The 72,089-nt window shown below is 36.6% G+C and overlaps 3 protein-coding genes across 3 annotated transcripts; 2 read left to right on the top strand and 1 right to left on the bottom strand.

Moving 5' to 3' along the window:
* Positions 1–7,710: 7,710 nt before the first annotated feature.
* Positions 7,711–9,501, top strand: LOC107761426 (phospholipase A1-IIgamma-like). The gene is made up of 2 exons (XM_016579649.2): positions 7,711–8,394; positions 8,786–9,501. Exons 1-2 carry the CDS (start codon positions 7,807–7,809, stop codon positions 9,389–9,391), a joined length of 1,194 nt encoding a protein of 397 aa, XP_016435135.1. The 5' UTR covers positions 7,711–7,806; the 3' UTR covers positions 9,392–9,501.
* A 26,219-nt stretch (positions 9,502–35,720) lies between these two features.
* On the top strand, positions 35,721–39,590 carry LOC107761422 (uncharacterized protein At4g28440). The gene is made up of 3 exons (XM_016579645.2): positions 35,721–35,883; positions 36,099–36,316; positions 39,092–39,590. The coding sequence occupies exons 2-3, from the start codon at positions 36,112–36,114 to the stop codon at positions 39,280–39,282; spliced, it is 396 nt and encodes a 131-aa protein (XP_016435131.1). The 5' UTR covers positions 35,721–35,883; positions 36,099–36,111; the 3' UTR covers positions 39,283–39,590.
* A 2,591-nt stretch (positions 39,591–42,181) lies between these two features.
* LOC142178535 (protein phosphatase inhibitor 2-like) lies at positions 42,182–43,135 on the bottom strand. The gene has a single exon (XM_075248261.1). It carries the CDS (start codon positions 42,925–42,927, stop codon positions 42,502–42,504), a length of 426 nt encoding a protein of 141 aa, XP_075104362.1. The 5' UTR covers positions 42,928–43,135; the 3' UTR covers positions 42,182–42,501.
* Between the last annotated feature and the right edge of the window lie 28,954 nt (positions 43,136–72,089).

Genomic DNA, 72,089 nt, shown 5'->3' with positions numbered 1-72,089 from the left:
ACAGCATGCCACAAGACATGCTAAAGCGACTCCTGCCTAGACGCACTATAGACCATGAGATTGAGTTGGTGACGGGTGCGAAGCCACCTACCTGGGCACCTTACAGAATGTCACAACCCGAACTCGCTGAGCTTCGAAGACAGTTAACAAAAATGCTAGTCCTGAGGATTATTGTGCCCTCCAAGTCCCCTTATAGGTCCCATGTGTTATTCCAAAATAAATAGGATGGCAACCTGTGACTTTGTGTGGATTACCGAGCCCTAAACAAAATCACTATGAAGAACAAGTACCCTATCCCGCTAATAGTATACTTGCTCGATAGACTGGGTGGTGTTGCAATGTTCACCAAAATAGACCTGAAGACAGGTTACTAGCAAGTCTGGATTGCTGAGGGAGATGAACAAAAGACAATTTGTCTGACAAGATATGGGTTGTACGACTTCCTAGTCATGCCATTCAGCTTGACTAATGCTCCAACCACATTTTGCACCCCGATGAACCAAGTCTTCCGAGAGTACATTGACGAATTTATGGTGGTCTACTTGGATGACATTGTGATATATAGTGGTATATAGAAAAAACACTGGAGGAACACCTGGAGAACCTGAGGAAGGTCCTATCCCGACTGCGGGAGCACAAATTATATGTGAAGCAATCTAAGTGCTACTTCGCCCAAAAATAGATTGACTTCCTTGGACATGTCATTGAGGAAGGGGGGATCAAGATGGACCAACAGAAGATTCAGGCTATCACAGATTGGCTGCCGCCTAAGGATATCTATGCCTTGATGGCGTTCCTTGGCCTATGCAAATTTTATCGGTGGTTTGTGAAACATTACTTTATCATTGTAGTGCCATTGATAGAACTCCTAAAGAAGGTCACGCCTTAGGGATTCGGGTCCCAGGTGAGCGGAAGCCTTTGAGCGGAGGCCTTCACAAGAGGGGCACCCAGTGGCGTACGAGATTTGGCCAAGCCATTCGAAGTACAAACGGATGCCTCTGACTATGCTCTAGGCGGAGTCTTGCTACAAAAGGGGCACCCAGTGGCGTACGAGAGTCAAAAGTTGAAAGATGCATAACGGCTCTATGTTGCCCACGAAAAAGAATTATTGGTTTTCGTCCATTGCTTATGCCTTTGGAGGCACTATCTGCTGGGAACCCCGTCGTGGTCAGGACATACAACACAGTTGTTAGCCATTTCATGACCCAGCCAAAGCTGAATGGTTGACAGGCTAGGTGGCAGGAACCCCTAGCGGAATTTCACTTCAACCTGGAGTATCGAAGTGGGAAGACCAACCAAGTTGCGGATGCGCTTAGTTGGAGAGCTGATCTAGCATCGGTGTGCCTACTCGCCACCATAAGGGAGAGAGAAGTGGCCACCACTATAAAAGATCAGATACAATATCTACTCACTAAGGATCCTGTTGCACAGTATTTGGTCGATTTGGTAGGACAGTGCAAGACTTGTCAATTCTACATGGAAGATGGGTTCTTGAAGGTGAAAGGGAACCGATTTATGTTCCTAAAGGAGGAGATATGCAAATGACTCTTTTGATGGAATGTCATGATACTTTCTGGGCCGACCATCCAGGTGAAGAATGCACCATAACATTGTTAAGTCATACTTATTATTGGCCTCAAATGGCTGATGACGTTGGTCAGTATGTGAAGACTTGCCTAGTATGCCATAAAGACAAGTCAGACCGCTTGACACAAGCGGGACTCTTGGATCCACTGCATGTTTCTAAGAGACCTTGGGAAAGCGTGTCACTGGATTTCATTACCGGATTGCCCAAAGTCAGAGATCTTATAACTATCTTGGTTGTGGTGGATCGGTTTTCCAAATATGCTACATTTACTACAACCCGCGAAATATATATCAATAGAAGATAGAACTCAACTCTTCTTCTCTCATGTTGTCAAATATTAGGGCATGCCAAAAGATATCGTTAGTGATTGCCACTCTTGCTTCACTAGAAACTTTTCGACTCAGCTCTTCAAGTGCCTCGGGTCCAAGTTGAGCCATAGTTCAAGTTTCCATCCGCGATCTGATGGCCAGATGGAGCGGTTCAATGGCATGCTGGAGGAATATCTCCGTCATTTTGTTACCGAATCGCAGAAGAATTGGGTGAAGTTTTTTGATGCTGCTCAACTATGTTTCAATTCATGAAAGAGCTCTAGCACAAACATAAGTTCTTTTTAAATTGTTACCGGATAACAACCGCTACTCCCACACATTGTGAATGTCCCAAATATGTCGAAATCTCCTCGAGCTGCTAGCTTCTCGAAGTAATGGAAGCAAAATTTGGAGATAGTGCGGAGCTATGTTGTCAAAGCCCAAAAGCGGATGAAAAAGCATGCTGATCAAAATCATCGCTTTGTTGAATATCAAGTAGGAGACAAAGTGATGGTGAAAATCCCAAAGCGATACTTGTCTATAGTGGTCCATGACCCTCACCTATTTCAAAAGTACATTGAACCCTTGTCCATTGAGAAGCGCATTGGGAAAGTTGCATATTCATCTAGTCTTCCATGTCAGCCTTCTGAAACCTTTTCGGGAAGACATGGAGGATCTTTCACGGAGCCAACTCATAATATCCAGTATTTGAGGACCTAATTTAACCGGGAAAAGGCGGCTAGAAGCTATTCTTGATGATCGAGTGAATCATACTTCAAGGAAAGATCACCTAGAGTTCCTGGTGAAATGGTAGGCTGTGATGCAAAGGAGAATACTTGGGAGAGGAGAACAAACCTCAAAGCCTACAAGAGCCTTATCGAAGATTATCTTGCAAGTAAGGCACCAAGGACGTCGCACACTCAGTTGGGGGAAATTGTCATGGGTGGCTTTTCAGCCATGCCCCATGACCCATTGGACATGCCCCATGGCGTCCTGACAAGCCTCTCAATGCCTAGTGCCATAGATGGCCTGAGGTCTTGGCCGCTCCAAGTGACAAGCGCGCCTATGCCTATGTCGCCCCACCGATAACCCTTCATGTGTTTCCATTATGTCTTTCTAACTTAGTTATGTCAAGTCCTGTAACTTTGGTTTATTTTTTCTAAGCATTATTAGGGGGATCAAACAATAAAACTCTCAAGCAAGGAAATAATTCTCTGTACTGGTGTATCTCCTCCTCGATACCGTATTACTTTTCTGTAATAGCTTTCAATAATAAAATCAAGCTTTCTTTCATTCTCAATTCTCTTTTCTGTTCTCTCAATTGCTCTTGACATTTGTTTTCCCGTACGATACTAACAATCTCGTCTCGCGTACGGAGGGGACCCTAGTTAGCGGATTGTAACTGCACGGACATTGGTTGCTTAGCCTTATGTCGCCCTTCCAGGGAATCTCAGGAAGGCGCTGCGTAACATACAGGCTGTTACGACTACTTCAAATTAACTCTAACTTGAATAATACAACTCAAGTACCTAGTACAAATGATTATAAGAAAAGATGAAAGGTAAAACTCAAAAGCTCCTACTACAATTGAACTAAAATTAAAGACAGACACATGGAACTGATTCTTCAATCTGGTTCATGTAGCTTCAGGTTAGCACTCTTGAAACTCACAGGAGTTGCTCACAAAACGTCTCGCTATTTTGATCTCAATTCTTGCTTAACTTCAGTATGTGAGCGTCACGTGTAAAAGAGAACAAACTGACATTAATAGAGTTAGTAAAATAAAGATTAACTAGAGTACTTATGATGCTTTACTCTTCCTTGGTGGAAGAGGTTTACCTACCAGAGAGTAGAATAGTAATTCTAAGATAAGTTATCCTATGATAAAACAGTAAAATTGATAATCTCAAAATTAATACAACATACCAAACAGTCAATAAAAAATAATATATGAGGATAACTAATCTCTTCTCTTCGAACCAAACTAATCCTAAATATTTTTATAACGTCAAACTGTATTATTCATAAACGTGGGACCAGTTGGCACACACAACTAAATAGTTAGCACTTGCTACTTCTCTTATTAGGCTTTAAATATTTTGAGGTGCTGCAAATACTATGTTCATTTTAGTTATCTTATTAAATTATTGACAAATTCTATTAAATGGGCAAAACTTACGTGTACTATTCGCAATCCTCAGAAACCGAGCATTGATGAATTATTTATACAGAGAACAATGCTGGCATGCCAGTCGTCGAGCATTGACTCCTTTGTTCTGCTGCACCTACTTAAACCGGGACAAGTCATGTAGCAAAATCAATATGTGATCCCTATACATTTTTCGAAGGTACTATTTTATTTTCCTTTTATCTCTGGCCTGCCATAAAAGGGATGGGCTTAGTGGGTAGGTTGGTACTAGATATGGGTTTCAATTTAATACACTAATAATTCAAATAAATTTTTTACAATATCAAAGCTACTTAACAATCTTCTATGTACATGATTGGGATTGTGTATTCCGGAAAAGTCAAACTATATATGTATTAAGTTCTAGTTTTTATAATACATCCAATTTAACACCAACCAAAAAACAAAATCTGCTGTAGTTTTTTATAGTACGTGTAGTCATGTAAAATTTATTGGATTTAAATTCAATAAATAATTTAGACTATATTTTAAATATATTAGTCTAAATAAATATTATGAGCTAATATAATTGGATTAATTACTTAAGTCCAATAAATATTGACTAGGCTAGCATATTTAGTTGGGCCACAAATGATGAGTCCACTTCATTAGGCTCAATATGTCATCTTCCTAGAGGCCTAGTTTGGCGCCACGTGTCAAATGATGTGGCGCGCCAAGTCAAACGGAAGAGAAAATAGGATCGTGCCACGTGTCAAAATGACAAAGCATGCCAAGTCAGATTAAAAGGCCGGTGAAATCGCGCCACATGTACAAGTGACATATCATGGCCAATCAGATGTGGCATTGTCATACTTCAATTTGATTGGTCGGAAAGAGTTTGTTCTTAAGAAAACTACCAGCTATGTTCAATTATAAGTAGCTCATTACATAAATTGGCCAATTTATAAAAAAATATTACTAATATTAGCCAATTAGTTATTTGTAGCAAAAAAGGTCAATTTTTTGCTTTCTTTTGAGTGAGTGTTATTAGAATAGATTGAGTACATCTTAAGGAGCATGGATCTCAATTTTTTCTCAATTTTGAGATGATTTGGCGGAGTTTTGAGGTGGTTTGAATTGAAAATTCGAAATAGAAGCTGAACTTGAAAAAAAGGATAGGTGTATCACACTATGTATCACATATGTATCATTTGTGTATCACATAAGTATCATATTTGTATCAATTGTGTATTACATGTATATCCATGTATACCTGTGTGTGAGATACATGCGTGATACATGTGTCGCAGAAGGATTTTTTTGAACTCGATTTAATTGCGAATTTTGATACCAAACCAGTCCAAATCACCTCCAATCTTCCTCAAATTTTGTATATTGACTTATCTATATGTTTTCAATGAATTTCAACTATATCCATTGAAAAAATTCCTTTTTTGCTTAGATTTATATATATATATATATATATATATATATATATATATATATATATATATATATATATATATATATATATATATTATCACTTTATTTGTTACCTCATCCATGAAATTTCATTCCCGTCTTGCATCTAATGTTGCTAATCATGCTTAAAAATATTTTTGCATGAGAATCTTTGAGAGAAAGAATCTTATTTATTGGAGAAATTCAAAAATAGCTAGATTTACAAGTGGTAATTGAAAAATAGCCACAGTTTTAAAAGTAATCGAAATTTAGTCACTTTTCATGTAAAGATAAATCTGAACGAAAACACTGTTCAGAATCCGAAAAATATTCCAGCATAATATACTGGAGTTCCAGTATAATATACCGGTCTAGCATAATTTGCTGGAAGTTCATACACAAGTACTCCAATCTCCAGTATATTATGCTGGAACTTTCTGCGTATTGGAGTTCCAGCATAATATGCTGAAAGTTCATACACATGTGCATCGATCTCCAGTATATTATGCTGGACCGGTCCGTGTTGCAGCAAAATAGTGGCTATTTTTCAATGACTTTGCAAACACTGACTATTTTCGAATTACCAGTCCGAAAACTGGCTAGCTCGTGCTATTTTTACTTATTTATTTGGTTATGTGTTTGGCTAGTTTTGATAAGTCAATGACTAATGGTTAACCGTTGATAAGTTGAGACTTATTTGGGACATTTCTGTAAGTTTTTCTTGTTCTTATCATAACTCTTCCCTCCCACAACTATAAATAGGGGTCTTCATAACCCAGAAAAAAAGACTAGAAGTTATAACAAGCTAGAAGCAAGAAAGAGCTCGTGGATCAAACACTGCAAATTCCTCCACAAGTTTCAAGTTTCAAGCAATCAAGTTCAAGTTCAAGAATTCAAGTGCAAGCTCAAGAACGAAGAACAAATCAACACTCAAGGAGTACGAGTTCAAATCAAAGTTCGTGCTAGCTGAATTCAAGATCATCGTTCGTGGCAACAAATATAGATTCAAGATCAAGCTCAAAGGCCTTTGAATTTATTTACTGTTGGAAAGGAGAATCGGAGGAATATCATAGAGATTGTAACACTCAAATTACTCGAAATCAAATACTACGATTGTTACAATATTTTCGGTCTCGATTATTTTCTTGACGTAAATTTATTGTCTACGGTATGCATTCCCGCATTTGTAACTCAGAAAAATTTACTAACAACCGGATAAATTAACAATGACAAACTTTTTAACGTAAATACTTTTTAAACTGTAATTGAATAAGAATTTAAACCCTTTAGAAATACGGGAACAACTCTAATATGCAGGGTTGTTATACACTTGTTGAATTGTCTAACGGCGCTGAGGTACGGTGACCTTATTAACACTTTAAAAAAAATCAAAGGCGTCTTTCATGAAAAGCACTAAAAAATAAAGTTGCTTCACTATGAATCGGCATTTGGAGATGGGCAAAATTAGTGAGTAAGAAAAAACAAAGAGATTATTTTTTAGTGGCTAGCATAGCTGAGAAATGGGAGCAACATACTGGGAAAAATAATTGGGAAACGATATTAAACCCCGTGGCTCCTGATTTTCGTAAATTTATATCATTCAATATGGAGAATTGGCTCGAGAAACTTGGGTCACATACCAAAATCGGGACAAGTCAGGTTGATACTAATTTTTACTTCGACTCAAGCAAACAATATACTATTATACATCACTTATTAGTAAGGATACTTAAACCTCTTTATTAGTTTGTTTGGTCAAGTTTTCAAAATTTGCTTATTTTTTCTTGTACAAAAACAGATTCCACGAAGGGAAGGGACGAGGATAATCAAAATACAATAAGGTAATTCTTAAGAATACTATATCGTGACGAGTCTATCAGCTACTAATTTTGTCATCTTCTCTATATGCATCATATTAGGGCTGTTGGCTAGTGCTAAAAATAGGTACCTGCAGTCATCAAGAAATTAAAATATGGGTAAGCATCAAATATGAATAAATATGTGAAAGTTGTATGTTTTAACTCGGTTACGTTTGCATTAATGGGGACAGAAGGGTACGGTTTGGTAGTTAGAATTAATGGAGATGGTTATTATTATTAGCACTATTGCTTGGTCATTTCAATTATTATTGCATGGGCATGCACTGAGAGATAAGTGACCTTGTTGACAAGAAAAAATTAAAATTGAAACATGTACGTTTCATGCATGAGAAACAGTAGAGAGAAACGAAGTTGCTTCACTATAAATTCATGGGCTTATAATGTTGTTCACATACCAAGGGAAAACAAAGAGTAAAACAAACATAAAAGAAGAAAAAAAGAATGGCTTGCATGGCTGAGAAATGGGAGCAACTCAGTGGAAAAAATAATTGGGAAGGACTATTAAACCCCTTGGATCTTGATCTTCGTAGATATATCATTCAATATGGAGAATTGGCTCAAGCAACTTACGACACTTTCATTACAGAGAAAGCATCCAAATATGCAGGAGCTAGCAGATACTCGATGGAGAATCTCTTTACTGGGGTTGGACTTGATCCACTCAAGTATCGTGTAACCAAATTTTTCTATGCTACCTCATCCATTCCACTTCCCGATGCTTTCGTTGTTAAATCATTGTCAAGAGAAGCATGGAGTAAAGAATCAAATTTTATGGGGTATGTTGCTGTGGCTACTGATGAAGGTAAAGTTTCACTAGGAAGGAGGGATATTGTGATTAATTGGAGAGGAACAATGCAGAACTTAGAATGGGTGAATGACTTTCAATTTCTACTTGTCCCAGCACCCAAAGTTTTTGGTGATGGGGGTTTGCTTCCTTTGTTTCAACCTTTGGTGCATCACGGCTTCTATAATATTTATACATCAGAAAGTTCACGATCACAGTTTAATAAGACTTGTGTCAGGGATCAGGTACATGTTAACTTGCTTAGAATACTTCCATGCTTTACGTTACAAGAATATAATTCCTTACTTCTCAGTTAGTATTCCGTTTTCAATATAAGATTAACTTCTAATACTAATATTTGAGTTTCATAAACAAGACCGGATCTTTCTAGCCCTCACTATTGAAACCTGTGATTATCTCATCTCAAAGTTTAATATGTTAAAAAGAGCATATTTTTAATTACTTAATTATATTATGTCTGTGTAAATTAAAAGAGCTTTTTAGATTTTAGAAAGCATAATTAAAATTTTCTTTGTTCTTATTCTTTATAAAAAGACACTTTAGAAAGAGAAAGAACTACTTGCATGATTTCATGAAGCTAAATAGTGACTGTTTCGTCGGTTTTTTTCCTTTTAGGTAATTGAAGAAGTGAAAAGATTGGTTGAGGAATATAAGAATGAAGATGTCAGCATAACAGTGACTGGCCATAGCTTAGGTGCATCACTTGCAACCTTAAATGCAGTTGACATAACTTTCAACGGAATCAACAAAACAACCGAAGGCAAAGAATTTCCAGTGACAGCTTTTGTATTCGCAAGTCCTAAAGTTGGGGATTTCAATTTTCACAAGGCATTTTCCAAGCTGAATAATCTTCATATCTTGAGAATTCATAATGTATTGGATATTGTTCCGAAATACCCACCCATTGGCTATATAGACGTAGGGAAAGAGCTAATGATTGACACCACAAAATCTCCATATGTGAAGCCCCCTGGAGATATTGTTAGTTGGCATTTGTTGGAGCCATACTTGCATGGAGTTGCTGGTACTCAAGGAATTAGTATATTAGCAGGTTTTAAACTAGAAGTGAATCGCAATATCTCGCTTGTCAACAAGATGGGGAATATACTAAAAGATGAACATTGTATTCCTGGGCTTTGGTGGGTTGAGAAGCACAAAGGGATGGTTCAACAACAAGATGGAACTTGGCTTTTCTTGGATCGCGAGGAGTATGAGTTTTGAGCGAGCTGAGATGAGATTTTAAGTGTGTGGCTTTATTTCCTTTCATTTATGTTTGAATAAAGGGTTTTCCTTTCATGTAATGTTTGAATAAAGGCTTTATTTTATGTGTGATCAAGTGCTTTATATCATTTAAATTAGACATGAAAAATTATTGTTCTTATTCTATTGATGCACAATATGGTCCAAAAAACATAGTATGTGTGATCTCCAAATGATTAGTCGTGCATTTGGTGTATATGAAACAGAATATATAGATCATGCATCTGAATATCACACACGTCATTTTATTGCTTTCAATTATTCAATTTCTGCATGCACTTGTTGTTTCTCCTTAAACACACATTTATGTAGGTTAATTTGGTCTAATTTTTAGCGTTAATCCAAAGACATGGACGTTGAAGAGATCACGTTCACTACTAGAAATTCAGTCTTTTCCCAGGGAAGAATCGGTGAAAAATCTGTGTGAAATTTGAATATTTCCACGATATTCCCAGGGGAGGCGCTCCGTGGAAAAATGGCTGGTGGGAAAATAATTTCCCAGAACATTCGTGGGTAATTCCCAGAAAGTTTTCCACAAAAGGTTTCACCAGAATTTTGTAGGGTCACACAGTGTATTTTCCCACGACCGACGTAGGAAAAGGAAGAAAATATAATAATTTAATTTTCCTAAGTTTCCCACCGAATCTGTGGGAAGTAATAAAAATAATTTTTATTTTACCCACGGAAGCAGTGGGAAATATGCATAACCTGAAAATAAATCTATAAACATTCCCACGAATATTAGTGGGAAATATTGAAATTCTTGAAAAAATATGGGCAAAATTCCCACGGAGTTGGTGGAAAATCCGTGGGAAATCTGGTAAATATTTTCATGACAAAATCTGTTTTTAGAACTACACCACTTGCCAAACAGAAAGTACAACCACCAATACAAGACTAAATATAATTAAGCATTTAAATACCAAATTCAACATTTAATCCAATCCATTTCATAAACAATATCTAATTCAATCCATTTCATAAACAATATCCAACAAAACATAGAGTCGAACAAAAACTCAAAAAAATCTAGCATTCAAATTTAATATCTAGTACCATCCAAGACAAATTAATAAAAGAAATTACTCCTTAGTTATGATAAGATGCTACTGGAGAACGAGGCACAGGAAATGCACTAGATGCTAAGAGGGAGTTTATCTAAGACTTGAGACTTTTAATATCACTAGTGACAAGTCTTAATGCACTATCCTTTCGCCTCATTTCTTCCTCCCTTCTCCTTTCCTCTTCCTCTCTTCGCCTATCTTCTTCCTCCCTTCGCTTTGCTTCTTCTTACCTTGCAGCCCTTTCTTGAAGATACAACTCCGTAATCTTTGCTACCTTCCTATTCAATTGCTCAAACTCATCCAGAACAAACGAGCAATGTGACGAAGAATAAGAACCAGACAATCCAGAAGTACGACAGCCGAGACTAAACTCTTATCCAAGGCCGTAGACTCTCCCCTTATGCACGCCACCAGCTGCCTTAATCCATATGTCCATGATCTTCTCTTGGTTTGGTTGGATTGGCCTACCTTAATCATCAATCGACTGACTTTGAATGAACTCCTCCAAGATTCGTTTGAAATTATCCTATAAAAAAAATTACAATTATTATAAAAGTAAATTTTATTAAAGAAAATTTATGCAAGTATGTATCTTTATTTCTCTAACTTTAAAGTAAAACACACGGAAAGATAAACAGCGTAGCAGCTTAGCTGGACTTAATCATTGTCGTTTGTTCACCAACCTTTTCACATGGCATTTCAGCCAATAATTCCTTTATTTCTTGTGCTTTCCGGACCAATAATTGGACATGCAGAAACTAAGAAATATGCAGACTTTTTCATAAATAGTTCTAGCCTGGAATCACAAGTTTATAATAGAGAGAAATTGTCAGTGTGTGCTCTCGTCATAACAATTAGAATCATAACAAACAACATAGAGTGTCGATGCTTATGTCACACCATCCAGCTACTATAACCATCTCTCAAGAATCAAAGGCTTTTACAGCCAATTTGTTTCTAAGACTGTATCTTTAATTGCTGGATGTCATTGTAAACAGTTCTTGAAATCAGACCTCTTTGCACCACATTACTCCAAAACATATCTAAAAGGCTATTCTCATCAGAGTAAGAAGCATTAAAACTTTTGTAGATTTTGAGAGTTATCACTAGCCTTCTTCTGTACATCTCGTCTAACAAATATGAAGCAGCGTCAAGCTTCCCCACTTTAGAGTAAACATATACAAGAGTAGCATATACTAGACTATCCCCAAGCACTCCATTTGTTTGCATAATGTGAAAAACTTTTTCAGCACTATCAATTCTACCTCTCTTGCACAATCTCCTTACTACTGCCCTATAAAAGGATATGTCAACAAGATAACCTCTTCTTATAAACTCATCTCTCAATGAGACAACTATCATTATTCTGGTGGCAGTAAACATCCACAAGCCATGAATATGAGTAATAACTGGGAGAAAGTCCAACACTAACCATGTTGAATAAGATTTATTTGGCCCCATCTATATGCCTAAGAAATAATATCCAAAGCATACATTATACAATATAAGCTCACTGCACTAATAAGTGCAAACTCATCTTAAAAACCAAGCATATGATAAAGCATTTTATAGCATTTCGGAATGCCATGAGCAGAAATCTATTTTTGATATTCATATATGTGAAGAATGTTGTTAATCTTACATGGGTTATCTCAGCGCGCGGCTCAATTCAAGTTATTTTTGTTCCATCCTTTAACCTCTTCATGTGGGTTTCCTCAAACACCTCATCATGAGTAACTGGTCTTCCTTTAACCTTTTCCTGCAAAAATAAATAATATGTTAAAAATGGTAACTAAAATAGTTATAAATCAAGAAAAATATAAAAAACGCATTACCAATCTTCTTCGATGAGTCGCCAGTGTGCACCGAGCCACCCTTGTTGGACAAACGAGCTTCCCTTCCCTGTTTGCTCTTCTTCTCAAATTTCGGAGAGTTCTAATACTCAAGAAGTTTAACCCATAAATCATCAAAAATCCAACTTGGCCTATTTTTACTTTCTCGAGCAGTCCGAAGCATATCAGATAACCTATCAGAACATTTCTTAAAGAAAACGACTCATATCTCAGCTTCAAAATCGCGTGATCATGCACACTTCATCTGCAAATAAAACATGTTAGAATGAATATAGCGAGTTGAAAACTAAAACAAAATATTAATTTTACCCTAAATTCATCAAACATTATGTCCCTAATGTGACTTGGAACATCTGACCAAAACCTCTATGGTGCGTGATAAAATGAACACATCGATTCAACCATGGCTTTCATAACCTGAGGAGGATAAAAGCTGCATTGAATTTAAAACAAGTTAGAAATTACACTTAGAATTAGTTATAAATTAATAAGATGAATATTTACCCTGCTCCATCTGGCACAATAATCAACCTCCGAAGATCATCATATTTTCCAACATTTAGAGGATCCTGCCTTCGTGTAGAAGTCTGTGTAGGAGGCTGTGTAACTGTATCACTATCGATGTATAGGGATGTCGAATTACCATCGACTCCAATATCTAGCCTAGAAATATTGGGAGATGAAGATAGAGTGAAATCAGACGAAGGCATGGAAGAGTGGCTAGCAGGCTGACTAAATGACCATATATTTTGCACATAACCTTGATTAAATATTAATATAAAAATACTCAACATCTTGAAATTCCATACTATCTGCTGTCTACTAATGGTGAATATGTGTGGCCTTTTATTTCGATATGCTATTACCACACAAAAGGTAAATGGCTTAGTTTCACTACTAGAAATCAGGTGATTTCCGTCCAAGACTTTTCGACCGAAATCGGTCGGAAATAAGAGTATTTGGTCGCAAAAGTCAACAAAAATTTTCTGACAAAAAAAAAATAACAATTCCGACCGATTTCGGTCGGAAATTGGTCAAATATTTGGTCATACTTGTATATAATGTACAAAAATAATTATTTATTAAAACTTTTCCAAATTTCCGACCGAATTCGGTCGGAAATGGGTCAAATATTTAGTCATAATTGTATAAAACGTACAAAAATAATTATTTATTAAAAGTTTTCCAAATTTCCGACGATTTCGGTCGAAAATTGGTCAAATATTTGGTATTTATTAAAAATTTTCCAACTTTCCGACCGATTTCGGTCGGAAATTGGTCAAATATTTGGTCATGCGTGTATATAATGTACAAACATAATTATTTATTAAAAGTTTTGCAAATTTTCGACCGATTTCGGTCGAAAATAGGTCAAATATTTGGTCATACTTGTATATAATGTACAAAAATAATTATTTATTAAAAGTTTTCCAACTTTCCGACCGATTTCGGTCGGAAATTGGTCAAATATTTGGTCATACGTGTATATAATGTACAAAAATAATTATTTATTAAAATATTTCCAAATTTCCGACCGAAATCGGTCGGAAAGTTTGAAATAATTATATATATATATATATATATATATATATATATATATATATATATATATATATATATATATATATAGAGAGAGAGAGAGAGAGACATCTTAATATAGCTAATGTTATATCGAATATAGTTTATATACTATACACTTAGTATATATGTCACGACCCCAAATTTCCTCCGTAGGATGTCGTGATGGCACCTAATCTCTAAGACTAGGTAAGTCTATCAATGCGGAATAAAAATTTAAATCTGAAATAAATAAACTACAATTCAAACAATTTCAACTCCCAAAATCTGGTAGAAATAAGTCATAAGCTTCTAAGAATTTATCCTCAATGTCTCTATATATATCAAGGTTTAAAGAAAATAAGGAAGTAAAAAGATGTGCAGAAGCGTAGTATGAGTACACAATAGCGGTACCCAATAAGTGCCAAGCCTAACCTCGGTAGAGTAGTGACGAGGTCACGTCAGGCCCTACTAGAAAATAATAATTAACTTGCCAAAATACTTCAACAACAATATTTTTCCACAATAAAGAGCTCACGACTCCATCACAATGAGTACAAAAATCTTACAAAAATATTCAGGAATAAATAATTCAGCAAAATAATATTTCAAAATTTTTAATACGTTGCTTCAATACCAAATTTAAAAATGTCAAATACTTCATATTGATAATATTTAATTTAAAGAAAATCAACTTCAAATAATGCACAGAATAAAAGAAATCAAGTTTCAACTAAACATGTAAAACAATTAGCAGGAAAAAGTCAAGCAACTTTAAAACATTAAATCAATGATGAAGAATATATCAAAATAAAATAGTTTTATTAATGCCCAACAGTGATCAACACAATTTCAAAACATAATCTTTCACATTTAGCCCGTGTACACACTCGTCACCTTGTGTACACGAATTTCACCACATTACAATTTATCACTTCAATACCAATCCTAGGAAAACTTTTCCCCACACAAGGTTAGACAAGTCACTTACCTCGATTTGCTCCAATTTAACCAAGTAGTATGCCTTTTCCTCGATTTTTCGACTCCGATCGACTCGTATCTAGTCATAATTAATTCGATACAGTCAAACAAAATTATAGGAATCAATTTCATAAGAAAATATTACATCTTTCAATAAAATCCGAAATTAGTTCAAAAATCACTCGTGATGTCTCGGAATCTAGTGAAACTTATAAAATCCGAAATATAGCTAATGTTATATCGAATATAGCTTATATACTATACACTTAGTATATATATATATATATATAGTATATATATATATAGACATCTTAATATAGCTAATGTTATATCGAATATAGCTTATATACTATACACTTAGTATATATATATATATATATATATATATATATATATATATATATATATATATATAGACATCTTAATATAGCTAATGTTATATCGAATATAGCTTATATACTACACACTTAGTATATATATTATACTATACTATATATACATCTCTCTCTCTCTCTCTCTATATATATATATATATATAGACATCTTAATATAACTAATGTTATATCGAATATAACTTATATACTATATACTTATGTATGTGTATATATATATATATATATATATATATATATACACTATATTATACTATACTATTAATTGATAATTACTTTAAGTATAAAAGTGTAATAGTTATAATTAGCTTATAGATATTGATAATTATACTAAGTAGAAGTGTACGCACTAAGGACATATCCTTAAGTAATGTTAGTGATTTACTAGCCTATACATTATTAATTATACACTAAGTAGAAGTTTATTAATGGTATACATGAAAACTATTAGTGATTATTTAATTATCTTAAATTGATAACTAAAGTAAGTAGAAATATATTAGTTGCATAGTTAATTAATATTAATAATTAATTAGCTAGTATCATTAATTTTGGTTTATATTATTACATGGTAGATTCTAAATAAATATGTCTTTCTCATCAAAATTATGGGTCATTATCTAGATTATTTTGTTTCTATCAATAAACATGCCTCAGCAAAAACCTAACTTTTTTTTACTCTTTCTCTGCCTCACTCACGCCTTTCTCTTTCTCTTTGACCTTTCTCTTTATCTTTCTCTTTCTCAGCAAATCCCATCTTCACCAGCGTATCTAGTCATAATTAATTCGATACAGTCAAACAAAATTATAGGAATCAATTTCATAAGAAAATATTACATCTTTCAATAAAATCCGAAATTAGTTCAAAAATTACTCGTGGGGCCCATGTCTCGGAATCCAGTGAAACTTATAAAATCCGAAATATAGCTAATGTTATATCGAATATAGCTTATATACTATACACTTAGTATATATATTATACTATACTATATATACAACAACAACAACAACAACAGTATAGTATATATATATATAGACATCTTAATATAGCTAATGTTATATCGAATATAGCTTATATACTATACACTTAGTATATATATTATACTATACTATATATACAACAACAACAACAACAACATATATATATATATATATATATATATATATATAGACATCTTAATATAGCTAATGTTATATCGAATATAGCTTATATACTACACACTTAGTATATATATTATACTATACTATATATACATCTCTCTCTCTCTCTCTCTCTCTCTCTCTCTCTTATATATATATATATATATATATAGACATCTTAATATAACTAATGTTATATCGAATATAACTTATATACTATATACTTAGTATATATATTATACTATACTATATATACATCTATATATATATATATATATATATATATATATATATATATACACACACTATACTATATATATATAGTACAATTAATTGATAATTACTTTAAGTATAAAAGTGTAATAGTTACAATTAGCTTATAGATATTGATAATTATACTAAGTAGAAGTGTACGCACTAAGGACATATCCTTAAGTAATGTTAGTGATTTACTAGCCTATACATTATTAATTATAGACTAAGTAGAAGTTTATTAATGGTATACATGAAAACTATTAGTGATTATTTAATTATCTTAAATTGATAACTAAAGTAAGTAGAAATATATTAGTTGCATAGTTAATTAATATTAATAATTAATTAGCTAGTATTCATTAATTTTGGTTTATATTATTACATGGTAGATTCTAAATAAATACGTCTTTCTCACCAAAATTATGGGTCATTATCTAGATTATTTTGTTTCTATCAATAAACATGCCTCAGCAAAAGCCTAACTTTTTTTTACTCTTTCTCTGCCTCACTCACGCCTTTCTCTTTATCTTTCTCTTTCTCAGCAAATCCCATCTTCACCAGCGTCGTCGGCACTCAACCCAAGGGGCCATTGTCGTCGGCAATCCAAGCGGCCATCGTCGGCACTCTGACTCCTCTCCATCTCCGGTAAGTTTTCTTTTTGGGGATGGTTTGAGGTCATTTTTGGGTGAGTGTTGTGAATGTTGTTTCTTTTAGTTTTGTTGCCACTACTATTCTCATCTCTATGTGTCTTATTATGGCTATTTTTGAAAGGTTTCTCAGACCACCCTCGCCAGATTTGACTCCCTCCGCCCACCGCCGCCACGCTGATATTGAGTTACAGTTAGGATTCAACCCAAAACTTGGCTATTCTACTCCTAAAGTAAGTAGAATAGATTGTTTGCTATCCCAGCTAATATAATATCAATTAATTGTCAAGGTGTTTGAGCATAGAGAACATGATATAGATGTTTGAACATGATAGTGTATTTTTGAAATATTTGATGGGTATTTATTTTTTTGTAATTTTGTTTGGGTTGATTTGTGTGAAAAATAGATTGTTTGGCAGCTCATATATTCAGAAAGTTCTGTTTTTGATGAGGAAAACTGATAATCTCTCAGTGTATTTGATAATAAAATAATGACTAGTATATGTTTTAGTAATTTCTATTAAAATTTGATGAGTATTAATTTTTTGTATGATAACTAACAGTTGACAACATATATAGGAAGTTAGAAATCCTACTTGTTATCCACTAAGCTATTTTCACTCTCTTCCCATGCCTTGATAAATACAGATTTCTTATCATTATTAAGCTGAGCAAGAGCACTATCTAAGTAAAATAAACAAGAAACATGACACTTGTTAGCTTCTGAGATGTGAATAAAATTATCCAGTTGGAAAATTTAGTAACTAAACACTTGTTGGAAGTCTGGAACTACTTTAAGCTTGTTTTTATTTACTGCCTAAACAAAACAAACTGTGCAAAATTGCTTCTCCTTGTCCAAGGAAACATGCTTTCATATATTTGATTAAGTTTGATTAAACATGCTTTCATATATTTCAAAATATGTAGTGAATGCTTACATGTATTATATGGAATACAAAAGAGTAGAATGGTTAGTTAAATGTGGTTATTGAGAAAGGAAAATTATTTACATATATATCATGTCGAAACATATGGCTTAATATTGCACAAAGTCCTGATTAATTGAGTGTGCTAACAAATTATAATTTATTATGCAACTTAATAAAAAACTTATTTAGGGATATATATGGACTTTCAAATTAATAAGCACTGAAATTATTTAAATTAATTATATTATAACTAAAGTTTATTATGTAACTTAATTCTATAAATTAATTTGAACTATGATTAATATAATTTATTCGTTCTTTATGTAGATGGAATCTCGTAGTTGGATGTACAATAGGAATTATCCTAATCGTCGGTTTTTTAGGGAGGAATTTATAGAAGGGGTTAAGGAATTTATTACGCATGCAATGTCACTTGATCCGTTTCGGATTGGAAGGTTGATTAGGTGTCCTTGTGTGAAGTGCAAGTGTTTGCATTTTTTAGGATCGGAGGATGTTAAGTCTCATCTTTGTAAAAAAGGGTTTATGGATAATTATTTTATGTGGACTAGTCATGATGAGATTGATGGTAGTGATGGTATATTTCATAACGTAGTTATTGATGAAAGTAGTAGGTCGGTGGGAATAACATTCAACATCCTAGATACCATGAAATGGTTGCGGATGCTTTTGGGATGCACTTCGATTTTGAAACCCATGAAAGTGTTGAACAACCTCCTAACGAAGAGGCAAAATATTATTATGAATAGTTAGAGGCCGCTAGTCGTCCACTAAGGGAAGGGAGTATGCACTCTCAGTTGTCTGTTGCGGTTAGATTATTAAGTATCAAATCAAATACCAATATTTCTCAAGCGGGAATGGATTCTTTCATTGGCCTTATGAGTGAACTAGTTGACCCAACTTTCAACATACCCGAAGATTTCTATAAGGCTAAAAGATTGGTTTCTAAGTTAGGACTCTCATCTATGAGAATAGATTATTGTAAAGATGGTTGCATGTTGTATTATAAGGGTGATGCAGATTTAGAAAGTTGTAAATTTTGTGAAAAAACTCGTTTTAAGCGGCTTTCCAACGGGAAGAAGGTTGTTGTGAAGTCGATGCATTACTTACCTCTTATTCCTAGATTAAAGAGGTTGTACGCATCGATGAGTTCCGCTCCTCATATGAGATGGCACTATGAAAATAGAAGTCCACCCGGTGTTATGTGTCATCCTTCAGATGGGGATGCTTGGAAGCATTTTGATATGACGTATCCGGATTATTCTAGTGAACCGAGGAATGTTCGGTTGGGTTTGTGTGCTGATGGTTTCACGCCATTTTTTGTTTCTGCAACACCATATTCATGATGGCCGGTCTTTATTACGCCGTATAATCTTCCGCCTGAAATATGTATGACTAGTCCATGTGGTTTCTTTGATGTGATGGAACACCTTACAATTAACCTTGTACATGAGGCGCGACTTGGAGGCCCAGTTCAATGTAGGTGGATGTATTCATTCAAGAGGTAATGATCAAACCTTGATTTATTCTTGTAATTTTCTTTAACGTTATCGTCTAATATAACAATGTACAGGACTATCGGCAAGTGTAAACGATTTGTTAAACAGAGGAATAGGATTGAAGGATCCATATGCGAAGCCTATCTTGTAAAGGAAACTGCCCATTTTTGTTCTTACTACTTTGACAGTCATGTGCCATGTGCTAGAAATAGGCCCAATCGGCACAATGTGGTGATTGATATTGATCCACTATATCCACCAATGTCTGTATTCAATCAACCAGGCCGGGGTTCTAAAGATCGAACAAAAAGGGGCCTAAGTAGTATGGAGTACAAATCAGCTTCAAATCATGTGTTGCTAAATTGTCCAGAAGTTCAACCCTTTCTTAAGTAAGTGTTGACGTAAGATTAATTTACATGGGCTACTATTTAATTTGGTTGATACAACTAACAAATAATTTTCAATGCGTCGCTTAGTGACTTCGTGAGTCAATTTGGTCATGGTGTTGTATATTCTACATTTGAGGCATGGTTTAAAGAATGTGTAAGTTCATCTTACATACTTTCTCACATGTGAATATACATACTTGTAAATATACTTGCTTACTTGTGATTTATTTACCCCTACATATAGGTCAATAATTCAAACAACGATGTTAATCAATTTTTGAAAGACATATCCTGGGGACCTGCACCTACGGTTACGACTATGTCTAAGTATTATGTGAATGGTTACAAATTTCACACTGAGGAATGCTCCAAGTATAAAAAAAAGCAATAACAGTGGGGTGTGTGTCAAAGGTGATGAAGAAAACCAGGATGGGAAAAATGATTATTATGGTATGATCAAAGAGATTCTAGAATTGTCATATTCAGGCTGGCCAAATAAGAAGATCATACTTTTTCAATGCAAGTGGTTTGACCCAACACCTAGAAGAGGTACAAATGTACACCCGCAGTACAACATAATTGAGGTTAATAAAAAGAGGGAGTATGATCACTATGATCCTTTTATAATTGCAGAAAGAGTTAGGCAAGTGTACTATGCTCCATATCCATTATGGAGGGATAAGGCTGATTGGTTGGTTGTAATAAAAACAAAGCCTGTTGGTAGGGTGGAAGTTGAGAATGTGCTAGATGTTGCTTACCAAAACGATACCTCAAGTGTTAACCAAATGGTGGATGATCAGTTAGAAAATTACTTGGAGCACCCTCAACGCATATTAGAAGAAGTTGATATGGAGGAAATAACAATCATAGAAAATGAGGATGAAATAAGTGAAGAGGAAGGATTTTTAGAAGAGGAAGGATACGTCGACGAAGACGACTAGCATGTTAGTTTTTTCAAGCGCTCTCAACTTATATAGATTTATATTCTCAATTCTAACATGTTCTTTAATTTATGCAGATGGCCGGTAGGGGTCGAGGTAGGTCTAGGAAGGATAAAAGGCCTATTGATCATGATAATGGCGCTACACCCACGCTTCCTTCCACTCCACACTTGCATCCCTCTGCTGCTGATGGCCAGAAGCAATCTTCTAGCCACAAATCTATTCCACCACATCCATCTACTCATCATACTACCCACCATTCGCCCGCCCAGCAGTATTATCACCTTTCTCTGCCACAGGGCTATACCCCGCTTCCTCCTCATGATCCTACCAGTACTAACATGGTTGCATCGAGTCACCAGTCACAGAGCCATATGGTACGCCCGTCATCTGCTCCATTTGCTTCATCTCCAGCCGGATCGCATCCATGTAGATTTCAGCCGGCCGGATCGCAACAGTGGTCTAGATCGCAACAAGGGTCTAGATCGATGCAGGGGTGTGGATCGCAACCATCTTCATCAAGGACCCTGTCTCCCTCTCCACGGAGTTCGTCTCCTAGCATTTGTAGACTTCGTCTTCGGGATAGTAGCACTGAGCCAGATGCCCCCCTTCTGCGCACACTTCAGATTCATCAGAGAATGATGATCCAGATGATGTGCGTTATGATCGTTATCATAGGATCATCATCAGGCCTGCGGGTAATGGGTAAGATTTATTTTTTACTTCTTTATTTATTACTTTTTTATTTTTGCTGAATTATAATAGCTAATCTTGTTTATTTAATGTAATTTCTATGTTGCAGGTTCATTCCTAATCATCAGGTTACAAAGATAATCACTGATATTCTTGGCGGGTTGTATAATGCACCCTATCCAACTTGGAGTGACTTTCCAGAGGATCTTGTGCAACAAATGTTCAACCAATTTAAGGTTTTAATACAATTCTTATCTATTTAAGCATTATATTAACAATATTTTCATCTAACATTACATACTTTATTTGCAGACTAAGTGTGCCTGGGAGGACCGGTATAACCGTAAAATTTGTAAAAATTGGGAGTACAAATACCGTAAGAGACTCTCTGATTCCTTTAGCTCCGCTCGAAAGGTTAAAAAGAAGTCTTCATGGGTTCTACCGGATGTATGGGTGGATCTGCAAAGGTATTGGGCCACCGAGAAATTCGAGAAGCAGAGTGAACTGGGAAAGAAGGCCCGAGCATTTGAGAAGGGTGGCTCCTTGCATTGTCTGGATTCAAGGAGCATGGGGGATACGAGGAGACAAATGGTAATTCTTTAAAATATTTCGGTCTATTTTTATCGAACTATATTTATATATGTTAATTTTGTTAACACGTTTTATTATATTTGTAGGAAAAAAAATATGGGAGAAAGATGAGTCATGATGAGTTCTTCATGGAGACTCACATCCGGAAGAAGAAGGCACCGACAGATCCAACTAGATGGGTCGAGGACCGGGCAGAGACTACACATGTAAGTTTCATAACTACTATAAATGTTTATAATATTATATAGTTAGTAATTTTCTATCTTCTAAATAAAGGGTCGCTACAAGATTAATTTGGAGGAGTACACTCAGAGCTTACCACCGAATGAGCAAGGCGACCGCCCGCCCATTTTAGACGAAGAAGCGCAGAGGATATGGTTGGATGTTGTTGATGGTCCTAAAAAGGGGATAGCATACGGCCTTCTAGATAAATCATTTCAACGCTACAAGGCTGGATTGCAAGGTATAGGGACTTCCGTCCAAGGCGAGGCGATTGATAGGTCGACTATATCGTCTATGGAACATAAGATCGCGAAGCTGACAGCAGAGCTTGAAGAGACAAAGGCTAGAGAAAAAATGAGAGATGAACAATTTGGTACCCTTGAAGTTCAACTAGAAAGAAGGGACGAACAATTTAATCTCTTTCAAGGTCAGCTGGCCAATCTTCTTACTAGTGGTGCTTTTTCCATTCCCCGGTCTCGTGATCCTTCCCCATGTGCCGATGATGAAGGTTCTAGGAGTGAAGATAGAGATGATGCTAGATAAAAAAAACTCATTGAATGGTGTGTATTGCTAAACAAAGTATTGAACTTGTCAATATTTAGTTGAGAGTAATTTTGAATGATGATTATATTGTTATTTTGTTATTGAACATTTTAGTAGTTGTTGTTAGATAATGGCTGTTAGTGTTAGTTAATAATTTTTGTTAGTTAATTGTTGTTGATATTGTTGTTGTTAGTATATTCATTGTTGTTGATTAATTATGGTTGAATGACAGCAATGTAATGCTGCAATTATAGGATGGATATTAGTTGTAATTGGTAGGTGGTGTAGCTCAAAAATAGGTATTTTATGTCCAGGTTTTACCCAGATATCCGATCGAATTCGGTCGAAAATTTCAAATAAATTCTCCAGTTGAAGAGACAAAGGCTAGAGAAAAAATGAGAGATGAACAATTTGGTACCCTTGAAGTTCAACTAGAAAGAAGGGACGGATAATTTAATCTCCTTCAAGGTCAGCTGGCCAATCTTCTTACTAGTGGTGCTTTTTCCATTCCCCGGTCTCGTGATCCTTCCCCATGTGCCGATGATGAAGGTTCTAGGAGTGAAGATAGAGATGATGCTAGATAAAAAAAACTCATTGAATGGTGTGTATTGCTAAACAAAGTATTGAACTTGTCAATATTTAGTTGAGAGTAATTTTGAATGATGATTATATTGTTATTTTGTTATTGAACATTTTAGTAGTTGTTGTTAGATAATGGTTGTTAGTGTTAGTTAATAATTTTTGTTAGTTAATTATTGTTGTTATTGTTGTTGTTAGTATATTCATTGTTGTTGATTAATTATGGCTGAATGACAGCAATGTAATGCTGCAATTATAGGATGGATATTAGTTGTAATTGGTAGGTGGTGTAGCTCAAAAATAGGTATTTTATGTCCAGGTTTTACCCAGATATCCGACCGAATTCGGTCGGAAATTTCAAATAAATTCTCCAGTTGAAGAGACAAAGGCTAGAGAAAAAATGAGAGATTAACAATTTGGTACCCTTGAAGTTCAACTAGAAAGAAGGGACGAACAATTTAATCTCCTTCAAGGTCAGCTGGCCAATCTTCTTGTTAGTGGTGCTTTTTCCATTCCCCGGTCTCGTGATCCTTCCCCATGTGGCGATGATGAAGGTTCTAGGAGTGAAGATAGAGATGATGCTAGATAAAAAAAACTCATTGAATGGTGTGTATTGCTAAACAAAGTATTGACCTTGTCAATATTTAGTTGAGAGTAATTTTGAATGATGATTATATTGTTATTTTGTTATTGAACATTTTAGTAGTTGTTGTTAGATAATGGTTGTTAGTATTAGTTAATAGTTTTTGTTAGTTAATTGTTGTTGTTAGTATATTCATTGTTGTTGATTAATTATGGCTGAATGACAGCAATGTAATGCTGCAATTATAGGATGGATATTGGTTGTAATTGGTAGGTGGTGTAGCTCAAAAATAGGTATTTTATGTCCAGGTTTTACCCAGATATCCGACCGAATTCGGTCAGAAATTTCAAATAAATTCTCCAGTTGAAGAGACAAAGGCTAGAGAAAAAATGAGAGATGAACAATTTGGTACCCTTGAAGTTCAACTAGAAAGAAGGGACGGATAATTTAATCTCCTTCAAGGTCAGCTGGCCAATCTTCTTACTAGTGGTGCTTTTTCCATTCCCCGGTCTCGTGATCCTTCCCCATGTGCCGATGATGAAGGTTCTAGGAGTGAAGATAGAGATGATGCTAGATAAAAAAAACTCATTGAATGGTGTGTATTGCTAAACAAAGTATTGAACTTGTCAATATTTAGTTGAGAGTAATTTTGAATGATGATTATATTGTTATTTTGTTATTGAACATTTTAGTAGTTGTTGTTAGATAATGGTTGTTAGTGTTAGTTAATAGTTTTTGTTAGTTAATTGTTGTTGTTATTGTTGTTGTTAGTATATTCATTGTTGTTGATTAATTATGGCTGAATGACAGCAATGTAATGCTGCAATTATAGGATGGATATTGGTTGTAATTGGTAGGTGGTGTAGCTCAAAAATAGGTATTTTATGTCCAGGTTTTACCCAGATATCCGACCGAATTCGGTCGGAAATTTTAAATAAATTCTCCAGTTGAAGAGAAAAAGGCTAGAGAAAAAATGAGAGATGAACAATTTGGTACCCTTGAAGTTCAACTAGAAAGAAGGGACGAACAATTTAATCTCCTTCAAGGTCAGCTGGCCAATCTTCTTGCTAGTGGTGCTTTTCCCATTCCCCGGTCTCGTGATCCTTCCCCATGTGCCGATGATGAAGGTTCTAGGAGTGAAGATAGAGATGATGCTAGATAAAAAAAACTCATTGAATGGTGTGTATTGCTAAACAAAGTATTGAACTTGTCAATATTTAGTTGAGAGTAATTTTGAATGATGATTATATTATTATTTTGTTATTGAACATTTTAGTAGTTGTTGTTAGATAATGGTTGTTAGTGTTAGTTAATAGTTTTTGTTAGTTAATTGTTGTTGTTATTGTTGTTGTTAGTATATTCATTGTTGTTCATTAATTATGGCTGAATGACAGCAATGTAATGCTGCAATTATAGGATGGATATTGGTTGTAATTGGTAGGTGGTGTAGCTCAAAAATAGGTATTTTATGTCCAGGTTTTACCCAGATATCCGACCGAATTCAGTCGGAAATTTCAAATAAATTCTCCAGTTTATGGAAATTTCCGACCGAATTCGGTCGGAAATTATGAATTTATATTTATTTTTTAAAATAAATTAACAATTTATTACAATTTACGACTAATTATTTAATTAAATACAATTATTATTTTTTAAAATTTCCGACCGAATTTGGTAGGAAAATAAAAAATAAAAAATATTAATAGTTTCCGACCGATTTCGGTCGGAAATTTGAAAATAAAAAAAAAATTAATAGTTTTCGACCGATTTCAGTCGGAAATTTGAAAATTAAAATAAATATATATATTTAATTGTTTTCGACCGATTTCGGTCGGAAATTAAAGTTTGATAGTGAGTCAACGCGTTGATTTTTTCGACCGAATTCGGTCTGAAGTTTCCGACCGATTTCGGTCGGTACACGTTTGCGACCATCGTTTTTCCGACCAATTAAAATCGGTCGGAATTCGGTCGAAAATTATCAATTTCCGACCGATTTAGGTCGGAAATAGCGAACAAAATTATACTGTTTTTTAGTAGTGTTTGTGAAACAACAAACATGTATATTCAAAATAAATAAACTCATACGAAAGAACTTTACCAATTGCACTTGACTTTGCATAATTACACTATTACCGATCATGAAAAGTTTATCAAACTTAATCTTGAAAAGAAATTTTCAATTTATATTTTAACGACTTTTTTTGTGAAGACAATAATAGCCTAAGTGGGGTTACTAACTAAACTAAAGTTTAGAGAATTTTTTCAGCACACATTAACTTAACATGATGTAAACATCCGGTGCAGGTAAGATTTTTCCTCCTCCCAACTTTCAAAGCTGTATTTTCTATATCTCTATTGGTAATGCCAAAATAATATTGCTCCTTTCTGCAAATTTCTCACAAACCCATAAACCAAAACATATGCTCCTCCATAACTTTGCTTATATTAACCAACACATCACACCCTACTTCTTCCCTCTTCCTACTCATCAACTTTCTTCTATTTTCCAACTATTATGTATTCTTTGTATGCTTTCTTGATCTGAGTATTTCAAGAAACTAGCCAAATATAATAACTTTATCTAATTTCTATCATGTTATGACTGTTGTTATGCCACTTTATGTGTCTATGATATTAGCTTATGGTTCTGTTAAATGGTGCAAGATTCTTTCCCCTGACTAGTGTTCTGGTATTAACAGATTTGTTGCACTTTTCGCAGTTCCACTTCTCTCTTTCCACTATATAGCTGGTAATAATCCTTATACAATAAACATACCATATTCAAAATATCCCACCATTTGACACTCTAATCTCCATCCAATCAAGAATTCAATTCAAAATATAGTGCCTTGAGAAACATGATTTTAATTTACCAAATTCTCAACACCAGAAAGGTTTCCGTTTTTGACAAAATTGACAGCAAGCTCAAGATTATTCAACTGCAACAAAATTTATAAAAACTTTTGTGTCTTTCATGGTCATAGATTACCAAATTTTACAGTACTGAAAATACATCTACAGAAATATACATGACATCAGAAATCGAGAAAGAAAAGAAAGAGGGCAACTTGATTCGCTTCACATTAATTTTTTTAAACCTAAGGTTATAAAATCAAAAAAGTTTCAAAGTACTTTAGGGGAAATCAACAAAAATAAATGAGAGGGTGAGTGAGAGAGATAGAGAGAGATAGAGAGAGAGGGTGGGGGAGGGGGTCGAATTACCTGAAAATGGAGTGAAGATATAGAGGGAAAAATACGATGTGAAGGGAGGCGTCTTGAGGGAGGGAAGATATAGAGGGAAAATACTATGTGAATAGAATGAGGAAAAACTTAAGGTTACGTGAATAATAATACTTTCCCACTACTACTCTGGGAAATCTCTATGGGAAATCTTTTTCATAATTATAAGAAAAATTTAAAAATTTAAAAATATCCGTTCACACTGAGTCTCTGGGAATATGTAAATAAGTTTTTTATATTTATTGTTTAAATTCTCACTATCTTCACTGGAATTTTTTTTCAGTTTTATATAATTATTTTCTTAATGACTTTTCCCATAGACTTAGAGGGAACGAAGTTATGCGCATTTTTGCGCCAAAATGTTCCCACGGATAGTCACTAGCAAATATTATTATTTTTCTAGGAAAAGAAATTTTAATTTTCCCATTGTATTTCGGTGGGAATTGCTACTGAAAATTTTTCCGTGGAAAAATGATGTATTTCTAGTAGTACGTTCCTCTCTGAGCCTTGAAATATTCTTAGTTTATTTCTCTTCTTCTTTTTGTACAATGTTCATCTTGTTGTTGATGGTGGTGGATTGGCGATAGAAGAGTAACTTGTGTATTCTTTTAGCTAGGAGCCACTTTCTTATGAGGTTGCTACGTGGTGACTGGTGAACAATAATAATGTAAGGTACTGTAATACACTAATACGGTGAACATTAACCCACAAAGTTGTTACAAATACCCGGTTCATTTTAATCAAGCACACCTAACCCATCAACCCTTCTTCTTCTAATCCATCACCATTGTCACTTAAAAGAAAGTAAACAGAAAAAGAAATCTACATACAAGCCCCAGTAATCTTAGGTGTTTTTTTTTAATATTGAAGTGAAAGTTAATAAACTTCTCTGTCGTTTCTGTTAACGCTTCGAAAATTCACATTGGAGATATAAGAAGATCATATTGATCTTGGTTGACGATTGGAGAGAAGATTGCAAAGGTATATTAAGGATAAACCGTTCCTTCATCTTGGCATGATCTCGTAAATACATGTATTTGATAACTAGACGTAATGAGAAGTTCGTATTCCTGAATTTATGTACATTATCCTAGTCTCAAAAGTTATCGTATTCTCCCTTATCAGGACTTTATATTCAGTTAAGTATTGTCTTCTTCCAGTCAAGAGAGTAGAGGAGCATCCGATACGAGAGGTACATAGTGGGCGACGATTGAGTTATGGCTCATCATCGAGGGCTGCTGAGGATCTTTCAGGCACAGATAGGGAGACATCACATCGGGTCGAGACGTCACAACCTTCATCTACTCCAGTGCACCTCGGAGTTCCCACAGAGCATTGTGTGGCTACTCAGGCGCATGTTTGTTTGTATTACTATTACTTCAATTTGTTTTTACTATATAGATTAGTCAGTATTATCTAAATTGTTTATATTTTCTTAAAGATTTCGTCATCACCTGTCACAGAGGCCACATTGTGCGATACTCGCTTGCCGGAGACGAATGATCTTATTCAGGAGCCCGCTGAGACCATGGTTTGACCATTAAATATTTTTACTAACACGTATGTTAGTATTCTATATTTTATATATTAAAATATCTTATTATTTTGTAGGTTACTGATGGCCCAACGACCGCTTCTATTGAGCCTGCTAGCCTTATTGACGATCATGTTGTTGCGCATCCTCCGATAAAAAGGTAATGTGATGAGGATGATCCTGATAGCGTAGCGCCTCAGGCCAGCTAATGCTTTAAAGCATACAGGTTGTGGGACTCATTGATATGTATTTTGAGTTGTATATATGACATTAAATATTTAATAGTAAAATTATTGATGTTTTACATAATTTGCGCATGTGTTTTCATTTTTCGGGTTATTTATTAGTTTAAAACTAGAACACAAAATAATAAGACAGATTAACATAAATTTAAATTCGTTAAAAATTACAGATAATACATGACACGTACAACATAAAAATAAAAAACTACACTTAACACATCCATGTGTTTGTTTAGTCACTATCGCCCATTATTTTATGCTTTAACCACTGAAATTTTTCTTCCAACCGATTATTTTCTTCTTGTGCCTCTTTCAGTTTCTCCTTCATTGCCGCAAGTTGTTCTTGGAATTTCAAGATTTGGAGTTCATACTCACCGATCAGATTCTAAATGTTTAGCAAACATGATTTGTAGTATTCCTTGTTAATGGGTTCATCATACCATTCTTCAAAACCACATTGATATTCGTCCTACAAATGGGAATGACAACAAAAGACTAACCAACATAACTTTTAATAATAATAACTTACAACTTGTTTACACATCCAATGTTTGCGTCCTAGATTGCAATTTGGCCAACATGGATTCAAAATTTCATGTTTGCCACAATAACACCTTGCGTCTAGACATGTTGTAATGCTCGAACTTGAAAAATTTATGGAAAGTTATTTTCTTCGTTTGGTTACACCGCAAATAATAATGCAAAATGCGCTGGGTTTTTATAGGCAGCCATGAGTGATTTTAGGTTACATAATGCATATTGTTGTTGCGTTATATTTTGTGTGCTAACGATTCTTTATGGTACAAGTCGGTGCATCTTTTTCAGGTCCACAGTTTTTTGGGTCAATATGACAATACACAAAATGCATATTGTTGATGCGCTATGTTTCGCGTGCTAACGATTCTTTACGGTACAAGTCGCCGCATCTTTATCAGGTCGACATGACAATACACATAACGCATATTATTGATGCGCTATATTTTGTGTGCTAATGATTCTTTACAGTACAAGTTGGTGCAGAGTTTTAGGTCGGTAACTTTTTCCGGTCGACATGATAATACACATAATGCATATTGTTGATGCGCTACGTTTAACGTACAAGTTTGTGCAGTTTAGTTCTTTTTAAGTTGAACCAATATTCTAGTATTCAAAAATCATTTCAAGAACCATTATAACATCTATTTTTAGAAAATGCCACTAACATTTAATAAGTGGTTTACGAAGAGGCAAAAAGGTGAAGGTAGTTCAATAGATCCACATGGAACACGTCATAACGCAATCGATCCCTACCTTGAAAAAATATGCTAGGTTGTTATACTGATTTGGTGGATGACAAGTGCTATGGTGTTAATTTTACGTCCCTTGGAAAATAATCCTATCAAAATACACACTGATCTCAAAGTTGCAGGACACATTATTGAGAAGGAAGCGCATTATACAAAGCCTGAAGGTATGCGAATTTGGAGTGAAAAACTATAATGGGTTCCCCTTTACTCAAAAAGGTATGATTATGAAGTACTATGACATTGGCATGGGCTAGTTGTATGGCAAGTACTGTCTGTAACATTCTAAACAAACACACACAAAGATGAACCAGAAGTGATTCGGCATTTGATGAAGGAGATTTTAGAGATGGAAAAGGCACTAGTTATTCATCATGCACTGGATGATCTTAACTACCTGCAAGGAAAGGAGGATCAGTATTGAGATTTATTAGAAAATTAAAAATAGTATAGAGACATTGATTATCCTGTATTTCCAACAGTTGTTGAGTGTGAGGTACTACCTAAGTTTCTACCCGCAAACGTTGGACGTATGAGTCCCATATTGTTGTAGAAATCAAGCAAGTGGTCTTATTGATGATAGCGCTGAAATACGAGAAATGTATGTTAACTGGAGCCTAGATTATGATGCCCTCGGTCTGGATGGATGCGTATAAAATATTGACGAAGAAGATGACGACAATGACAATGAAATAAGGCCAGACAATGACGATAATGGCAAATGAAAATCATTATTTATTTATTGAAGTTATTTTTAATTGTTGTATTGAATCTTCAATGCTAAATGTCAATTAAATTTAAACCTATTGGAAACTTAATTTTATTTCATAAATATATCAAACAACACCGTTTCATACATTTAGTACAACAAAAATACTGTAACAAAACATTAAATTTATCCTCTAAAATTGGGCACATTGGATGAACTGCCACCGAGAGCTAAATTACCACCGCTTCCCAAACCAACTGAAGGACATTTAAGGCGATCGTGTCATGTTTGGGTGCATATACCACATTTACGCGCATAAACGGTATCATCAACATCTATTTGGTTCCGTATCCATGTTCGTTTTTGCACTTGCCGGTGACGCACATAATCCTTATTTCACACCATTTTAAATAGTTTCGGCAGCCAATAATGCTCAACACTGACTGGTTGAAAGTGGCCACTATAGGTGTTTACGTATGGAGCAACAATATATTCTTTATCAACGTACCTCATCGCCGCAAAACCTGTATGTTGAAAGCACTTGATGGCATGTGAGCATGGCAAGTGATAGATCGACCATTTCTCACACGAACATAATCTTCAGGATTCATTGATGGTGTGGGTATTATTACCGCAGTTTTGATGCATAGCAGTGCGAACTTCAAAAATATTTTGCTCATTACAATATTGCAAAAATATATGCCACTGTGCTCGCTTCCTATATTTTTCAAATCGTTTCATCGGATGTGGCACAAATTGAACACCCCTTTCCAACAATGATGATTGACTTTGGGATCTTTCAACAAACCTCTCTGCCATCTGCTTGAATGACATTCGCACCATGGCAATGACAAGCAATCCACAGGTAGACTTCAACAACCCGTTGAAAGACTTTGACACATTTGTAGTCAAAATTTTTCATCTTCTACCACCATTATTATGAAAAGTCCACTTATCAAGCTCATGTCGCATTAACCAACGATAAGCTTCTAGGTCTTCCTGCCTAATCAATTCCATTCGCCTCCTGAGTTTACACTCTTGATGATCTGTTGTAGTCATCCACATTAAATCATGTAAGCTCTTGTTTGGATGAGCCCGCTGAAAGTTGGCCTTCAAGTGCCTAACAAAGTAATGGTGGTAGGCATATGGTTCCCGCCATGCATCCAAAGTCTGTACAGAACTTAAAATACCACCATGCCGATCAAATATTAGACAAATACCTGAATGCTGTCTAACAACGTGCTCCTTCAAGTGGTTCAAAAAATGTTCAAGTCTCTTGACTTTCATTAGCACAAATAACAAATGTGAGGGGAAATATGCTTCCATTAGCATCTACTGTAATTTCGATCAACATCTTAATCTCATACTTTCTATAGACATGAGTGTCGTCTATAGAGATTACCGGTCGACAATGCACAAAACCATCAATGGCTGGTTTAAATGCCCAGAACACATATCTAAATATGAATTCTGGTATTCTCGGACTCTGCTCAAGCTTCCATTCAACAACAGTCCCGGGGTTAAAGTATTGCAAAGCAGCCATGTACCCGTGTAGAGCGGCAAATGACTTATCCCAGTTACCATAAACAATCTCAAATGCACGTTTATGCCCAAGAAATTCCTTTCTTTTGGTAATTGTACAGCCATATACCTGGTGGACAAATGTTATACACTCTTTAATCTTGTACCTTACGGACGATTCAATGTGTGGAATCAAGACAAGAGAAATCAAGTCAACATTCAAGTTGAAATGATTCCCACTGAATGTATCCATATCACAAGTATGTGTGCCAATGTATCTCCTCATAATCCACATATTTGTTTTCAACTTTCTCGCACGTAACATCCATCTACAACCTTGAAACCATCTACGACAATAACCTTATATACTTCCGGAGATGACTCATGAACCTCGATCTCATAACACCCTTTTAAGATGTACATTCGCACCACCCTGCTAAGGCGCGCTTTATCAGCAAAAAATATATTCTTTGACATCACTGCTGGTCTAGATTCATCCCACATTGTTGTCTGAATGTCATCAAGATCCCTAGTGAGGTCATCCACATCCGGCATACTGGGCAACTGATCAAGGTAGGGAATCGCCCTTGAATGAAAGGGCACATGTGACTCGTACACTCTGGGTCTAATGGGAGGTAAAGTCTACATATATGGAGCATGCTCATTGGTGGCATCATGCTCCCTCGGCAAATCAGGTTGCTCATTCTCATTCTCATCAGCAAAATGCATTTCCTCATCTTCGTCGCCCTCATCAGGGAATCGTGTATCATCTCCAGACTCATCAGCATTGTTGTCATAATCACTATCATCTTCCTGACTCTGTGCATCTGCCAGATCCTGAATAAATATATCATCTTCGGGCAACTGAGTAAGGACAGGACCTTCAAGTTGCTCATTTTCACCCACAACCAATAAAATAATGAGTTTCTCAAATTCATCCCAACATTATATATTAACTTTATCTCTTAACTTACAATTCATAATCTGTTGATACCCTATGATGCACATTATCGAATTGCTGATGACTCCCGGATGGACCACCATGATCCAAAACATCAAAATTGGGCATATTTCAACTGTTGGTTGGTTCATAACTGGTAAAATTCATATCTGGCAGGTACCCCATTTGGAATATATGAGTGTTAGTACGAATATGATACATAAAAAAAACATACTAAGACAATGGAAAAATTGAAATTTACCACTCGACGTGTGAATTATGTAAACTTGGGGAGAAATTATGTCCTCGCTCCTCATTTGCCTGTGGAGATAAGTTTAGATCTGGACAAACTCTTTCAAACGGAACCTGTTCGGATAAAACTGCTCCAAAAAAACCACCCGATGTGGAACCTCAATATTGCGAACGTCTTCAGAGTTGATGTACATTTCCAGCATTTTTATCACAAGAAGTTCCCGGTGTTCTTCCGGAGTCCTCAAAAAATCTTTCAGAGTTTCATCGTCTTCGATGTTAAACTCAGTATAACAAGCAACCCCTTGCGGAATAAAAGAATATGGATATTTTCTGGTTACTTTAATATTAACCGATCGTTTTCTCACACTCATTCTTTTACGTATCAACGATACCAATCTATCATACTCTAATGTAAGTGGCAACTTAACAATACATTATGGAGAACAACTATAGTATACTGAGTTATTCTCCACGACAATCTCAACCTCCAATATAATGCAACACTAATTATTCGCTCTTCAGACTTTTATGGAAAAATACAAAAAAGGTTAAGTAAACAAATATTTCGAAATGAGTAAAGGAAAATAAAAGGATGCAAAAGACTGAATTTTTCGGAATGGATTTTTGAAGAAAGAATGAAGCTCCTTCAATAAGCAAAAAAGTTGTGCAGGGTACATTAATTGGAGTGTATAACAATTAAACACGCTATATATATAGCGCAGTAAAGCTATGTGCTATACCCACCAATTATTGTGGGTCAGTCAATTAAGAAGTATAGCGCATGGACTGCATGTGCTATACCTAACGGACAAACGTGTTGTTAAGGTATAACGTATGCAATCCACACGCTATACATAAAATGGTCATCAATTATTTTTTTCAACTATTTTTGTGCTTTGAATCCAAACAAATCACACTTTAGTTCTCGATTCACGGATTTGATTAAAATGAATCTGGTATTTAAAATTGATCTTAGGCCAGCCAGTACTTTTTAAGTTGGGATTAGAACATTTCACGGGTGGAGGCAAATATGACTGAAAGTATAGCAGTAGAGATTAGAAATATTATATATGAATTTTTTCATAGTACAAGGGTAAATATGACTATTTTTTGTATATTGTACTCCCTCCATTTTAATTTGGATTATATATTTCACTTCAAACTAAGTGAAGTTTGACCAATATTTTAAAATATATTTTTTATCATATTGACATGAAAAAATTATAATTTATAGTATTTCTTCTATTATTTTTGAATATCTTAATTTTAATTTTAAAATATTAAGTTAAAATTAATTTAGCTTCAAAATTTAATCAATTTAACTATCGATAAATAAAATATATCATCTAAATTAAAACAGAAAGAGTATAAGAGTGATTGTTATGATTAATGGATTGCTTACTTTAACAATTTTTCTAATGGTAGGTACATGGACGACTTCAACTATTAACAAAGGGTAAAGTTAGACCGTATTGCATAGTTAAAGGGTAAATTTAGACCTTTTTCCTTTAAAAAAAAATCTCATCGATATGAAGTCGCCTTTGTTAGAGAACGCTTTATCCCTAATGTGAAACTTTTCGGCTTGAATTCAGGTGTAGTCGGGTCCCAAAACGGGTATCGAACACTAAGTGGGAAAATAAAAAAGAATACTCCTACTATTTGTCGAGGACTAATTGTAGAACACTATTTTCTTAGGGGGCATATTAAAACCTTTCAACAATTTCCCGGGAGCAAACTGATATTTAGTCCTCTCGTCAAAACCAAAGTCCCCAAGCCTGAGGTCTCCATTCTGTTTTCCTACTTCCAATCTGAATCTCCAGAAGAATACTCAGATCTCAATTTCCTCTGCAATTCAGGTAAACCAAAACTCAAATCTCTTCTATTATTTCTTCAAAAAAATAAATTTCCATTTCGCTTTTTCTGTTTTTTCTGCAGCTTTCTGCGGTGGTTTATTCACCAAGATTTGGTTTTTCTTTGATCTGTTGTATTTTTTGAATATGCGTTTGAGTCTATTTTTCAATTTCTTGATTTGGGTATGTGTAAAAATTTGATCTTTGTGAGTTTTTGTTAGGTATAAATAAAAAATGGGTGAACCAAAGAAGCAGCAGCCAGTTTTCACTAAGGTTGATCAGCTTAGACCAATGGGTGCAGGCCTAAATCTTACAGTGAAGGTGGTTAATACAAAAATGGTAGTGCCAAGGGGAAATCAAAGCCGCCAGATGCGACTAGCTGAATGCTTGGTTGGTGATGAAACTGGAATGATCATTTTCACTGCTAGAAATGATCAAGGTATTGAATTTAGTATTTACCTGTAAAAGGAGAGAATCCTATTGCCTATTATGTTCCTTTGCATTAATCTTTATAATACGGAGAAGGGTAGAAGAGCGGGCTCATTATCCACCAAATTTCCACACGTGCATTAGCTTGCTCTCGGGGATTCATTGGTTATAAAAGAAAAGATTAATCTGGATAATAAGGGGATAAGGGTAATAAAGACTGTACCTTTATGGGGATAAGGGTAGTAAAGATTGTACCTTTAATGTTAATTGACTAAGTAAGGGATCTAATTGGTCTAAGTTTTCGTGCTTTTTATGGTCTTATCATGCATTCCTGCTGTGAACTTGATGTGCTAATGCTGTTTTTTGTTTGGGGGGGGGGGGGAGAGAGAAGACCAATGAGGTACTTGAATAGGGTGTGATCTAATGCTTAATGCTAAGCCTAGGGAATAATAGTTGGTACTTTTCCAATAAACACGTTTTTGCATTTGTTTTTAAGGCCATGCTGAAGTCTCAGGCTCTCAGCTCTTATGGGGTCTACTGTCTAAGATACTAGCACTTGGTAAAAACCAAAAACTCTTTTAGGGTGATAATATCTGTGTTCTTCTATAATCTTCCTTGGAGTTGTCTTAGAGGCACATATTTCTGTGATCTACGTTTTGGTCCATGCTCAAGCTTTTCTACCCTCCTTACTCCTTAGGATCCAAGATTATATATTATTGTAAATACTTCTGGTGTATTACATCAGATTGATACTGGTCAAACCAGCAAAAAAAGAATCAGATTGCTATTTTCTAGTTTTGTCTACTTCACAAGGCTTTTTCGTGAGACAATCTTAGCTTTGGGATGAAGAGCTGATCAGATTGAGGTACTGGACCTCGACATGATTTGAGGTTTGGCTAACTTTAGAAGTCATGAAAATTTTGAAACGGCCCCTAGGAGCATGTTCATATTAATTGCTCTCTCACCTGTTGATACCGGGTCCACCTTCCAATACGTGAACAGCTTTATGGTTTGTACTTGGCAAAAATTGCTCATGTTAAAGATTTTATTTGTCCTCTAGACACACGGTCTAGCATGTTTAGTGTTAGCTGTTACTATGTATTATGTGAGTCGAGAGGAGTGAACCTTAGGGACTAACATGTTTGCTGGAATACAGTTCATAGCTCTAGCTGATCTCAAATTAAGACAAGTTAAGTTCTCTGGTGTTTACCATTTTGCGTTTCTAAAAGTAGGATCAAGAAGGGAAACAGTAGGAGAGATTTTTGCTTTTTAGTTATTCCGCCACGGTTTAATGACTGTTGGATTAGGTTCAGATCTTGCCGACCTATGATACATGAATAGGAGAAAAATAGTGTTCAATATCTCTTATTTTGATTCTTGATCCTAGTTCAATTTTCTTTGGAAATATGGGAAAATTATCCAAACCATTGTTATTTTAGTTTGATTCAAGCAATCAATCTATGCCTCCAGCCCAAACAAGTTGGGGTTGGGCAATATGAATCCTCTACATATTCTGCTCTATTTGAGCTGCTACATTCCAATATTAGTATCTCTCTAAGGTAAGTTAGGGGTTCTGAAAAACTAGAGGTTCTTTATATCTCAAACTTATTCCTTTTACCTAGATCTGATGTAAGTGTAACAACAACTAATTGACAACTCAAACTAATTGGTATTCCAAATGGATCATTTTCTTTCATTGCTATTTTGGTTAGATTCAAAGCAATTAAATCTGATTCTTTTATTTTCGACTTATTTTAACTGACAAACTTATGATATTTTTGAATATTTGAGAGTTGAGACATACCTGAACTTAGCTGACGTTGCAGTTTTGAGGCTGAGATTTTACTTGACTGGACTGTGAGTCAATCAGGCAATCAGTCGGCATTCAACATGTTATTCTTTTTTTTTTCTTTTGATAAGTAATTCAACATGCTATTCTTCCGAATAGCTCAATCTTGGAGTCATTAAAAATAAATTTCTGATAATTATAAAATAAAAAGAACCCCGCTATTCTGTAAACCTTAATTACGTCTCTAGTTTTGTGAGGAAAAATTTTCATTTTCAGTTTCCAAATAGTGGAATAAACAGATAAAAGGAAGTCTCCATGATCTTCCCTGCAAATGACTGTACATAAGTAATTAAGCAAGTCATCAAGTACAGATATCATTCACTTATTGGTATGTTACATGTCTTTACTGGATGAACTGTATGTTATCAGATATATTAGGGAATCATTGCTTTAGTTTCTTTCATATAGTTGGCTGTGCGATCCAAGCCATTCTTGGCTTCTTTCGAAATTTAGCAAACTGAGCTGAGTCTTGTAGAATGTAGAAGCTGACTTTCTATCTGTTTCTGCATCTTGTAAGCATCATATAAATTTTTTGAAGGAAGGAGAATTGTGAAATTAAATATTTAGTCAGGGAGGTTCTTCTTTTCACTGCTTTCATATTCAGCTTTCCTGATTTGCTCGGCCAATTCGGCGATGCTGTTTTTCTTCCTATCTCTTTCTTTTTTGAAACTGATACCTTCATGTGATGGCTGTAATTTGGATTCATAGGCTCCTTCATTCCGGAAAGCTGGTATCTCTTTAGTAATTATTTTGGTGATTGATTTTGAAATTATCAAGACTTTGCTGTCAAATAACATGTATCTTATACATTATAGGTTAAAAACAATGAGTGTATCTTGAATCTCAATTTTTTTTCACTGCTTCCGTGGATTGTTTTTGGATTTCATCGTGTGTCTTTACCTTTTCCTTCTATTAACTTGGGGATTTCTTTTTCAGTTGACATGATGACAGAAGGTGCTACTGTAATTTTGCGCAATGCCAAAATTGACATGTTCAAAGGATCGATGAGACTTGCAGTGGACAGATGGGGACGTATTGAAGTTACTGAACCTGCTAGTTTCTCTGTCAAGGAAGACAACAATCTGTCCCTTATTGAGTTTGAACAAGTGACTGTTGTTGAACAGTGATTCGAGGCAGCCATAACAACGGTAATGCCGTTAGAGAGAAGCAATATAAGTAAGTTTCGTTCTTTAGGGGCACGAATATCAGTTGAGGGAAAACTACTTAGTTGTTTAGTCAGAAAGCTTTTTGTAGTTGAGGTGACTGGTCCAAATGTTTTGTAGATAGCAAGTCATGTAGCTGCAATAAACCGTAGTACAACTTGCTCGTTTTTTTTTTTGTTGGAGGATTGGTTTTCAAAGTATTATGCACCTTCGTTTTGTTTTTTTGTAGCCACCACAGAACTTTAGTATATTTGCTTATAACTTTTCTTTCCCTTTGCTTTGCTCCAACTTTTTCCTTATTTGGATTCTACAGGTAAGGACACTATTTGACTCTTGTTCCATTATCTTCAACCAGAACTAATAAACAAAATTAACGGTAGGAACTGTCTTCTTGGATTAGTTGCAGATATAATTCTGATCCTATGAGGACTTAAGGCTTGGTTTTGAAACAATGAGTTTTGCAATGATGACCTCAAAATTAACTTCGTTCTTAGGTAGAGTTATTTGGTATTTTTGTTGGTGGGAGTTGACGGTTACTAGGTGGAATAGTTGCATACGTTGACTTGAACATGAAAAAGTAAGTAATGACATAGCCTGGTAATTATGGTGTTTGGAGTTAATAGTGCTCTTCCCAAGTGCCAAAAGTTCTAAAAATTTAACGCCAAAAATTCTACACTGCATTAGACACGCTATTTGTATTAGCGCTATTTCTCTATGGAAAAATGCTGATAATTGCTGTTCATGGCCAAACATTCTTTGGCTTGGATAAGTTCTCTTATAGGCTATGGCTTGTCAGTTCGCTGCAATTGCTCTATTCTGCTTCCTCTAAAATCAGCGAACTCAAATCCGAGAATAATTGCTGGGGTTCGAACTAGATAGTGTTTAAACTCTAGGAATCATTGCTGTAGTTTGAAGCTATAAGGGTTTGAACCCCATGATATGTTCCTAGGGTTTAAAAATTCAGCAAATTTTTGAACCCCAGCATAGTGTAGTAGGGTTCACCTTATCAGGTCTTTGAATTTCAGTTAGTGTGTACATGAACTGAGTTGGTTCTATTTTTATCAAAACCAAACCAAACCAAACCAATTATATCAGCCTGAATTGGTTCGATTTTGTCGGTTTTTCGATTTTTTTTATTACATTAATATTATTTCAATCCTACTTTATTAAAGTTATAGATAAAATTTAGATAAGCGAATATATGTTTAGTAAAAATTTAATCAACTAACAAACATATGATCTATTAAAATATTCTTATGGGAGATTTTTATAGTAACGCATGATAGATATTTTTTTACTCATCTAACAATAATTTTTCGTTAATGTATGTTTTCAAGGTTAACCAAAGTTAATAATTAAACATAAAAATAAATATGAAATCTTAATAATGATATGTTCTACTTAATTTTGAAATTATCGAAATACCATTTCAAATTCGAAAAAGATATAAGAATTTAATAGATCTTGACATATGAATATGGAAGAACAAAGAGATTGACGCATTTCAATAACACTTGATAAGAAAGTGATGATACAACCCATTATTTAAAGTAAATAAAAATGGATGCACTTCATAGTTCTATTAAATATTACATCTCATGAGAGGATCTCAAATATATCTAGACATTTTAAAGAAAATTCTATATAAAGTCTTAAAAGTATATATAAAAATTACATAATTATATGTCGGTTTGGTTCAGGATTTTTTTACTCAATACCAAACCAAATCAAACCAAACCTAATCGGATTTTTAGTCGGTTTGATTTGACTTTTCGGTTCGGTACGATTTTCCGATTTAGTTTGCACATCCCTAATCCCAGTACCTATTGCTAGAGTTGTTTCTCGTGTCTGTGTTGAGGGTGTTTTTGGTCCAAATATTTTTTCTTATGAAAGGAGTGGCTAAATTAATGCTAATAGCTTTTTAAATATTGATTTAACTCTAATAGCATGTGTTCAAAGTGGCTATTTTCCAATTTTACACCTTTTATATGACTACATGCTATTTGTCTTTTATAGAATTATCAGGTTAAATAAGTGGGTCAAAAATAGCCAGATTTACAAGTGGTAGTTAGCCACTTTTCATGTAAAGATAAATCTGAACGAAAACACTGTTCAAAATGTGGAAAATATTCCAGTATATTATGCTGGAGTTCCTAGTATATTATACTGGAACTCCAATATAATATAATGGAGTTCTAGTATAATATACCGGTCCAACGTAATATGCTGGAAGTTCATACACAGGTGCTCTCCAGTATATTATGCTGGAACTTTCCGCGTGTTGGAGTTCCAGCATAATATGCTGGAAGTTCATACACAGGTGCACTAATCTCCAGTATATTATGCTGGACCGGTTCGTGTTGCAGCAAAATAGTGACTATTTTTCATTGACTTTACAAACGCTAGCCTGTGCTATTTTTACTAAATAAGTTTGGGGTAAGATTAATTTTTGTAAGGAGATTTGGTAATTAGATATCTTAAAGTTTCTAATCCCTGATAAACTGCTCTTCTTTTCAATATGAAAAGGAAGTTTTCTACTATATATATGACCATTCGACCACAACCCTTTCTAGCTTTTCCTCGGAGGCACGTAACATGTGAGAGTCATGTGAGAAAGGAAACACAGAAGCAAATTAAGAACCAGATCCTAAGAAAAATTTAAAAAGAAAGACAGAAATAACAATATAGTTACTAATAACAAACTAAAGAAAATACAGGAATGAAGTAGGTTCTCATCATTTTTCCTAAGATTAAACCTGAAACCAGGGAAAACGTATCAAATCCAAACAGTATAATCTGTCACTGAAACAACAATGCCAAACTATGTAAAACCATCTAATTAAAGAACTTGACACATCATCGTCCACTGTAGTGATCTCATAACATTAATAATTCATTTCTCTAGCAAAAAGTGATGGCAGCCATTGACATCTAAAAGGAAGATGTGCCATACAACTTGCAAGAAAAATATACACATGAAAAGGAAAAAAAGAAGAAGTGAAAACAGCAGTTTCACCAACAACGGTGTCATATCTTTGGGATCGAAGATAAATCGCATTCTACCAAACGTTAGTCCTATCTAGCGCAAATGTAGATCATGTGAGCTGTAGATATTGAAGGGTTAAACCAGAAAAAGAAAAAAGACAACAAAACATTCATGGAAAGAAGATGATCAGATGATGACTATGCAGAAGTGTCTGCTTTTTCTTTCTCAATTTCTATGCCCTTAATACCATCTTCCAATAATAAATCATCCTCTTCATCTTCTTCAAGAAACGAACCATTTTGTTGTAGCTCTTTGATTCTCTTATATTCATCATAATGCCCTCTTCTATGCTCTATGAAACTCCTTTTCCTTTCTGAATCATCATCGTCGTCATCATCGTCATTATGATCCATGACATGATCATCCTTATACTTAGGACTTTTACTTGAACATGATGTCATGTCATCATCCACATCGCTACCATTGCCATCCTCATCAAAATTGTTCTCATCATCAATCTTGAGGTGATGAAATGGTGTCTTTGGCTCTGTTATCTTCATTCTCACGGGTTTATTTGCCTCTATTTCCTCCAATTTTGCCTCGTCCCATTTTACGCCTTTCATTTCAACAATACTATAAAGAAATTCTTAAAGCAAATGGATCTAAATAAAACGAAATCACTGTAAATTATTTGTGTAGCTGATCTCAATTAATTGAAATATGGAATAGGTGCTATATTGATTGAGATATTCCTGATTGATCCTCAATATGAAACGTACATCACGAGGAGTTTGCCGGAGAAAAATATGGACAAGAACGAGTTAAAATTTGTTTAGTAAGATTAGAGGAATGGAAGAAACGTTCAAAACAAGTTGAAACTTCATGTAGTAATAAATTTATCATTTTATTTGTTCGGACATGAACATGACACGTCTTGATTGTTTCTTGGAGTAAATTAAATTAAGTACACCACGCGATTGGGAAGGATAATTTAGTAAAATAACCTTTATAATTTATGTTAGTAAATAATTCTTTAAACGGTAAAGCTCAAACAAGATAATTAAGAAGGACGGGAGGAAATAATATACTTAAGTGAATTAACCTTATGGAAAGACCCAAAAATCAAACAAAAGAAAAATAATTATTTCTTTTTCTTTTCCAATAAATGGTGTTTTTCTTGTTATTTCATATAGCAAAAGCAAATAAAAGTGGAAAATTTAAAAATCACATATTTGAACTTCGGAATCTTGATTAATGTTATTCTCTTCCCCTTGGATTAAAGACTTTGAAGAGTTTTTTGTGATTAGGTGTTCATAATTTGCAAATGTTACGGTTGTTTAAGAAAGAATGTTTTGAATAGCTTAATTTCCTTCTTATTATTTGCTATTTTGATACTTTTTTTATTGGAGCATTTGTTCCATATCGGTTGTGTAAGAATTTTTATAAGGGTTTAAATCGTAGTAGGCTATTTCATTCATTGCCTTAAGGTTTTAGGTTCGATAAATTATTTTACATGTTACCAAAGCCAGTATTTGGTAAGTCTGTTTGCACAACCATTTTTTGCGGGGCTTCTTCTTCTTCTTCTCTATTCAGCCCACCTAGCCACAAACTTACTCAATAATCGGGTTACATTAGCCGGAAGGTGTTAGAGTACTTCCCTAATCGATTATGCAAGGTGGTCATTCAAAAATAGTCACAATTTCAAAAGTAATCGAAATTTAGCCACTTTCCATGTAAAAATAAATTTGAACGAAAACACTATTCAAAATTCGGAAAGTACTCCAGTATAATATACTGGAACTCCAGTATAATAGAACTCCAGTATAATATACTGGAGTTCCAACATAAGTATATTGGAACTCCAACATAATATACTCCAGTATATTATGCTGGAGTTCCAACATAAGTATACTGGACTTCCAGCATAATATACTGGAGTTCCAGTATAATATACCGGTCCAGCATAATATGCTGGAAGATCATACACATGTGCACCGATCTCCAGTATATTATGCTGGAACTTTCCGTGTTGCAGCAAAATAGTGACTATTTTTTAATGACTTTGCCAATGCTGACTATTTTTAAATGATCAGTCCGAAAACTAGCTAGCCAATGCTATTTTTACTTTAATAAAGAGAGAACATAGTTGCTATAAGCTTTGACAAGCTCATGTCCTAGAATAATATTATCAAAATATTTTCTTCCAGAGACAAATCTAGCTTGAGATTCAGATATAATATAATCCATTATCCTGCATTCTGGAAGCAAGAACTTTAAAAATTAGTTTATAAAGCATTGTACAACAGACAATAGGTCTATAAAGCCTCTCGCTGTTGTCGGGTTGGCAATTTGAGGAAGTAGGATAGTGTGTGATGCTCTACAGGGGTGGGCATATTTCGGTTCGAACCGAAGAAACCGACCGAATCGAAAATATTTTTATTTCGGTTTCGATTATTTGATTTTTTTGGTCGATTTCAGTTTAAAATTTTAAAATTTCAGTTTTTCAATTCGATTTTCGGTTATTAATTTATTTGGTTCGGTTAACCGAAAAACTGAATTATTAGTATATAGATTCTTTAAGTTATATATAGGCTAATCCTATAGGTAATAATATAGGCCAAATTTTGAAGTCCATCAAAGACCCAATCCAAACTTACTATTTTATTCTAACTTACCGAAATTTTGAAAGAAAGCCAATAAATTCGTCAGTCCAATTATTACATAGAGAGAGCCCAATACGATAATGTTCAAACCGAAAACCGATTAGAAATAAACCGAACCGAAATTAGAAAATCGAACTGAACCGAACTTATTTCAGTTCGGTTTCGGTTACTACTTTTACAAAATCGAAAACCAAATAACCGAACCAAATTTCTTCAAACCGAACCGAACCGACCGAACGCCCACCCCTATTGCTCTATACATAGCTCTTGTGTTGAAAAATGCAGCACAAACCCCCTCTTTAATTATGGACCATGATTTCCTAAAGAACATTGCATTCTATCCATCTATTCCAGGAGCCTTTTCATTCCCAATAGAACACAGTCCTTCAAAGATTTCAACATTGTCACGATCCAAATTTCACTAAAGGAGTTGTGATGACATCTAACCTTCAAGACTAGGTAAGCCCATCACATCAACAATATCGATTTATCAAAAAAGATGAAATAATATTGAATTTAACAATAAATAACGGAAAAATAGTGGTAACATAAGCCAAAATGACAATACTCAATACAACTTTCCAGAACTAGGTAATACAGAGTCATGGGCTCTAACTGAATACATAAGGATGTCTCAAAATACAATATGTTCGGATATAAATATAACAATGCCAATATAAGGATGAGACTCCAAGGGACTGCGGCAATCATGCAGCTCTACCTTGAATCCTCGTAACCAGTGTAAGCACTAGGTATGCTGCCTCCAACACTTGGTTCTCCATAATAATTGGTACCCAGTAAGTATTAAAACTAACCTCAGTAAAATAGTGATAAGATTCAAATTATATGATACTCACTAGTCAAAGAACCTGTGCGATATATCAATAACTGTCAACATAATATGTAACGGAACACAATATCCACAGTCTAGTTAGAACATGTGATAACAACTCAACGTAGAAGAATCCATCTATGACAATAAATCATCAAATAAAAGCAGAGGCATATGATAACTTGTTAAATACAACTGGCAATTTATTAATTTACATGATGGACATTAAAGAAAACATGTATATGATCAAAAAAATCATCCCCTTTTGTCACATGAACATCATCAAGAGAATCACCCTCAAACTATCATATAACATCATTAATAATGCCGCTCTTATTTTTTCACATGTACAATATCAATAAATGCCACTCTTATATTGTCACATGCGCATATCACCACCCTTATTTTGCCGCATGCGCATAATAATAATCACAATCGCATAACAAAGACCTTCTTCCAATACAAACTCAATCCACCCAATATGTCCACATGTGCCACAACTATCATAAAGCAATATGCCAAATTTTCAGCAAAGATATAAGCTCGTATTTTATCAACGAGATCCACAAGGACACGATAATAATAAAATATGGATAGGTGTTCAACATATAAAGCATGAGTACGATCAAATCAGTCATAGCAATAAGTTCATGTAGTCACGAAGTGATTAAACATGTTTTATATAAAGCATTTTATCACATTAAGGCAAACTCATAGCCTAAGGTCTAATCCGGTCATAACCCACACATAGAACCCGTGTACACTCTCGTCACCTCGCATACATGTCGCTTTTCACATAATACGAATAGGCAATTAAGTCCAAATCCTAATGGGTATTTTTTTCACACCAGGTTAGGCAAGATACTTACCTCAAATAAGCCAAACCAATACTCCAAAAATGCCTTTCCTTTATAATTGTCACGACCCAAACTAACCCCTGTCGTGATGGCGCCTATCATGGAACTAGGCAAGCCAACTCATTTCCAAAACAAATCGATATTTTCATTTTAAAGATAATTTTAATATTATTTAACATAAAAACCTTCATAAAGGAGTTTCAATCAAAATAAAAGTGCGGAAGAAAAAGCCCGACATCGGGGTGTCACTAGTCATGAGCATCTACTACAATCTGTCTAATAATATCAAGGCTAACTCAACCTGAAAAATAGCTAAATACAACTAGAGGAAGATAAGAGGGAGAAGAGCAGGGGCTGCAATCGCCAAACAACTACCTTACTATCTCCAAGAAAATCTGCAACCAGAACAATCAATAACCGCTACCGTGTCCAGCTACACCTGAATCTGCACACAAGGTTCAGGGAGGAACGTGAGTACGCCAACTCAATAAGTAACAACAATAAATAAAGACTGAGCAGTAATGACGGGCAATAAAGCATATAACATTCATATCGGAAAATCTCAGTAAAATACCACATGCTTTTAAAATCAGGGTTTGAATCAAAATATCTCGTTTAACCCAGTTCCAGTAAAAATTATTTAAAGATATTTTTCAACAGTTTTCAGACAGAGGAAAAATGCAAAGTTGAGCAAAAATGATGAAATCATAAATAGCCCCTCGGGCAAAACATCACTTATATACAGCCCCTCAGGCAAACCTCACAGTCCCTCTTGCCACTCGGGCATACCTCACAATCACTCTTACCACTCGGGCATACCTCATAATCACTCATGCCTCCCAGTCACTCAGCACTCGGCATTCGTACTCAGTAGGTACTTGCGCTCACTAGGGGTGTGTACAGACTCCGGAGGGGCTCCTTCAGCCCAAGCGCTATAATCTGCACAGACAACTCACGTGATGCACAGACAACTCACGTGCTGCACGGACAACTCACGTGCTATAATAATAAAGTATGCTGTAGGCGGGCAACCCCTATCCACACTCATCCTCACAATCAGGCCCTCGGCCTCACTCAGTCATAAACCTCCCAAGCCACTCGGGCGTTTCAGTAAAACAGGGCATTCGGCCCAAAATATTTATATGCATCAAAATAGAGTCATAAAAATGAGTTATGCAGTAAACAAGTATAACCATGACTGAGTATAGATTTTCAACCAAAAACAATGAGATAATAGCAAGCAAAGTCCCCTAAGGGTCCAAACAGCACTGGCACACGGCCCAAACATGGCATTCAACCCAATTTACAGAAACTCTTTCTAAAACGTATAAGTATCATATAGTTTCAACAAAATATGCAACTTTACAGTTGCTACGGGATGGACCAAGTCACAAATCCTCAACGGTGCACGCCCACACGCCCGTCACCTAGTATGTGCATCACCTCAAAATAGTTGAATGATACGAAATCCGGGGTTTCATACCCTCAGGACTAGATTTACAATCGTTACTTACCTCGAACCAGTCAAATCTCTACCCCGCAATAATCTTGCCTCTGGACTCGGCCTCTAAATGCTCCAAATCTATTCACAATCAGTACAATACCATCAATACACGCTAATGGAATGAATTCCACAAGAAAAACTACAAAATTAGACCAAAATCCAAAATTGGCTCAAACCCGGCCCCCGGGCCTACGTCTCGAAATCCGACAAAATTTACAAAACTAGAAAGCTCATTCACTCACGAACCTAACCATACCAAATTCATCAAAATCCGACATCGTTTGGTTCTCTAAATCCATAAATTACTCTCCAAACATTCCAAGCCCTAACCCCTCATTTTTACTAATTACAATGATTAAACAACAGAAAATCACCATATATACAAGTATTAGGGCTCAAGTAACTTACCTCAATGAAACCCCCTTGATTCCCTCTTCAAATCACTCCCAAAAGCTCCAAAACCGAATAGGAATGGTGAAGAATGCACCAAAATTCGCGAAGTGTGCAATATGTACCCTCTGCCCAGGCTTCTCGCACCTGCGCAACTCACTTATCCACCCAGTATCCACATCTGCGGCAAACTCATCGCACCTGCGCTTGCGCACCTGCGCGTGCGCACCTGCGCGTGGCGCGCCGCATCTACGAAGCCTGTCCAGCATTCCTCTCTCCGCATCTGTGCCCCAGGTTTCGCACCTGCGGGCTCGTAGATGCAACCTCCAACTCGCACCTGCGCAACCTACCTAGCCCAGCATTGCCCGCACCTGCATACTCCCCACGCGCACCAGCGGCCTCGCACCTGCGACTCTTTCTTCCGCAGGTGCGAAAATAGCAGTAGCAGCAGCTTCAGCTGCATTTTCAACTTCGACACATCTGTTAACCACCCGGAATCACCCCGAGGCCCTCGGGACCTCAACCAGAAATACCAACAAGTCATATATCAACATACCAACTTAGTCGAACCTTTGAATCACTCAAAACAACATCAAATCATCAAATTACCCTCAGATTCAAGCCTAAGAATTTCTAAATTTTCAAATTCGGCAACCGATGGCGAAACCAAACAAACCACGTCCGAATGACCTCAAATTTTGCACACACGTCACAAATGACACTACGAACCTACCCCAACTTCTGAAATTCCATTCCGACTCCGATATCAAATTTTCCACTGCCGACCGAAATCGCCAAATATCCAATTTTGCCAATTCAAGCCTAATTCTACCATGGACCTCCAAATCACATTCCGGACGCACTCCTATGTACAAAATTACCTAACGGAGCTAAGGGAACCATCGGAATTCAAATCTGAGATCGTTTACACATAGGTTAATATCCGGTTGACTTTTCCAACTTAAGTTTCTACTTAAGAGACTAAGTGTCTCAATTCACTCTGAAACCACTCCGGTCCCGAACCAACTAACCCGACATAACATAATATTGTTGAATAACACAAAAAGAAGTAGAAATGGGAAAATGGGGCTATAACTCTCGAAACGATCGGCCGGGTCATTACAATAGTCCACCCTGTACGACTCAAATCTAGCAAATAATGACTCAATAACATCAAATAATGCTAAAGCAATCAATTCTAAAAAATAAATTCTCAGTCTTTACCCAATTTCCGAGAAGTAAACAAAATTCAATCCTGGGCCCACATGGTAAAAACTGAGTCAAGGGATAGAACCCGACTATTCGTAACCCCACGAGTCCAAATATGTGAATAGATTCCAATAATGAATCCAAATCGACTCCCAAATCCTCAATTGTTATTTTTCAGAACATAGTCAAAATTCTCCAAAATTTCCCTTCCAAATTTCATGATTTAGGTGTAAACGTCTATGAGAAATCAAGCTATAATATCAAAATCATGTGGAAATTACTTACCCAATAGCTTGTGAAAATCCTCTTCAAAAATCGCAACAAACCCAGACTACCCCCCAGTAAATGTCGCAAATGCGACCCCCAACTTCGCAATTGCGAAGTCCCCAGCTGCCAGCCAATGTCGCAAATACGACTAATTACCATGCAAATGCGAGTTACCCCATGGCGGCTAGCAATCGCAAATGATATAAAGTGTCCGCAATTGCGGACCCTCGCAAATGCAAGGTCTGCCGCACCGGCAGACTTGAAGCTCTTCCAAAACTCCTTTGAAACCAATTTGAAACTCACCCGAGCCCCTCAAGCCCCACACCAAACATCCACACAAGTACATAAACCCCATCTGAACTCGCTCACAAGCTCGGAATATCAAAATAATATACAAAATCGCAAATCAAACACCAAAACACATCATGCAAGCCTTAAAACTCTAAACTTCAATATTCAAAACCATGCGTCTGCTTCCTATGAAACCAACTTGAAGCAAGACCAAACTTTGCACATAAGTTCTAAATGACAAAACAAACCCATTCTATGTCCTGAAATAACAACCCGACGCCGATAGCCACAAAGTTATCCCATGGTTAAACTTATGAAGTTTCTAAACCTTTAAATTGTCAATTTTTGGCAAAAAGAGCCAACTCATCTTAGGTACCTCCGAATCCAAATTCGGGCATACGCCTAAGTCCAAAATCACTGCACAAACATATTAAAACCATCAAAATACAAATCCGAGGTCGTTTATACAAAAGTAAACCTTGCTCAACTCTTGTAACTTAAGCTTCCAACAATGGAACTAAGTGTTCCAATTCCTTCCAAAACTTTTTCGTAACCAAACCATCCATCTCCGCAGGTTACAAAACAACAACCAAGAACAAGGGAATTATCAAATAGGGTAACGAGGCTCAAATACACAAAACGACTGGCCATGTCATTACATTCTCCCCCTTTAAAATAAACGTTTGTCCTCGATTTAGAATCATACCTGGGATATAAAAAAGGTGAGGATATCTGCTCCCATATTATGCCCGGTCTCCCATGTCGCCTCCTCGATCGGTTGACCTCTCCACTGAACCTTCACTAATGCGATATTCTTTGACCTCAGCTTTTGAACCTGCCTATCCTAGAAATGGTCACCCACTCCTCTTCATAAGCCATATTCTCATCCAACTGCACTGAACTGAAATCCAACACGTGCAATGGGTCCTCATAGTACTTTTGAAGCATGTAAACATGAAATAGTGGATGAACTCCCAATAAGTTGGGTGGCCAAGAAAGTCTATAGGACATCTTACAAACTCTCTCCAATACCTCGAAAGGACCAATATACCGAGGGATTAACTTGTCCATCTTCCCAAATCTCATCACGCCCTTCATAGGCAAAACTTGCAGAAGGACCTTCTCACCCTCCATGAAAGCTATATCCCGAACCTTCCTATCAGAATAATTCTTTTCCCTGAACTACGCTATACTAACCCGCTCCTAAATCATTTTCACCTTCTCAAAAGCATCACGAACCAAATCTGTGCCCAATAGTCTAGCCTTGCTAGGCTCAAACCAACCGACTAGAGAAAGACATCATCTCCCATCTAATGCCTTATATGGAGCCATTTAGATGCTCGACTGGTAGCTGTTGTTGCATGCAAACTACGCTAATGGAAGAAATGTATCCCACTGGCCTCCGAAATCTTTGACACAGGCCCTCAACATATCCTCCAAAATCTGAATGATCTGCTCGGACAACCTATCCGTCTGAGGGTGAAGTGCGGTGCTCAACTCAACCTACGTGCCTAACTCACACTGAACTGCTCTCCAGAATTGCAAAGTAAATTGAGTGCCACAATCCTAGATGAAAGAACCAGGTACACCATGCAAGCAAATAATCTCCCAGATGCTGATACTGGAATGAAATATGTAGGCTTGGTAAGTCTGTCCACAATGACCTAAACTATGCCAAATCTACTTAATGTCTATGGAAAACCTACCAAAAAAGTCCATAGTGATACGCTCCCACTTCCACTCAGGTATGTCCATCTTCTGAAGCAAACCACCGGGTCTCTAATGCTAATACTTAACCTACTAACAATTTAAACACCGAGCAACCTATCCAACAATGTTTTTCTTCATCCATAGCCACTAATAATACTGCTTCAAATCACGGTACATCTTTGCAGCACCTGGGTGAATAAAGATACCGCGAACTATGAGCTGTCTCAAAAATTAACTCTCTTAACCAATCCACATTAGGAACACAAACCGGGCACTGAATATTCAATACACCATCATCACTAGTAATCGCCTCCTTATCACCACCTCGCTACACCATGTCCTTAAGGAAAAGCAAATAGGTATCGTCACACTGATGAGACTTGATGTGCTCAAACAATAACAACTGAGATACAACACAAGCAAACAATGAGTCTGGTGTATTCCCGTAGTTGAACACAACTCTCTGATACGACTACCTCGGTCCTACCAGGGAAAGCATAATAATGAGTATGGCCTCCCCCTCTATGACGACCTTTACCCGCCTGGCCCCTACCTCTACCATGACAGAACTTTTCCCTAGAGTAGGAGCCACTAAATCCTCCAAAACCACGAGGCTTCTTAGATTCCTATCCCCCTCTCCTAACCACAGATAGGCTCCAACCTCCTAGAAATCTCCACAACCTGATGAAATGCAGTCTTTGTCTATATTCCCGTGCCATCCCAAATCTAAGACTATAGGTGAGTTACTCGGCAAATCTACGGACTCACTCCCTCTCAGTAGAAACCAAAGGTGTCTCAACCTAAAATCCTAACTAATCGAGATTGTGATGGCACATAACACCGCTTGCTAGGCAAGCCAACACACAACATAAAATATGAAAGAACTGCAATTAAGGACTAACAACAAGATAATAATACATTGTAAAAGCAACTCAAAAGTATTCATGATAAGTCTAAAATCAACACCAACATTCAACTATACCAAGACGTGGAATGACAAGTACATGAGCTTCTAGAGTTTGCTAAATACATTGTCTTGAAGGAAAATACACTACTATCTAGAAAAATAAAAATCATAAAACAAAAATGGAAGATGACTCTAAGGCCTGCAAATGGAATGCAGCTCTATACCGAGTCGTCTATGTGGTATCCGCTAAGCTGCTCTCGGGGCTCTGCTGGTATCAATGTCCAAATCTATACAAGAACTACAAAAGTATAGTATGAATATAACCAATCCAATGTACTCCATAAGTGTCAAGCCTAACCCCGACGAGGTAGTGACGAGGCTAAGACAAGACACCTACAAATAAACCTGTGCAGTTATAATATCAAAAAATACGAGATGACAAGTAAAGTACCAGGTATAAAACATGATAATAACATATAAGAAAGACAATAAGTACATAAGAACGGGAAAGTGAAGGATAGTGTTACTGCGCAACCACAACTCATGCTTTTACAACAAATCTGAACAACCTTTCAGAAATTAAATTACGAAACTACATAGCCAGGTCCACAATCCGAATAACAAAGCAAGGAAAAATGAAACCAACAAAATGGCACGACATTATCCTTCGTGATTTTACTCTCATCCTCACATCATAATATAATAGCAAGCACCGAAACACCCTTCATGCATATTCTCACTTTTACTCAAGCACGGAAATACCCTTCGTGCGATGATATCAATACATGAATAAAGCACGGAAACACCCTTTGTGCATAATCTCTCTTACTCACAAGCACGGAAATGCCCTTCATGCATTTCACTCTTCCACATTAAGTATCACATATAACACAATACCAAGCAAGGTGGGAAGTATAACAACATCAAGGAAAGTACTAGAACATAACTCGCCATATGAGAATGTACCAATAATTTAGCACCAACAACCAAATCAATAATTCAACGATCTCAACGCCCAATATCTCAATAAGCTCAACATAGGAAATAACATGAATACGAGAAATCATGGAGTTCTACAATATATCTAAGCGTGGAAGACATAATACTCAAGGTAATATGGCACAAATAAGGCTAATTCTACCTGCATGTTTATCCCATGGCCAATGCATATACACTTGTCACCTTGTATACATGACGCCCCCAACATATAAATCATGAAGCAAATAGACTCAATAATACCCTAATTCCCTCAATCAAGGTTAACCAAGACACTTACCTCTTTCCATGACAAGATCAACAATCCAACTCGGGCCTCTAAACCACCCGAATCTAATCAATTATTACTCAAATTAGTCAAAAGAAGCTTTAGAAACTACCCTCGTATGAAAAAAGTTCGATCTTTAATATATTTAGAAAAGTTAACAAAAAGTCAACTCGGGCCCACATAGGAGAAACCCAAAATCAAGACCAAATCCCAATTATCCATTCACCCCCGAGCCCGAATATGTGATTTGTTTTGAAATTTCACCTCAATTTGAGGTCTAAATCTCAATTTTATAAAATCCTTAATTTCTACCCAAAATCCCCTATTTCTGCTCTATGAATCTTAGATTTGATAGTGAAATTCTTGAAAGAGCAATTGTATTTGAGTGAAAACAAGTTGAAGTTACTAACCTATGAAGTTGGGAAGAAATTGCTCTCCAGAAATCACCTCTATAGAGTCTAGGTTTAAAATGCTGTGTAAAACGAGCTAAGTACGGAAATCCCCAACTTTCACCCGACTGTAGGTATTGAAATTGCAAACTCTTATTCGCAATCGCGATGTTCGCAATTGCGAACCACTGATTGCAAATGCGATCAGTGCCTGAGCCCTTATAATTTCACAAATGTGACTACACCTTCGCATTTGCAAAGGTCCTAACCATCGTAAAAACGAACAGAGCTTCGAATATGCAAAGTTGCCCCCCTACTATCCGGTGTCGCAATTGTGACACATAGATCGCAAATGCGATGTCCACCAGTTCGCAAAAGCGACCATAGCTTCGCAATTGCGAAGCTTACCTGCCCCTGCCTATCATCGCAAATGTGAGCAATCTCTCGCAAAAGCGATGCTCGCATTTACTAACGAAACCTTGAAAATGCGAGATATGCAGCCCAACAACACCAGATTTTCTTCAACTACGCAAAGCAGTCTGCAACCCATCCAAAACTCATTCGAGCCCCTTGGGCTCCAATCCGAATATTCACAAAAGTGTAATAACATTATACAAACTCTCTCGGAAGCTCAAATCATTAAAATAACATCTAAAATCAAGAATCGATCATCAAAACTCAAGATTTTCAAAGTTCAAACTCAAATTTCCAACTTTACACATAACGCGCCAAAACGGACTCGGGTCACCCGGGACCCCAACCAAATATGCGTACAAGTCCAAAACCATCATACGAACCTACCGATCGTCAAAATGCTAATCCGAAGTCATTTACCAAAAATATTGACCGTGATCAACTATAGCCACTTTCAAAGTCAAAAATCACATTGTTTTAAGAATTCAAACTTAAACATTCCAAAAATCGACTCGGACAACGCACGCAAGTCTTAATTCATCAAGTAGAGTTATGGAAGGTCTCGAAATATAAAATGCGGAGCTAGTACTCAAAACGACCTATCAGGTCGTAACATACTCCACCTCTAAAAGATACGTTCGTCCTCGAACGAGCATAGAAGTGTACCTGGACTGGTAACAATATTCGGGTATCTACTCCTTATGTCAGAAACGTACTCACAAGTAGCCTCCTTAGTTGGCTGAGCTCTCCAACATACTTTCACAGACGAAATATCCTTAGATATTAACTTTTGAACCTGCTGGTATAGAATAGTCACCAGGTCTTCCTCATAAGTTAGATTTTCATCAAGCTGCATCGTGCTAAAATCCAAAACATATGACCTATCTTCATGGTACTTCCGAAGCATGGAAACGTGCAATACCAGATGTACTCGTGCTAATCTAGGAGGCAACACAAGTCTATAAGCAACCTCCCCAAGTCTATCCAAGACCTCAAATAGGCCAATAAACCTCAGGCTCAACTTGGCCTTCTTCCCAAATTGTATCACACCCTTCATAGGCGAAACTCGAAGAACAACCTTCTCACCCTCCATGTAAGCCACATCCCGAACCTTCCTATCAGTATAACGCTTTTGCTAGGACTGTGCTGTACGAAGCCGCTCCTGCATCAATTCAACCTTCTCTAAAGCATCACGAACCAAATTTGTAACCAATAATCTAGCCTCATTGGGCTCAAACAAACCAACCAGAGAACAACATCGCCTCCCATATATGGTCTCATACGGAGTCATTTGGATGCTCAACTGATAGCTATTATTGTAGGAAAACTCTACTAGAGGTAGAAACTGGTCTCTCTAACCCCGAAAATCCATAGAGCATTCCCTCAACATATCTTCCAAAATCTAAACGGTCTGCTCAGACTACCCGTAAGTCTGAGGGTGAAATGCGGTACTCATCTCAACCCGTGTGCCAACTCACTCGCAACTCTCCAAAAATGGAAAGTGAACTGCATGTTGCAATCTGAAATAATATATATAGGCATACGGTGTAGGCGAATAATCTCCTTGATGTAAATCTGAGCAAACCGCTCTGAAGAGTAAGAAGTCATCACCGGGATGAAGTGTGCAGACTTAGTCAACTGGTCCACAATGACCCAAACAATATCATACTTCTCAAGGTATATGGTAAGCCTACCACAACGTCCATAGTGATGCGCTCCCACTTTCACTCTGGTATCACCAACTTCTGAGTCAAACCACCGGGTTTATGATGTTAATACTTCCCCTATTGACAATTCAAACATCGAGAGACATGTCCAACAATATCTTTCTTCATCTTCCGCCACCAATAATGCTGCTTTAAGTCACGACACATCTTCGTGACACTTGGGTAAATGGAATAATGTGAACTATGAGCCTCCTCAAGGATCAACTCTCCTATCCCATTAACATTCGGAACACAAATCCGGCCATGAAGCTGCATAACACCATCATCCCCAATCACGACCTTCTTAGCACCACCCCGCTGCACCGTATCTTTCAATACCAACAAGTGAGGATCTTCAAACTAGCGAGCCTTGATGCACTCCAAGAAAGATGATTGTGCCACAACACAAGAGGGAACCCTAATAGGCTCCGAAATATCCAACCTCACGTACCTGTTAGCCTAAGCCTAAACCTCCATAGCTAATGGCCTCTCCGCAAATTATATAAATGCCAAATTGCCCATGCTCTCTACTTTCCTACTCAAGGCATCAACCACCATATTGGCCTTTCCCAAATGATATAGTATGGTGATATCATAGTCTTTCAATAACTCTAGCCATCTCCGCTACCTCAAATTAAGATTCTTTTGCTTGAATAGATACTGGAGACTCCGGGGATCGATGTAGACCTTGCATGGCATGCCGTATAAGTAATGCCTCCAAATCATGAGCACGTGCACAATGGCTTCTAGCTCCAAATCATGTATGAGGTAGTATTTCTCATGGACATTCAACCGACGAGACGCATAGGCAATCACCGTACCATCTTGCATCAATACCACGCCAAGCCCAATACGTGATGCATCACAATATATAGTGTAAAACCCCAAACATGTGGGTAACACCAATACTGGGGCTATAATCAAGGCAGTCTTGAACTTTTGAAAGCTCTCCTCACAATCGCCAGACCATCTGAAAAGAGTGCCTTTCTGAATCAACTTGGTCAATGGGTCTGAGATAGGCGAACACCCCATCACGAAATGGCAATAGTAGCCCGCCAAACCTAAAAAGCTTCGAATATCTATAGCTGAAGTAGGTTTGAGCCAGTTCTGAACTACCTCAATCTTCTTGGGGTCCACCTTGATATCATCATAAGACACAACATGACCCAAGAAGGCAACTAAGTCCGACCAGAATTCACACTTTGAAAACTTGGCATATAGTTGACGATCCTTCAATGTCTGAAGTAAAATTCGTAGGTGCTGCTCATGCTCCTCTCTACTACGAGAGTAAACCAGAATATCATCAATGGAGACAATCACAAAAAAATCCAAATAAGGCTTGAACACTTGGTTCATCTAATCCATGAAGGCTGCTGGAGCATTAGTCAAGCGAAATGACATCACTAAGAATTTGTAATGACCATAACGAGTCCCAAAAGATGTCTTAGGGACATCTAATGCCCTAATCTTCACCTGATGGTAGCCAGATCTCAAATTAATCTTGGAAAACACCTTGGCACCCTGAAGCTGGTCAAATAAATCATCAATCCTAGGAAACAGATACTTGTTCTTGATAGTGACCTTGTTCAACTGCTTGTAGTCAATGCACATCCTCATCGATCCGTCCTTTTTTCTTAACAAACAACACTGGTGCACCCTAAGGTAAAACACTTGGTCTAATGAAACCCTTGTCAAGCAAATCCTGTAACTAATCTTTCAATTCCTTCAACTTAACTGGATCCATCTAATATGGTGGAATAAAAACAGGCGAGTTCCCGGAACCAAATCAATACAAAAGTCAATATCCCTGTCGGGTGGCATACCCGACAAATCTATAGGAAACACCTCAGGAAACTCCCTCACAACCGATACCAAATCCATAGAAGGAAACTCTGCACTAGAATCCCAGATGTAAGCCAAATAAGCTAAATACACCTTCTCAACTTTACGTTAAGCCTTCAAATATGAGACCACCCTACTAGTGGAGTGACTGAGGGTCCCTTTCCACTCTAATGTAGGCAACCCCAATATGGATAAAGTCATAGGCTTGGCATGATAATCCAATATAGCGTGATACAGGGAAAACTAATACATATCAAGAATGACCTCAAAATCCACCATATTTAACAACAAAAGATCAACTGTAGTATTAAACCATTAATGGTAACAACACAAGACATGATACACCCGATCAACTACTATGGAATCTCCAATCAACATAGACACAGAAACAAAGAATCAAGAGAATAACGAGGCATACTCAAATGTAAAGCAAAATATGAAAACACATAAGAATGTATAAAACCCAGATCAAACAACACAGAAACATCTCTATGATAGACTAAGATAATACCTGTAATAACTGCATCAGACGACTTTTCCTCGGGAGGACGTAGAAATACATAACAACGAGGCTGAGACTCACCGACCTATTCTCCACCTTTAGGATAGCCTTTAATTGACTGGCCTCCACCTCTAACTAACTAGCCTCTACCTCAGGCTACCTGACACTCGCCTCTAGATGGCTGAGCGGGTCGTGTTGCAACTAGTGCTGGATTCATGGAATGAGTACCCTACTATGGCATACTACTCTGTGACCTAAGGCAGAACCTCACAACGTGCCTCAGATCCCCATATATATAACAAGCCTTTGGCTGACGTGGCTGTTGAATTTGGAGCTGTCCTTGTCAACCCGATTAACCATAATGCTAACTCTGTATTGGAGGTGCACTCACGGGAGCTGGAGGTGCACAATATGCTAGTTGCTTGGAATAAGGTCCATAAGAACCGTGGCTTTTTGAAGTACCATGTGTGACTTTTAGGGCTGGTTGTCCCGGCCTGATAAGATGGCCTCTAGCGAAGGAACCCCATGAGACACCAATGAATTCTCCAAAATAACAAGGCCTTTTGTCAAAGGTCATCTCCCACGCATGGTCTCTGATGTACTCGATCCTCCTGGTGATCTCCACTACCCGAGTAAAAGAAATCTCAGCTTCAGTCTCTCTAGCCATATGAGGTCTGATGCCATATGTAAGACCCTCTATGAACCTCCAAACCTTCTCCATCTCAGTAGGGATCAAGATAACTGCATAGCATGACAAATCTACAAATCTAGTCTCATACTGAGTAACAGTCATGCTACCTGCTGAAGGCGCTCAAACAGACTGCACAACTCCTCTTTCTAAGTGAAGGGAATAAACTTCTCCAAATACAACTGCAAAAACTTAGTCCATGTGAGAGGAGGTGATCCTGCTTTCGTGCCCTGCACATAAACCTGCCACCACCTCTTGGCAGAACCATGCATTTGAAATAAGGTGAAATCAACTCTATTGGGCTCCACTAGTCCCATGTTGCGCAAAATGTCATGGCAACGGTCCAAGAAGTCCTGGGCCTCCTTTGATGGTGCATCACTAACGTGAAGGGGAAATAATTTGATGAACCTATCCAACCTCTTCAGCTTATCAACTGACATCGCGGGTCTGTCCCCGGGCTGTGTAGCAATAATAGGTCGAACCGGCCTAACTGGTAAAAGTCCTAGGGTCTGGTAACCATAAGCCATCTGCCACATAGTATAAGTTGCGGGAGTTTGCACCCCTCTCCCGGCTTGAGAAACGTCTGGTGCCACCGGAAGCACACCGGTCTAAGCCATACTCTCCATGAAGCCAACCATGTTGACTAAGGCGTCTTGAAGGACTAGGTAGCAATGAACCCCTCTGGCACCTGAGCCGGTTCTACTGGCTCATCCTGATCTGGAACCTCATAATCTTGAGCTATCTAGAGCTCGACTACGGGTGCTGCTGCGCGTACTCTAGGCTAAGCTCTACCTCCACCTCTGTCTTTGCCCTTGTCCCTACCCCTGATAGTAGATGCAACCGGGGGCTCTGGCTCCTACTCAGTTGTGGACGAAGCATGTGTTCTCACCATCTGTGAGAAAATAAGAGAAGAAAGATTCAAACTTAATGATAGAGCAAAGTCGAACGATAGAGAAAGAAAGAATGTGAAGTTTCCTAAATCTTTATAGCCTCTAGAAGATAAGTACAGACGTCTCCGTACCGATCCTCAAGACTCTACCAAGGTTTCTCAAGACTTGTGAGACCTATGAAACCTAGGGCTCTAATACCAACTTGTCATGACCCAAAATCCCAACAAATCGGGGTCGATGGTGCCTAACACTACTCGCTAGACAAGCCAACACACAATAGAAAATATGAAAGACTGCAATTAAAGACTAACAATAAGATAATAATACAATGTAAAAGCAACTCAGAATTATACATGATAAGTCTTAAATTAATACTAACATTCAACCATCCTAAGATGTGGAGTCACAAGTACTTGAGCTTCTATAGTTTGCTAAATACATTATCTTGAAGGAAAATACAATACTGTGAGGAAAAATAGAAATAGTACAACAGAAATGGAAGATGAATCTAAGGCCTGCAAATGGAATGCAGCTCTACCTCGAGTCAAATATGTGGTATCCGCTAAGCACCTCTCAGGATTCTGCTGGTAACAATATCCAAATTTGCACAAGAAGTGCATAAGTGTAGTATGAGTACAAACGACCCAATGTACTCCGTAAGTGTCGAGCCTAACACCAATGAGGTAGTGACGAGTCTAAGACAATACACCTACAAATAAACCTGTACAACTATAATATCAAAAAATATGAGATGACAAGTAAAGTCCCAGGTATAAAACATGATAATAACATATGAGAAAGACAATAAGTACATAAGTAAAAGAATATAAAACGGGGAAGTGAAGGATAGTGTTACTGCGCAACCACAACTCATGCTTTTACAACAACTCTGAACAACCTGTCAGAAATTAAATTACGAAATTAGAAAGCCATGTCCACCATCCGAATAACAAAGCAAGGAAAATTGAAACCAACAAAATGGCACGACATCACCTTTTATGCTTTTACTCTAATCGTCACATCATAATATAATAGCAAGTACGGAAATACCCTTCGTGCATATCCTCACTTGCACTCAAGCACAGAAATACCCTTCATGCAATGATACCAATATATGAATAAAGCACGAAAATACCCTTCGTGCACAATCACTCGTCCTCGCAAGCACGACAACACTTTTCGTGCATTTCACTCTTTCTCACCAAGAATCACATATAACACAGTATGAAGCAGGGTGGAAAGTATAACGAAATAAAGGAAAGTTCTTGAACATAACTCGCCATACGAGAATTTACCAATAACTTAGCACCAACAACCAAATTAACAATTCAACGATCTCAACTCCCAATATCTCAATAAGCTCAACATAGTAAATAACATGAATATGAAAAATCATATAGTTATACAATTTATCTAAGCATGGAAGACATAATACACAAGGTAACATGGCACAAATAAGGCTAATTCTTCTCCCATGGCCATTGCATATACTCTCGACACCTTATATATACAATTCTCCCAACATATATATCATGTAGCAAAAGGCTCAATTACACCCTAATTTCCTCAACTAAGGTTAACCAAGACATTTACCTCTTTCCGGGATAAGATCAACAATCCAGCACGACCTTCCTTTGAAATAAGCCTACAAACCACTCGAATCTAGTCAATTTGTACTAAAATAAGTCAAAAAAGCTTTAGAAACTACCCTCATATGAAAAATGTTCGGTCTTTAACATATTTAGAGAAGTCAACAAAATGTCAACCTGAGCCCAAGTGGTCGAAATCCAAAGTCAAGACCAAATCCCGATTACCCATTCACCCTTGAGCCCGAATATGTAATTTGTTTCGAAATCTGACCTCAATTTGAGGTTTAAATCTCAATTTTACAGAATCCCTAATTTCTACTCTATGATTCTTAGATTTGATAGTGAATTTCATGAAAGAGCAATGGAATTTGAATAAAAACAAGTTGAAGTTACTAATCTATGAAGTTAGGAAACAATATCTCTCCAAAAATCGCCTTTATGGAGTCTAGGTCTCAAAAATGATGTAAAATGAGCCAAGTCCCAAAATCCCCAACTTTTACCCAGCTGCATGTATCGCAATTGCGAACTCTTATTCGCAATTGTGATGTCCGCAAATATGAACCACCAATCGCAAATGCGATAAGTCCCTAAGCCTTTCTGATGTTACAAATGCGACTATACCTTTGCGTACCAACCCATATCAAAAGAAAACAGAGCTTCGCATATTCGAAGTTGTCCTCCTATTTCCCAGTGTCGCAATTGCGACAGATAGATCGCAAATGCAGTGTCCACCAGCTAGCAAAAGAGACCATAGCTTCGCAATTATGAAGCTTACCTGCCCCTGCCCATCATCTCAAATGCAAGAAATCCTTGCAAAAACGATGCTCGCATTTGCAAGTAGAACCTCGTAAATGTGAGACCTGCAGCCTTGTAACACCATATCTTCTTCAGCTATGCAAAACCATCTGCAACCCATCCGAAACTCATCTAAGCCCCCCGGGATTCAATCCAAACATTCACCTAAGTGTAACAATATCATACAAACTCACTCACAATCTCAAATTATCAAAATAACATCTAAAGTCAAGAATCGATCATCAAAACTAAAAATTTTCAAAGTTCAAACTCAAATTTCCAACTTTACACATAACGCACCGTAACGGCCTCGGGTCACCGAGGACCCCAATCAAACATGCGTACAAGTCCAAAATCATCATACGAACTTACTAGAATTCAAAATAATGACCCGATGTCGTTTACCATATATGTTGACCATGGTTAACTCTAGCCACTTTTAAAGTCAAAAATTTAAAAATTCACATTTAATTGAAAATTGACATGGACCATGCGCACAAGTCATAAATCATCAATAGAGCTATGGAAGGCCTCTAAACATAAAATTGGGAGTTATTACTCAAAATTACGTATCAGGTCGTTAAAAAAGGAGTTGCATGGCGGGATAACTCTGTAAACCTCATGGCACACTAACTCATAGTCATACCCTCCTGGCACAAGTGCTCAAACTCGCTGTGCAACTCGTCCCTGCAGGTCTGTGGGATAAACTTCCCCAAGAAAAGATCTGAAAACTGGGACCATGTAAGTGGTGCTTAATTAGCTGGCCTACTCGCCTCATAAGTCTGCCACCATCTATATGCCGGCCCTGTCACCTGAAAAATAGTAAAGTCAACTTCACTCGACTCCACTAAACCCATAGTACGCAGAATACAATGACACTGATCTAACCCTCTGCATCCTCAGAAGCCCATCCACTGAACTGGGAGGATGAAGTATCTTAAACCTCTCCAAACACTTATGCTCATCAGCAGACACTACTGGTCCTACCTTAGGCTGGACTACAACTACTGGCTGCACTAGCATAACCCTCGGTGTCTGATAAACATGAGCCAACTGCTCTGGTGTACGGGCTCCGGGAGTCTGAGCTCCATCCCCCATCCTGCGAAGTAGCTGGTGCAACCAGAATCAATACTGCCCGGGCCAAACTCCCAAACATACTCATGAAATGAGCCAAGGTCTCTTGGAGCCCCAGTGTAGCAATAGGCTCATCAGGTGCCCGAGCGAGTCCCACCTACTCAATATGATCAGGCTCTTGCTCCTCAACTAGAGCTACTGGTGGCTCCATCACTACTACTCTAGCAGGGGCTCTAGCAATGGCGCGGGCTCTACCCTTACCTCTACCTCAACCCTGTCACCTCATGGCCCTAGCTTGGGGTACCCGCGCATGCTCAGCTGCACCCGATGATTGTGTCCATACCATCTGTAAGAGAATTGAAGAGTAAGGACTCAAACTTGGGAATACACAAAGTCACATGATAAGTAATGAAAGAAAGCAAAGTTTTCTTAACAGCCCAGTAGCCTCTCGAAGATAAGTACAGACATCTATGTACCGATCCACAAGACTCTACTAGACTTGCTCATGACTCGTAGAACTTATGAACCTAGAGCTCTAATACCAACTTGTCACGACCCAAAATTCACCAAAGGGTCCATGATGGCACCTAACTTTCAATACTAGGTAAGCCCATTACATCAACAATATCGAATTATCAAAACAAGATATAATAAGATTGAGTTTAACAATAAACAGCAAAAATAGTGGTAACATAAGCGAAAACGACAATACCCAATACAACTTTTCAGAAGTAGGTAGTATAGAATCATGGGCTCTAACTGAATGCATAAGGATGTCTCAAAATACAATATTGAAGGATACAGAAATAATATTGTAAATATAAGGATGAGATTTCAAGGGACTGCGACAATATAGCAGCTCTACCTTAAATCCTCGCGACCAGTATAAGCACTCACTCTCTAGGTCTACTGCCTCCAATACTGGATCTGCACGAAAATGTACAAAAGTATAGTATGAGTATACCCCAATCTGTACCCAGTATGTATCAAGACTAACCTCGGTGAAGTAGTGACGAGGTTCAAGACATATGATATTCATTAGTCAAAGAACCTGTGAAATATATCAATAACTGAAAACATAATACGTAATGAAACACAATATCAACAATCTCGTTAGAACATGTGATAACAACTCAACGTAGAAGAATCCATCTTTGACAATAAATCATCGAATAGAAACAAAGGTATATGACAACTTGTCAAATAAAACTGGCAACTCATTAAAATACATGACGGAGATTAAAGAAACTATGTATATGATAAAAAATATCATCCCTGTTTCGTCACATGAGCATCATCAAGATAATCACCTTCAAAACATCACATAACATCATAATAATCCCTTATTTTGCCACATGCGCATATTACCACCCTTATTTCACCACATGGGCAAACCCAAGAAAACGCCATCCTTATTTCTCTCCATACACATAACAATAATCACAATCGCACAATAAAGACCTCGTGCCAACACCCAATCAATCATCCTAACATGTCCAAATGTAACAATTATGACAAAGCAATATGCAGAATTTTCATCACAGATATAAGCCCGTAATTTATCAACAAGGTGACATGACAATAATAAAATGCGAATGCGTGTTCAACATATAAAACATGACTACGATTAAATTAATTGTAGCAATTAAGTTCATGTAGTCACGAAGTGTTAAAATTGTTTCATAAAGCATTTTATCAAATTAAGGCATATTAATAGCCTAAGGTATAATCCGATCATAAACCACATATAGCACCGTGTACATGCTCGTCACCACGCTTTTCACAAAACACTAATTGGCAATTAAGACCAAATCCTAATTGATATTTTATCAAAACAAAGTTAGGCAATATACTTACATCAAATGAGCCAAATCAATACTCCAAAAGTATCGTTTCTTTAAAAGTCGCCTTTGTGTGGCCTAAATCTAACAAAAAGCGACTCAGTAACATCAAATAATGCTAAAGGAATCAATCTCAAACAATAAAGTCTAAATATTTACCCAATTCTCAAAAAGTCAAAAATGGGCTTGCACGATCAAAACTCGAGTCAAGGGGTAGGGCTACCCATAACCCCCACGACTCCAAATATGTGATTAGATTTTAAAATCGAGTCTAAATCGACTCTCAAATCCCCAATTTTTATTTTTCAAAAACATAGTCAAAACCCCTCAAAAATTCCCTTCCAAATTCCATGATTTAGTTGTAAACATTCCTGAAAAATCAAGATATAATATCAAAATCAAGTGAAAATAACTTACCCAATAGCCTTGTATGAAAGCCCTCTTAAAAATCACCCTCTCACCAAGTCTACGACTCAAAATATGAGGAAATGAGTCTAAGTCCTGAAATGCCCAACTAATAACCAGCTACAGATATCACATTTGCGATCAATGCGACCTTGGGCTCGCAAATGCGAACCCAGACTGCCCTAGTAAATGTTGCAAATGTGACCCCCAACATCGCAATTAAAAAGTCCCCAGCTTCCAGCCAATGCCGGAAATGCGACTAATTACCTTACAAATGCGAGTTCCTCTATTGCAGTCTGGAATCGCAAATGTAATAAGGTATCTGCAATTGCAGACCTTTGCAAATGTGAGGTATGCAGCACCAATAGAACTGAAGCTCTTCCAAAAATCCTCCGAAACCAATTGAAAACTCACCCGAGCTCCTCGGGCCCCACACCAAACATCCACACAAGTACATAAACCCCATATGAACTCGCTCGCAATCTTAGAACATCAAATAAACATACAAAACCACTAATCGAACACTAAAACACATCATGCAAGCTTTAAAACTCAAGAACTTCAATATTCACAACCAAACATCCGATTCATATCAAACAAACTTGAAACGGGACCAAACTTTGCACACATATTTTAAATGACAAAATCGGACCCATTTCAAGTCCGAAAATAAAACTTCTATCCCGATAGACACAAAGTCAATCCATGGTCAAACTTATAAAATTATTAAATCTTCAAATTGTTAATTTTCGGCAAAAGAGCCAAATCATACTAGAAACCTGCGAATCAAAATCCGGGCATACGCCTAAGTCTAAGATCATTGTACAAATCTATTGGAACAACCAAAAAATAAATCTGAGGTCGTTTATACAAAAGTCAAACCTTGGTCAACTCTTGTAACCTAAGATTCCAACAATGGAACTATATTTTCCAATTCACTCCAAAACCTTTTCAAAACCAAACCATCCATTCCCGCATGTCACAAACTAACAACTACGCATATGGGGAGCAACCAATAGGAAAATGGGGCTTAAATACACAAAATATCGACCTAATCGTTACAAACATGTGTTATTTCTGCACATAGATCTAATTATTGATGGTGGAAAGAATAGGCTCATTCCTCATGATAATTCTATTTGCCATCGGCAGATTAGATGCACAAGACCCTATCAAAGACATGTAAATATTCATAAACTCCTCTTTAGTAGCTTCAAAGCCTGTCAATTTGACCCCAACCAAGGATTGAATCTCAATAATCTATTTTCTTTGGTTCTTCTCTTTCATCACAGTTAAGAAATATTTACTATTAGAATATCATAACTTGATCTAGTGGACCCCTAGCTTGTTGTAAGATGCTCTCCTCCATTAAGGACCATTTCTTTAGTTGTTGCAGGTGCTCTTTCTCTTGAGTGGCCAGGCTGTCTGTGTACTAACTGTGCATTTGAATCAGTTCTGATTCAATCTATCATTTCTGTGATCCCTCTAAATTCCTCTATATTAACTATCTAAACACATAGCTTCAACCAAATGTTTTCCATCTTACCAAGTGCTTTACAGTTTATCCACCCTTTTTCAATAATCTGGTAAAATAAATATTCCGTCCAAGCACTGAAGAATCTGAATGAACTCTTAAGGTTATCCACTAGGTTCCTAATTAGTATTAACATAGGAGCATGATCTGACACAAGAGGCTCCATATAATTAGTAATCAGATTGCCATAACTCATCATCCAAGCATCATTTCCCAATTTTTTGCCAAGCATTCTCCATAGTTGATGTTTGGCAATAATTATATATTTTCAGTGCATTACTTACCTTACATTTAGGTGATTTAATGCTAAAGTATATTATAATTTTGCTTAATTGAGTTTATTTTATGTGTAGGTACTTTGAAGATGGAATTTTGGAGCAAAATGTACAAAATAATTGGAGAAGATGTAATTATTGAAGCATAAACGAAAAGAATCAAGGTAGAACTTACCTGGAAAAGCAGCACCGTTGGTTTTGATATTAAGAAGCTTGGAAATAAAAGTTAGGTAGCCTAACACTATAAGGAATAAAGAGGCAGGCAACGAATTTGATTTGAAGAAGTAGCTGGGCGACGCGAGTCTCTCATCTCGCGTTTAAGCTCGCGAGGCATGCCCTGACGTGAGGTGTGCCACGTGGCGACGCGCGGGTCCAGTTTCGAGCTTATTTTATCACCCTTTTGGTTTTGGATTGGGTTATTTTACCTAGGCGTTTTTCCTACACATATAAATAGTCCGTAAACACAATTTTTGGAAGAGACCGACTTTGGAGAGATTGGATCGAGGGAGCGCACGGAGCCGCCGTGGAGGCCAAAATTCATCAGATTCCATCTTTCTTCCATCAAACTTAGTATTCTTTACTTTTTCTTGATGAATTGTTGTTTTGCTACCATGTCTATGTGGAGCTAAACTTTACGTTCTAGGATTGTGGTTGTCATGAATATTGAAGTTTATTAATTATATTACCATTAATTCGAGTTATCATCTTTGGTTGTTTCTCTAATTCTGTGCATAATTACTTAATTGTTTGGCCAACAATTGAGTTCTATTTACTATCTATGCTATGCTTGGGAAAGTTGTGCTAAGATTAGAGTAGAATTGGAGAGAGCTTGTTTCTGAACCCTTGGCTCGGGGAAAGATTTTGCGGTTAGGATAAGAATATACCTAATATTCTTGCTTAGTTGAATACCGTATTATATTCATTCATGATAGATTCAAGACCATAGGAATATAGGGTTGATATATTATGGATAGAAGGATAGTATTGTGGGAATATGATATTTATATAAATGATCCGGTCAACTAGCAATCATAGATAATTTGGATTTACAGGTGTAATTGCGAACTCAATATGATTGACAAACCGAACACAACCCTGGAATCTATATCTCACTTGGTTACGTGTTTAAATTTCGCAATAGTAGTTGTAATAGAAAAGTTAAACTTTAGATCATCTTGGATAGTGAATTGATTTTAGTTTGCTTAGTTAACGGTTAATCTAAGTCTTTGTGGGTTCGACATCCGACTTTCGAGTACTTTATTACTTGACGGCCACTTATACTTGCATGTACTTGGGGAACCAACAAGTTTTTGGCGTCGTTGCGAGGGACTTAGTTATTGATTGTTTATCTAAGTTAAGCTTTTAATTGATTTTTGTTCAAGTTTTTACTTTTCTTATTTAGTTAGTATTTTTTTTCTTTTACTTACTTTCACATGGCATCTTGGAATGCAAATTCTTCGAATGATGGTTATTTTTATTTTGATGATCCTTGTCCATATTGTGGAGGACCCCACTGGTGGAAAAATTGTCAGAATATTCCTGGGAGCGAGTTGTGCGCACAATCTCAATCCTTTGAGCGGAATATTTGTAATATGTGTGGTGATCAAGATGGCCATTGGGATGGTTGTCCTAATTCTTTTTCTCCATCTCTGAGCCCTTATTATGATCTTGCTAACAATGTTTATGAGTTTGATATGGGCAATGAAGTGCATAATATGGAACGTGATGCATATATAAGGGATATTCTGAGGCAAGTAGCAGAGCAACATGATGAACTCGAAAAAGATATGAAAAGAATGAGGGCAACAATCATAAGAATGAAGGCCAATATGGAAGAATTGAATGAAGAGAGCGAGTACCAGTAAGAGGAAAAAATTGAAAAAGAGGAGATTATGAGTCAAACATGGCTCGTGGAACAAACTGAAATATTGGAAATATATGAGGCTCAACTTGAGAAAATTACAGATGGGATAAAAGACTTAATAGAAGGAAGAACTGAACTGGGACAAGAGATCGAAAAATTTGGCACTACTATTCACGACTTGGGAGCTCAATTGATTGCAAAGGTTAATGCGTCTAACGCCCAACAAAATAGTAATGAGTTGTGTGAAGTTGAAAAGAAGCTTATACGCCAAATTGAGGAGCTAAAAGTGGAGAGTCAATCATTCGAGCATATGTTTGTTGACGATGCCCATGTTGAGAAAAGTACACTAGAGCCATGCGAGGAAGCAGATAATATTATATTTGAAGATTCTAGTGCATGTAAATATGAGGATGTAAAGAGTAATACAATTCCAGAGTTAGGGCGTATTGGTACTCATTCCATACATTTTTTTAACATTGTGTTTGGATGATGACATGGAAATCGAGTCATCTGAGCCTTTGGAGGGCCAATGGACGAGGAACGGGGTGCCCAAATTCTTAAATTTGTTGTGCCAAAAAGCAAAAATTACATTCCTCATCTAAAGGTCAAGAGGTTTAGAGCAAAAATTTTATTGCTTGGCCTGGTTTTCTTTGTAGCCCCACTAAAGGAGCATAGCCATAGACTGGATGCCCTATTAGGGGCTCAATTCATAAATTCGATATGGAGACAAAAAGTGCTACAAGTCGTGCTGCGACGTTAAATCAGGCGCTTGTTGGGAGGCAACCCAGCTTTACTGTTTTTTTTTATTTTTATTTTAATTATATTATTTTTGTAGTGTTTGTTTTGATTTTGTAGGATTATAAGCATAGGAGGCAAGTCCATTGGAAGAGTGCAAAAGCGAGCTAGATGGTGAGAACTAAGTGTGGCCCACACAAAGGACCATGCCTGGGGGAAGTCTGAGTACCTCGTGAGCCGTGATTGCTTCGGCCTTTCAGGGAGTTTCTTGCCCACCCTCGTTATTATTTTGCTTTATTTGTGCATTGGGGACACTGCACTCCTTTAAGTGTAGGGTGGGAGAATTCTCTAAATAATTAGTAGTAGGATGTTAGAAAAATGTTAACTTCTTATTTTAACTTTAGCTTCTTATTTTTATTTTCTTAGTTGTGTAGTATTTTAGTAGCTCCTATTTTTTTTTTTAAATAAAAAAAATAGAAAAAACGGAAAAAAAAAATGTAGAAAAATTGACTTTTCCCAACGATGGATCTCCTAGACAGTTTTCTTGAGGGATTAAAGTCTAAACAAAAATCCAAAAATATATCTTTTAGTTTTCTTTAGGTAGTAATAATCCCCTGTGATTTTTCTTTGTGCCTCGTTTCTTTTCCATGGGATGTAGTTTGAACCGGGTAGTAGTTTTTTATTTTATTTTTTTATTTTTAGAGTAGATTAGAAATTAGGAAATAAATGGAGAAAGAAAGATGAGATTCCGAGGCGCCCTTGACTTGTTTAATAGTAGCATATTTAGTCTTTGGCATGCGTAGTATCTTCCATATGTGCTAAAAGTGCTTATGATGCCTTGGTTATTTGGATAACATGTTTTGTGATGCCTATGTCTCATTTTCTTGACTTATGTTCACTTTGTGCTTAATGCTTAACATCTCGTGGCTCCGTGAATACTTGCATTAGTTTGAGAGTCGGAATGAAACCGTCCTTAGTGAGTCATGTGCCATGTGTGGTGAGATTTTTGTATAGTCTATGTTATTGTGCTTGTGTCTAGAACTTGCCCGGCATGTGAGTCGAAGCAAAATTTTAGGTGATACTCGGTTTAAAAAATGATTTTAGGCTGTCTTTGTTCTTTTGAGTTTAATGCTTATCACAAATAAAATATATCCCTAGTTAACCATTTTGAGCTTATAGACTTTTATTTGGCACCCACATTATAAGCCTAAACCTCTTCTGTTCTAAATTGACATTGTTTTGATCCTTTTACCTCTTAAAGCACTTTAATTGTGAGATGAGTGCTAAAAGGAGTAAGAAGGGACTAAGTGTGGGGGTGACTTTTGAGTGAAACCAGTAAAAGGAAGAA

The sequence above is a fragment of the Nicotiana tabacum genome, chromosome 24 (assembly GCF_000715075.1).
Source record: "Nicotiana tabacum cultivar K326 chromosome 24, ASM71507v2, whole genome shotgun sequence".
NCBI lineage: Eukaryota > Viridiplantae > Streptophyta > Magnoliopsida > Solanales > Solanaceae > Nicotiana > Nicotiana tabacum.
Note: the sequence above shows the minus strand (reverse complement) of the source record. Positions and strands in the feature narration are given on the sequence as shown.

Excerpts from the sequence above, each read along its gene's own strand:
- LOC107761426 (XM_016579649.2), top strand. The coding sequence starts at position 7,807 with ATGGCTTGCATGGCTGAGAAATGGGAGCAACTCAGTGGAAAAAATAAT. Across the intron at positions 8,395-8,785 it reads AGACTTGTGTCAGGGATCAG|GTAATTGAAGAAGTGAAAAG; the intron begins GTACATGTTAAC and ends TTTTCCTTTTAG.
- LOC107761422 (XM_016579645.2), top strand. The coding sequence starts at position 36,112 with ATGGGTGAACCAAAGAAGCAGCAGCCAGTTTTCACTAAGGTTGATCAG. Across the intron at positions 36,317-39,091 it reads CACTGCTAGAAATGATCAAG|TTGACATGATGACAGAAGGT; the intron begins GTATTGAATTTA and ends TTTCTTTTTCAG.
- LOC142178535 (XM_075248261.1), bottom strand. The coding sequence starts at position 42,927 with ATGAAAGGCGTAAAATGGGACGAGGCAAAATTGGAGGAAATAGAGGCA.